At 46.2% G+C, this 72,089-nt stretch overlaps 2 protein-coding genes across 2 annotated transcripts in view; both read left to right on the plus strand.

Moving 5' to 3' along the window:
* LOC146174662 (acetylcholinesterase-like) overlaps nucleotides 1–7,754 on the plus strand; it is a 57,623-nt gene extending 49,869 nt beyond the window's left edge. Inside the window, exons 6-7 of the mRNA XM_084583859.1 lie at nucleotides 1,361–1,725; nucleotides 7,404–7,754. Of these exons, the coding sequence (XP_084439985.1) occupies nucleotides 1,361–1,725; nucleotides 7,404–7,539 (501 nt within the window). The 3' untranslated portion in view covers nucleotides 7,540–7,754. The remainder of the gene's footprint in view (nucleotides 1–1,360; nucleotides 1,726–7,403) is intronic.
* Nucleotides 7,755–23,397: 15,643 nt separating this feature from the next.
* LOC146174663 (acetylcholinesterase-like) lies at nucleotides 23,398–56,336 on the plus strand. The gene is made up of 7 exons (XM_084583860.1): nucleotides 23,398–23,481; nucleotides 27,645–27,854; nucleotides 45,473–45,819; nucleotides 49,531–49,824; nucleotides 51,197–51,464; nucleotides 53,002–53,366; nucleotides 54,944–56,336. Exons 2-7 carry the CDS (start codon nucleotides 27,654–27,656, stop codon nucleotides 55,077–55,079), a joined length of 1,611 nt encoding a protein of 536 aa, XP_084439986.1. The 5' UTR covers nucleotides 23,398–23,481; nucleotides 27,645–27,653; the 3' UTR covers nucleotides 55,080–56,336.
* Nucleotides 56,337–72,089: the final 15,753 nt, after the last annotated feature.

Genomic DNA, 72,089 nt, shown 5'->3' on the forward strand with positions numbered 1-72,089 from the left:
GAAGACCGCGAGCTAGTAGTTTTCAAAATGAGAGCAGTACCAGGAGTGCTGGCACATAAGCTTCCCTTTGGATTCACTGCCATCCAAATTTCACCGGAGTAAAAGTGGATTTTGATATATAACTTAATGTTTCAAAAACACATGAATAGCTCGAAAATGAGCGAAACTCACTGAAGTCTATTTTTTACCAAGTAGAAGCGTTGCCGTTGTTTTACGTTTGTTCGTCTTCTACCGATGAAGTGTTCTGTGCAAACGCGCGATGACAACGAAGGCGAGAAGTCTTTTTATTCATGCTTGCTCCCTCAAGCCGCCGCTGCTCTTTGTCGGCTGAAAGTACACCGATGAACAAGCTTTCAGTCACAGAGACGGTGTCTGGTCATTAGCCCCAAATTTCTATTTCCATTTTTTTTTTCGCTTTCGGTAGTAATTGTTGCATCCGAAGACGGCACAATGGTTCGCAGTAGATCTACAGCTCGTTGTCATGTCGGCAAATTCACGAAAAAGCTCGAAAGTGACAAATTTAAATGTGTCGAACACAAAGCTTTTACACTGAAAATATGGCGTGCGCTTCATAGATCTAACCAATTAACCCAGAACAAGAAAGAGGAGTATCAGTGGGCGCGCTGCGAACGCGCTGGGCGCGAGGCAAAATTGAAAAATGGTGACAAGGAACGAGTACAAAGTCCAGTTCCCTTACATTGTCCCACGACTGTACGAGTCGCATTTAAGCTGCGCGCCCACTATTAGGGAGTCCGTTTCCTACAGCCGGAACATTGGGAACAAGTGGGCTGGTTCCGACACCTCGCACGCGAAGCTTGACTCCCGTCCCACTCGTCCACTAATTCCCACTGGAGAAAAAGCATTTTACAATTCTAGCTTGACTGGCCCGCGGGCTGACAGCATCCTTAGCATAGTAGCAACGTATGAGCACCTAATGCGCGGCCCATGGACCAACGTCCCGTCGCCTGAATCGGTCTTTACGCGCTGATTTTGATTTTGGTAAAACTGTGTAACCGATTCTCGACCTTTAACTGCATCAAGACTAGTCGGACGATTTGTGCACTTAAGGCACACACCTAATGAACGCCGTGGAGGGGCCGTACTCTGCGGTGTTGTTCGCACTGCTCTTTGTTATTCGACAGTATTTTCAGGGGGCAGGAAGAGGCATCATCTTATTATTTAATTGGCTATATATCAACTTCTCCCATTCACCGTCTTGTGAGCTAGCGTCGAAATTGCCTTGCACATTTTTCTCTTTTGCATCAGTGTGATACGCCAGAAATTTGATGCGATCTACAGCATTCACTTAGACGAGGCTGCGATCCGTGGGCAAGTAAATTAACGGGTCTTCTTCCGGCAGGTGTTTTCCTCATGGACCGGTGACGCGGCGCATGAAATAATGGAGGAAGAGTACGTGGCAAAGGCGACGTCGGACGGCAGCTCACTGCGCCGAAAGTTCATAGACTACCTAAGCGACCGACTTTTCGTGTGCCCCATGCACGCAGCCGCTGCAGCGCATGCCTCGAGAGGCGGCACCGTTTACGCCTACGTGTTCGACCACTGGCCTACCACGCGGGCCCGTTTTCCGTGGTCAGGAGCGGCCCACGGCGCGGACCTGCCCTACACCTTCGGCCTGCCGCTGCTTCACAGGGAGAATTTCGCTGACGACGACGTTAAGGCGGCCGAACAGCTCATCGACATGATCGCCACTTTCGCGGAGAAAGGGTGAGCCGCGTCTCTTGTAGTACAACCCGAAGCAAATGAGATCATAGACTTCGTGGAAGGAGATCTTTGGCCAGCAGATATTTTCTGCATGCAAAGTTATTTCATAGTTGTTTTGTATGAACTTTTCAGCGAGAGAGGGTCAACAGAAATCATAGGATAATGTTTAACACACAACTACAGGTATAGGCGGGAGGGGTGATAGAGGGGCCTGAGTCAGTTTGAAGCATGGAACGTGGGATTTTGCCATTTAGCCATATAATCACTATCGACTTCCTTCTATTTTTAAACAAAGCAAACACTAAGGGTGTCTAGAAGCATGCTCAAGCCTACCACCAGATGGTCGTTCCAAGTGATGTAAATGGTGGTTTCGGGAAGGTTCAAATTCAAAAGAATTGGTGGTTTGAAATTGAAAACAAAATATTACCAGAACAAACTCACAACCGGGGTGGCCATAAGTTACTGAAAAAGCTTGCTAATAACTGAAACTCCATGCTTAACATTTACAGATGGGCAATTTGTGCTAATGGACAATTCGAAGCTGTGGACAAGACAATGCTGCGTCAATTTTTGAAAGGAGAGATATCTAATTTAGAAACCCCTGAAACGCGAGATCTGGCACTATGTTCAGCATGAAACTGAAATTGAGCGCATAAAGAGTGCAGAATACTCGATGGAAATGGCACGTCGGCTGAATATGTAGTGCAGTGACTATGGCGCCACATTCAAACTTCCCGCTGTAAGGAGGCGTGCCAAGCACTTCATTTTGTTTCGGTTCTACACAGAATAGCGGCGGAGTGGCGGCTTAATGATTATGGCGCCCGACGGCTGTTTTGAAGGGTACGGGTTCGGCACCGGCCGCGGCGCTCGCCTTTTGCCAAACACAGATCTGCTTGCGGTGTAGAATGCTAAGTATTCTGCGTGCGTGCAAGCTTAAAAAGTGGAGAGGAGGCTTCGCAGAGGTAGCTCACGGCGCCACACTTCATACATGACCGAACAACAAACGAAACGGCGCATTACACATACGCGAAAATAACACTACCGAAAACACCACAGTCCTATCACACGAATGGTCCTGACGCGCCATCCACGATGTCACACTCATACCGTCCTGTTACCAAACGCGGGTGGTTCGCACGCTATCCCGGATGTGGAGTATGGACAAAAACCCCGGTGGCACCTTGTCGCAAGAGACGCCGCTGTTCGAAGAGAGAAGCGTTGAGGAGGACCAGGTGAAGTGAGTCGGTGCTGGCACGTCGCCTTAGTTGGATGTCTGCGTTGGAGCGTCCACGTATCGGTGACGAAGTCTCGTTGGTAACAATAGCCGCTGGCTGAGTCGGCTTTCCGGAGGAGTGAAACAGGGCCCCTTGCCTTGCCAGATGGAAGGGAGGATGCACCAGGTGCAGTCTTCCTGTGAGGGTACAGACCTCAACCAGAGACCATCATCATCCTACGGCAACCCCAGGCAAGGCCTCCCGCACCATAGGAGGGGGGGGGGGTTGAACAGGGCCCTGTTCTGAATAAGGGTTCAGCGTTGTAGTCCACGATACCGGGGCATCAGCCGGTGGGGAGCGCCCTGATCGGAAGGCCCCACGAATGAATACCTCCTGCAGCAGCTGACGGCTGTGCGGTAACTTGTGCGACCTAGAATATTCCTCACCTATCCACTTCTTCTTCTGCCTTCATATATGGCACATACCCATGAAGGGTGATTGGCCAGGGTTCAGTGCTGACTGCCAAATGTCCTACAAAAACTGAATTAGTGCATTAAAGTAATTGTGAACTAACAAAAACATAAGATTTAAGATCACAAAATTGATTGAAAGAAAAATATGATGCAAAAATTTGGAAGTTTGTAAATTTGGAATACAATTAGCAAGGGAATCTGTCCGTAGCTGTGATGTAGCTGAGGCAGTGCAAATCCTTTCGCACTCGCACCGAAAAAGAGTAGAAGCGGAACCGACAATGAAAATCCCGAGCGTGCAATTGGAGTTTCTAAATGCACCCTCCTCTGATGTGAAAACCTTCGGAAAGCGAGAAGGAAGTGATCAATATTTTCAATCTCACCGCAAGCCTCACAGAGGTTTGTGGGGCTGATTCCGCATCTACATAAATAAAGATTTAGGCGAGAAATCCTGAATCTCCAGACAGCATTCATAGCGCAAAAAAAACACACATGCACACGAGAGAAAAGGAGGGACACGGGACAAGCGCTCGTCCCGTGTCCCTCCTTTTCTCTCGTGTGCGTGTGTGTTTTTTTGCGCTAAGAATGCTGTCTGGAGATTCAGGATTTCTGAAGCTGAAAACCATCTAGCCCGTCTAAAAGTTCTTTTAAACCTTCATCTCATGAGAAACATCGTTACCTCACACTGCCGTGATTTACATGAACGAACTTTCCTTGAGTATATGAGATGGTGGTATTCGGCTGTAGATAGCAAAGGATCATTGCATGAAGCGGCTAGGTATTGATAACGCTGGAAACGGGACATTCCAAAAATGGTGATATTAGGGATGGTACATGAAACAGATGCATCAAGAGCTGATTTAGCCAGGAAATCTGCCGCTTCGTTCTGGAAAATACCGCTGTGTCCGGGGACCCAGATGAAGCGTATTTCTTTCACCCACCCCGGTATGAAATACTTTAGTGAGCGGCTCAACAGAGCATCCCATGCTGAGTTTAGTAACAGAAAAACAGAAAGAGAGTCTGATAGAACAATTATTTTTGATTGACTGTAGGGAACTTTTAGTAGTGATAGCCCAATTGCCATAAATTCTGCTAAAAATCGACGTCGCCACTCCTCTTTTTATACGTCCACTTCATTTTCTTTTCCTTCCGCCTCATTTTCGGCGGCTTTGCCGTCGTCTTCTTCACCTCCCAAAAATACCAGTGCACTCTCTTTCTTATCTCTTTTTCTCTTGAGTACCACTTGTCAATTTTTCCCATCCATCTTTTTTTTTCTGTCGTGACACCGTTAGATAGAGTCAAAAGCAAGGCGTCTGAGTGGCATTTATAGTGCACTTTAAGAACCCCAGGTGGGGTGAAAATATGCGGAGGCTTCCAGTACGGCGTCCTGAAAGCCTAAGTTGCTTTTTGACGCTAAGGTCTGTAAACTCAAAAAACTTAATATTTGTTAAAGCTAAACGACTGTCTCTGCACCAAGCGGCGGCAAAGCGGAGTAATGTACATGACATGACATGACATGACACAATAGCGCATGCAGTACGAATTGGGCGTCATTTTCTCGCAACAAGCCGTTAAGTGTACAAAGCGTTATCACCAGGCATTTTGCGCACCTATAGTTCACTGGGTTTGGGTTTCGCGATGAAGCAACCGCTTGAGTTTCTCTCATGGCAAGGCTTTAGAAACTGAGCTTTTCGTCGTAAAGAATAATGGCATCGTCTTGGTTACGGCTTCAAAGCCCCCATCACCACTAACCACCCAGCTTTGTTTAATAAATTAGAGAGGTGTAGTTAATTACGATGGAATTAGATAAGTGGCTGCTTTAAGTAGGTTCGCAGTGGCTGAGATGTTTCTGCCGAGAATTCAATTCTAAATTGCCTATTTTGTTGTTGTTGTGGCTGTAGGAAGAAGAGAAAGAAATTGCATGGGGCTGCTACTGGCTCTGTAGCTGAGCCACCTCCAATGCCTCCTGCGGACAGAATAGACAATAGAGAAGAAAGGAAAAAAAGGGAGAGAAAGACGTATTCCGCAACAACAGCCGCCGCCCACCACCGAAGCAGTGGCGGGTGCAATGACGCCCTGCAACAGATAAAATTCGGTGGCTGGCTGGCCTCCGCCGCAAGCGGCGTTGAGCTACCGTCCCAGCCCCGTAGGGCCAGAAACTGCTACCCTTCACCACATCGCCCCCCAACTTCCTAATTTAAATTCTTTTTAAAGAGGCCACTGGAAACACCCAATGTCTTCCTAAAAATTAATCGTCAACCATTCGGAGCTTAATATAAACGGAGATTAAAATTAGGCAGATAGTATTAAGAGTATTGCGCATCACAATGCGAAAGCATCTCGTTTATTTAAATTGCGTCACTTTGTAAAGTTATGACTCATGTTACGTTGCATTTTGAGCCTAAGTCATGAGTCAGCGTACTGTTTTTAGAAACTGTACACCTCATATTGCGTTAATTTGTAATGTGCTGAGCCATGGTACGGTCGGCGAATAAAAGCCCGACCAAGTAATTTGCCAAGTGTCACTAAGCAAGGCGTGCTTTTTAGGAGAACCACGATGCATGCCGACCAAGTTGGCAGGAGCGACATAGATATAAGTCTCGCTTAAACCCAGCCGTACGAGCACGCATGCAATTCCTTGTAGTAGCGTGTTAGTGTCTAGATGCAAGCGTCCCGGTAAGTTCGATTCCCACCTCTAATTTGAAGCCCAATTTGACAACTTGTTCAAATTTGACAATTGCATATGGTGTCGATGACGTCACGTAACCCGGCGGTCAATAACTACCTCACCACGTCACCTGCCAGAGACATGATCGTGATTTTCATGCCACCTTTCAAACAAATCCTACCGGAGAGGCATGCTGGTGATTTCCGTGATGTAGATGCTGACCTATAGTATTAGCGCATCGGACACGAGATCCAAGGGTCCCAGTGGGGTCGACTCTCATCACAAATGTGCCGCCCAAGCGGGTGGCTCCTGCAAATTCAACCGTGTCACGAAGTCTTGTTACGTCACACAACCCGCCCACCAATCAGCGAATGGCCAGTAACCTGCCACAGGCTTACTCGTGAGTTTCTTGCCATTCGGGTGCTCGGCCGCCAGTGTCGTCAAAAAACCTGCGTGGCCATAACACTGTACGTTAAACAATGACGGCACAGATGCGATAGGGTAAAGGTACGGTGCCGACTTTGTGCACCCCTTGGATGATTAGGAGGGGCGCGTTCCCCCACAGACGCGGGCTGTCTAAGAAGGTGAATATCGGCGTGCGTTCCTATGTCTTCAATGAGCTTATCGCCTTTTGGTGCACGAAGACATGCAACTGGGTTACACGGTGCCAACCTTTTATTTGCGCTTCGTGACTTTTTTCGTCATATGTTGCTGCGATTAGTTCCGTGTTGCACGTGCAGCGACAGACGCAGAACAATTTTGCTTTAGTGGGGAGAATAAAGCATTTACTATTTTCTCGCCCAGTATTTCAGCTGGATGAATTCCTATCAGTATTTCTACAGGAAGTTTCAAAGCATGCACTATCTGCCTACTCACTTGATAAATTGAATGTGAAATAAAAATGAAAGCCTAAAGTTATATTTGCAGATCCACCCAGATAGTTCTTGAGCTAGACACTCCCAATCAGCCTGGTTGTGAATTATGAACTCAATTAGGCGCAGCAACGCATGCTGTAAACTCATCTTGTGAATCTCGGCAGAACCGAAAGAACCTTACGGAACCTGCATTTTTTTCATGTCGGAACAAACGCAAAAAATAGCCTAACACAAGCGGCCAGGAATTTCAATAGAGTGTCTAAGACGGAAAGTGACCCAATATTTAATTCACTTCTGCCAGGAGCAAATATATATTGCTGTGTCGAGTAAACATCGGCATAGATAGACAGAGTCACAAAGATGCTTTCTTCAGGCGTAGTCATCCCCTGTGCGTCTTTAACGATTTTGCCTCTTCAAATGACTGAAACATTGTTTGATCTGCACGTCTTTGCAGTGTACCCAAGTCCCCGGCGGGTGCTCCCTGGCCCAAGTACACCGCCGACGCACCCGTATCTCTGCTGTTGAAGAACAACAACGCTACTGAGGTCAACAGTTTCCACTCTGACCGCTGCCATTTTTGGAGCATCTGAGCTGCTTCAGCCAACTCCGAGGAAGAAAATGAGCAGCTTGCGAGGATTGGGTCCTCGCTCAGACATTCTGAGGTGTTGCCAAGAAACAGTTTTCAGTGGTCAGGAAACTAAGACGCCAGCACAAGGACAGCTGAAAAAGATTGGCTCGTAAATACCAGTGCACGGCTGAATATCTCAAAAAGGAACTCAAGAACAGATACCTTAACACGAACAAATGCGGCTTATCTACATAATCATCACAATCATCATCATCATCATCAGCATCATCATCATCATCATCATCATCATCATCATCATCATCATCATCAGCATGACTATACCCACTGCAGGGCGAATGCCTCTCCCATCTTTCTCCAATTAACCCGGTTCTGTGCTAGCATGCATCCACTTGACCCCTGCGAACTTCTTAGCCTCAATCCGCCCACCTAACTTTCTGCCGCCCCCTGCTACGATTTCTTTCCCTTGGAATCTAGTTTGTTACCTTAAGCGACCATCGGTTATCCTTTCGTCGCACTAGATGTCCTGCCCATGCTCATTTCATCTTGATTTCCACCTCATGATACCGAAGTCCAGAGAACGCAGAACTACATAGTGACATCTCAATAGCGGTGGTATTGGGAGCAGAGTCAGCTAAGGACCACATCGGCGGTGATTGCAGGTGGGCTTACCAATAAAATGCTGAGGAATCTAGATTTAGTATTAGTCGCGCAGTTCTAAGTCTTTCTAAATCAGGTATGGAAACGAGGTGAGGAGGAAGAAGATGAGGAGAAAAGGCAGGAAGGTAACGTGTAAAAGAAACCGGTTTGCTACCCTGCACTGGGGAAAAGGGGTGAGTGGATATAAATTGGTAAGAGAGGGATGGGTGAAGTTAGTACAGTCACATCAAATACATGCCACATCACATCACTTTACGTCACAGTCATATCACGTAACGTAACAGCAAAATCATAGCCTTTCGATTAGGCCTATGCTTTTCATAAAGCGGAGCAGTGCCTGGGAGGCCTTCACCACAGACGATCGCCGTGACCAGGGACCTAAAACCTTAATTTCAGTGAATGGGCGTCCATCTAGGCGCTCCAGCGCACGGCATAGACGCTGTCTTTCCTCACTGTATATGGGGCACTCACAAAGAATGTGGCCTATAGTCTCGTCGCACACACAGTTAGTACATGCAGGGCTGTTTGCCATACCTATCACAAATGAATAAGAGTTTGTGAATGCTACACTAACCCACAGGCAGAACAGCAAAGTTTCTTCACGTCGGGGCAGGCCAGGTGGAAGCCGGAGCTTCAGGAACATCTTAAGAGTCGACATATTCTGAAGTCATGTTTATTCGAAAACCCGGGAAGAGACTTGAAGTAGGCAACCTGAGGCTGATATCGCTACGTAATACTAGACTTCAGGAATATGCACAGGAAAGGGAGGTAGTCTCCGAATCAATGCTGTTTGATGGGAAAGTTGTCCATGGAGGTCGTGATGATTCAATACAACGCAGACATCATAGACCGACCCAAATAGGGGGTGCAAGTGTACTCTGGGTCTCGATTTACAGAAAGCCTTTGGCAATACCAAACATGAAGTTATACTAAGTAATCTGCAATAGACTGCCCCTGGTAAGAGAATTTATGATTGCGTTAGGGATTTTATAACTGAAAGAATAGCAGCAATAAGCCTTGGAGACATCAGGTCAGAAACATTCAAGCTAGGCGACAAGGGCATCCCACAGGGCTTAGTGCTTTCTCCTTTCGTCTTCAACCTGGCGTCTAAAACTTTTCCAAGATTATTCAGGACTGTTAACTGGGGTTAAACATACTGTAGCAGTCGTGAAGAGAGAATAGAGGAGTAGAAGAAAAGGCTGAAGATGTTCGGAAACACTCTCGAGCCGGGTACGCAGGCGTTGCCCAGCTGAGCTCCTTACCTTCTGCATCTGTCCAGTGCTCCGACAATAAATCCCGCCTCGCCGAAGCCGTCGCATCGCTGGTTTCTTTCCCGTTCCCGTTAAAATGCAGAAGCCTACTGAGCAGTCTCGAACCGCAACCCGAGACCCCATATCCCCGTCTGGCGTTGTGCCGCCCCAGCCACGAATGCGACGCTACCGTTTCGAGAACCTTGTTCTTTCGCCAGTCAAGCAGGGGAAGTTGTTCATGAGTGGCCCACGCATTACGAAAGGGTGAACCGCTTTAACTGCTGGGTGTCGGCGGCTAAGCTCGTGAATGTCGTTCTTTTTGATGCATACGGCCTTGATGTAGTACGAGAACTGCTAAGACATGGAATGTATGGGCATTCCCTTGCAGGTCATAAAAGCAGTATATAATCTGCTTAAGGACAGGACGTTTTCTATCCGGATAAACGGAAAACAAATTGGCAATTACACCTCGAACAGAGGCGTTCCACAAGGGTCAGTGTTAGCACCTTTATTATTTAATATAGCAGTGATCCCTTTGGCGTGGAAACTAGCTAAAATACCAGAAGTGCGGTTCATGATATTCGCAGATGATGTCACGATTTGGTCTGTTCATAAAAAACTTGAGAGACAGAATCGGTATCTGCAAGAGGTTTTAAATACCATAGATGAGTACGTGCAAGATGCAGGTCTGGAATTATCACCTCAAAAGTCCAGTTACATTCATGTTGCCAACAAGAATGGAAGAAAACAATTGGCAACGCAAAGAGTCACAAATCAGGCATTGGAAGAGGTGGACGAGTTGAGAGTTCTTGGCCTAGAAATTCACAAATCCGGCAAAGGAACACTATGGCTTCATAAGGTGAAAAAAGTAGCTGCGACTTCCTTACACTTGATAAAACACATTTCGTCTAGGGGAGGAGGAGCTCGAGCGGACATGGCAAGACGTCTTGTACAATCAGTGTTACAGCCGAGGATACTATACCAGGCCCAATTCCAAAGACTCACGAGGCGGCAATGGGCGAAATTGGAAACAAAAAATAGCAACGCAATGCGCACTATCACGGCCTTACCAAAACTTACCCCTATCCATATTCTCCAAGAGTTTGCACAGATAAATACGTTGACAGAATTAATTGAACGAGAGGCAACAAGGGATATGAAGCGAAAGTACGTTATGCCCATAGCATCCTTGTACAACGAGGTGGCAGTTCAAACACCATAAAAGGCTGACCCCCCTCCGTGGGAATTCACGACTGTTACGACAAACAAGACCACTCGGCTTCGTCGCAAAGAAAAGCTGACATCTCGACCTCTGGTTGATGCACTTCCAGGTACCTGTATTGCATATACGGACGCATCAATTATAGAAAATGGTGGTAGAACAGCAGCTTCTAGTCCAACACACAGCGAACTAAAGGTACATAAAGAATATATTTCAGAATATCCGGACCCGTTTGTGATGGAACTCTATGCAATCTGCGATGCTATGGAGGCCATAAATAAAATAGATTAGATAACAGAAGCCCACATCTATACAGACTCTTTAGCCGCCATAAAACAACTGAAGAAAGTGACGAAGACGCTATGCGTTACCCAGGAAATCCACGCACTCAATAAAAAACAGAGATAAGCATCCAGATACATTGGACGCAAGAAAATGTTGAGAACGCTGAGCAGAGAAAAGTTGACCACCTCACACACGAAGTTCCAAACTCTAATGCGCCCCCCACCAGGCTCCCTTTCGATGCCCGCTCCGCTGTTCCCATCTTAGCATCCTCTTTAAAGAAAAGTACACGTGCCCTCATTCCCCCGTGTACATTCCCACTCCCTCGTAACTCAACGAGATTGGAGGAGGTTTCCCTTAGAAGGATAAGAACTGGGGCGGCCCTTACCCCGTCGGTAAAATGCCGATGGGAATCGCAAGCAGACATCGGACCAACGACATGCTTGAAGTGTTCCACACCAGCTGCAGAGGTGGATGTTCGCCACCTGCTATGGACTTGTGCAGGGACAAGAGCATGAAGGACACAGGTTCTGCGCGAAGTGGGACTAACCACAACAAGGGAAGAGGACTTTTCTAAATGGCTCACCGACAACGCTAAGAGCGGGAGCCTGCTCCGGTTCCTCACGGAAAATCATTTACATGAGTTTATATAATATGCCTTATGGCAAGCTTGCGTACAAAAAAAAAAGCTGCTAAGACTGCCTGACCATTTTGGAGAGTTTGGTAGAGAGAGAGAGAGAGAGAGAGAGAGAGAGAGAGAGAGAGAGAAACATTTATTATGAGTAGGCGGGAAATATTACGCCCTAGGTTGGCAGCCTCCTCAGTCCAGGAATCCGTGGACCCGAGCCATCTCCCGAGTCCGGCTGACCAGACTACACTGATCCTCCAGGCTGGGGATTGACAGAGTCTCCTACTGCTCTTCGGTTATGGCCATGGTGGTTATAGTACCAGTTGGTCCCTTGCATCCCCACACCATATGTTGAAGGGTGTTTGGTACGTTGCAAAATGGGCATTCATATCTGTAGGTGGTGGGTGAGATTCTGTGTAGTAAGGTGCCGTGGTCGTGGCTGTTAGTCTGGATTTTTCAGAGGGTGACTGCTTCTCTGGTTAGTAGAAGCCATCAAATATTATTTCGGCAATCCAAGTGCGAAGAAGAAACAGACCGAGCAGACACTTGCCTGGAAGGCAAAGGCAGCAGGTGAAACTTCTACCACCTACATCGAGGCAAAACTCAAGTTAATCAAGACCGTAAACAGTCGGATGACTGAGGAAGATAAGGAGGCCATCTGCTCAAGGGCACTGTGGAAGACGTGTACCAATTCCTAATTGCCAAGGAAAACTTGAGTCCAGTCACGGACGTTATTCGACACTGCTGGACATTTGAGGCACTAAAAACTCACCGCATTATAAGTTTCGACGGCTGGCAAATGTTACCACCGTGGTCAGTGTCGATGAATCTCTATATCAAAGTCTTCTGTGTGCCATCCGTGAAATTACTCAGGTTGAGATGTCACGACGTGAGCAGCTTGCCAGGCCCTCTGACCTCGCATATGACGCATACGCTTTTCCAGCTCATGCACGTGCTTGACCGCCGACGTCCAGGTATACATCAATGAATGACACTGACTTCGCCAGTCGCAACGACCGTATTCCTTGACCCAGACTCGAGCAGATTTACCAACAGTGGTATTACCATCAGCGCAGATACCCTCGGTGCCTCTCCAACAGTACGTTACGCCGACCGCCAGACAGCTACATCGTCCCGAAACCTACATCTGGATATTTGACGCGTCCTACATTGCAGAAGCCCAATCACACGGCGCCTTTTCATCGACCTATTCCCGTGAGCTACCGGTGTGGTGTCGCGGGTTACATTTCCCGCTATTGCAATCTGCGCACGCTGTTCTGGTGTAATCATGCAAAGGCATCCATCTGACGCGCCGTCCAGTCCTACACCGACACCTATAGGCCAGTGCATCCCACCTTGAGGAGTGGTCTCATACAGCGTAATAATATGCTATATGCTGAGGATATCACAATATAGGCACACACAGGCAGTGATGGGGAAATAGAAAAAAATCTCCAACAGGCGATCGACATTATTGTAGAAAACGCGGAAAGGGCAAGGTTAAAAATGCTCAGAAAGCAAATGCGAACTTCTGGGAATTCGAGGGACAATAAAAAGCTATACGAACGAGCAGACATTCTTCTAGAATTAATAAAGGCACCGGCAACCAGAGTGGAGAAAATCATAGTCCTGGGACTGATAGTCTAAGACAATAGAAAGAATAAAGAAGCAATAAATAGACCCAAGTTGAGAATTCACATGTTAACCAGGTTGGTAAGACGAATAGTCAACAAAATATCGAGAGATTTGTGCTGAATGGCTGCGGCCTTTGTGATAATCAGTACAGTGTACATCAATCCCTACCTCAAGCTAGGGCTGACTGAAAAGAACAGACTAGAGAAGATCATAAGACAGGAATATGAAGCAGCTCTGAGATTACCCCACAGCACCCCTACTGAAAGACTTCTTAAACTGGGCTCTACAACGACACCACAGAACTGTGCGCGGTACCTATAATCAATCTCAAGGAGGCTCAGCACCACATCCATAGGATTTAAGATGCTGGGTAACATAGGGACACTGCGGAATAGAATCCCGGAAAAAAGTTCATTTATTCACAGGTGAAACATGAATGGCAGGTCTGATGGAAACAAATTCAGGGACGGCGGAGGAGGAGGATATCGCCGTGGCAATGGTTAGCATCAAAGCTGTCACAGTGATTAGCGACTCCAAAGTCACTATAAACATTTTCGCGAGGGGCATGATCTCGAACCATGTGGTAGAAAAATGCTAGGAATTAACCAGCCCTTACACATAGCATTCATTGATAACGAAAAAGCATTTGACTCAATAGAAAACTTGGCAATAAGAGACATTGCGAAATCAGTGTTTAGACTAGCCGAATGGGAAAGTACTGGAAGATATCTACAGTGGCTGCACAGGAAGAATAGTTCTACATAAACAAAGTAATAAATTTACCATAAAGCAAGGTGTTAAGCAAGGAGACACGGTCTCCCCAGGGCTATTCACAGCCTGCTTAGAGAAAGTATTCAGAGACGTGGAATGGGAGCAGTTAGGGATAAGGGTCGTCGGAGAATACCTCAGTAATCTGCGATTTGGTGATGACATTGCCTTGCTAAATAACTCAGGGGATGGACTGCAACGCTTAATTGATGATCTAGACATGAATAACAGAAAAGTAGGCTTGAAAATCAATATGCAGAAGACTAAGGTAATGTTCGACAGCCTCGGGAAGGAACAGCAGTTTACGTTAGGTAGCGAAGAACTGGAAGTAGTAGGCGAATACGTCTACTTAGGATAGGTAGTAACCGCGGATTCGGACCATGAAAGGGAAATAACAAGGAGAATAAAATTGGGGTGGAGCGCATTTGGCAAGTATTTGCAGATTATGACTAGCAGTTTACTGGTATCACTCAAGAGGAAAGTATACAACAGTTGCATTTTACTTGAACTCCCCTGTGGGGCTGAAAGTGGAGAATAACGAAATAGGATCTACTTAACTTGAGGACAACGCAGAGGGCTATGAACGAAAAGCGGTAGGCGTAACGTTAAGCGATAGGAAGCGTGCAGAATAGTTGAGAGAAATAACTCGAGTTAATGACATTCTAGGGGAAATCAAGAACAAGAAAAGGACAGGGCAAGGCATGTAGTGCTTAGAGAGGACAACCGATTGTCTTTTAGAGTAATAAATTATAATTCAAGGGAAGGAAAGCGTAGCAGGGGTCTGCAGAAAGTTAGGTGGGCACATGAGTTTAAGAAGTTCGTAGGGGTCAAGTGGATGCAGGTAGTACCGGACCTAGTTCATTGAAGGAGTATGGGAGAGGCATTCGCCCTGCAGTGGGTATAGTCCCGCTGCTGCGGCTGCTGCTGATGGCTTCCAAGGAGTCAGAAAGAATTTTAAGATCAAGACTGGAGCCACAGAGAGATGGAATAAGGGTGCCGACGCACTCAAGGAACATAAATTGGGGTTAGGCTGTCCAAAAGTAATAAAGAATAATACGCCTCTGCCCGTGCTACTGGGTACAACGGGCAGGAGAAATAAGTTGTCTCACTGCATGGTTCGAGGTTCCCTCAGTCGAGCAATGAGCCGTGTTGAATCCTCTAACTTCTCGAGAGTGCAATCATATTATTTCCAGACTACAATAATTATTTTAAGCTTGAAAGGGGGATATATTTTTCACCAGTCAAGAAGCTCAACATGAGACAAGACGCGCTATTGCACTGCCACTTTTCTGTTCTGATCTTTATGATTGCTATCATATATCGTACACATAAATGGCTCGAGTTCCCAACTAAACCTAATCCAGGGTGTTCCACAGGGATTTTTATTGAGACCTCTGCTCTTCCTAACCTATATAAATGATATCGTTAAAATACCCGAATCATCAGAAGTTATCATGTATGAAGATGATACTAATATGTTTTCACATCGCATGATATAACAATAGTCGAAACCAAAGTAAACTACCTTACGCACCTCTAGCGGTGGCTCAAAGAAACTTTACTGGAACTGAATTCAATAAAGACAACCTACACCGTATTTCGCCCGGCAAACAAACTATAAAAACTACAATAGCACTGAAATTTGATGATCAATGCCTTTCCTTGGTTAAAGAACATAAGTTCCTAGGCGAGTGGTTCCAGGAAGAATTGTCATGGACGCCACAAGTGAACCATTTAATACATGAACTGGCAAGAACCGTTGGTTGTTTTACAAAGTAGCCCAAAGAGCCCCCTGTAGGTAAAGCAACTCTTGTATAATTCACGTTTCTATTCAAAACTGTTCTATGAGATCGTGGTGTGAGGAACCCCAACATATACCAATTACAATAAGAATGTAATGCTACACAGGCAAATATTTCTTTGCTATGAAAATTATTATGAGTCTTGCCAGCTTTTACGCACTTCTTCGTTCTTAAATTACAAATATTGAGAGCCGACCAGCTTTATTACTACAAACTGCTATACAGTTCATAAAACATAGAAAGCTGTACATCTGCGACAGGGAAGACAAATCTTTTTCTCTATTCCGAGACTATAAAAGACGCACTCCAAAACAAGAACGAACAAGGCAAAACAAACATTCACATACCAAAAGGTTTTTATTATTAATAAATTAGAAGATGCAATAAATTTCGAAACTAATATAGGTAGGTTTAAAAGCACATTAAAGATGTTTTAATAACATCAGGAGTTCTGTACGGCGATTGAATATCATCTTGGTCATGTTTCTGCAGGACCTATCGTAGCATTGTATACTGACCTGGTATTTAATCTATTTCGCCTTGAATTGCTCCTGTGTTTATTACCTTCCTTTTTGTTATAAGTGTCTAGCTATAAATTTTATAGTTGTACTGAAGGAAATCTGTTTTTCATTGCCGTTGTACATATCGTTATGGTGCCGTATAGTGTCATGTTTTGATTTTGTTAGTATTTTATACACATTTTTTATTTATGTGCATTACTTACTTTTATGCAGTAATATGACTGCACTTCAGTCGCCAGACGCCAGCCTTCTTTAGCTTGTCGAAACTAGCACGCATGTACCCATCACAATAGAATGCAACTTGCAAAGCCGGATATGATCACATTTATGGAGCTCCAAAAACGTGCCGCCGCTGGCGGACGTACACCCAGCCCCTTCTTTAAAGCAGTAGGAGGCTATACTGGCCAGGTCAGAGCCGTTCGGTCAAGTTAGGGCCACTGAGGGGGCTCATAAGGTCGCCGAGAGCCACGAACTCGAAGACATCTAGTACAGTCCACACATAGGCTCAACACTGATAATAAATGTCGTCCAATCCAATCACCGAGGCCTGTATATATAGATATATCTCTATGGCTATTGACTACGGCGCTCTCCCCTAGCGTTCTCGTTCGCTTTCAGAAAACAATTTTGTGTGGGGATTTAGGCACGGCTTGAACCTAGTGATAGAGCGAAAGCTGTGAGTGTTGCCGTGATACACCGCCTTTTCAATCCGCAGTTTTTGACAGCGATGCTGTTCAAGCTGGATATTGTTCCGTCTACTATGCACAGCTGAATCTGCGCGCAATAACGACGTCACCATGACCGGACATGTCGTCATCATGATGTCCTATAATGACGTCATCAAGACCGGACGTGGTGTCATGCTCGATTATGACGGCATCATAACGTCACATGCGGTCATTTCTTGTCTAATAACTTGAACTGACGTCATCATGATGTCATATCCAGTCATGACGACACGTACAGTCATGACCGGTGACTTCGCCGCGCGATTCATGCATTATGAAGTTGACCACACCATGCGTCCAATTCAGGTATTCGTGCTGTGCCTTTTATTTGCCACTTCCTCGAACGCCGCACCACACAACATACAGATTCAGAAAAGAAAAGTAGCACCTGCCAGACTTCGCACACGACAACAGGTAGAAGTGACTAGTCTCGAAATTTAATCACGGATAACTTAGTGGAACGAAACGCAAAGATCATTGGTATGTCACCACCAGTCTTATAAGAGAGTAATCTGCCCTAATTTAAAAAAAAAATTTCTTTACGTTAGTCTTCCACTACGGCTCCTCTTTCTCTGTATCCACTTTCACTCCCACCCTCCTCCTTTTCCATACGGTGCGGTTGAGATGCCCACAGAAAAAGTATGACAGATACTGTGCCTTTCCCTTCATGTGTGCCGATTATTATTATTATTATTATTATTATTATTATTATTATTATTATTATTATTATTATTATTATTATTATTATTATTATTATTATTATTATTATTATTATTATTATTATTATTATTATATTCTTTGAGGAAAGGTAGGCGCCTATACTTTTGGGGGGACGTCACAGAATAGACGTCTACAACTAGGTCACGTTATCACGTTTTCGTATTTGTTCTTGAAAATTTGTTTTAAGGTGCAGTATCTGTCAGACTTGTCGCGGACGCCTCAACTGCACCGGAGTCAGAATTGGTCCACGTGGTGGTGGTGAAAACTTTTGTCTGGAAGAGGTGACACCAGAGTTCCGGTACCGCTCGCAGGCTTCCAGGGAGCCCGATGTCGCACTAAGGGGCAGTGGTTAGTAGACGAGGCGGTTCGCCGCTTCGGTTGCCAGCCGAACAATGTTGGCCTGTGTCTCCGGGTCTTCGCTATGAAGCGCATTCTCCCATGCTTCTGCGTCCTTGAATAAATTGTAGGCCGGGGAGAGGCTGCACTCCCAGAGGATATGTTTTAGAGTTTTTTATCGTTACAGAATTTGCAGGATTGGTCCTCCGGATTTTCAGCTTGTGTGAGGTATCTCCATCTGGGAGATATGTGGTTCTTGGCTTGCTGGCGGCGTCAGGTAACTGCTTCTGTGGACGTGAGGGACCTATCTGGGGGTGGATATTTCCGCCGTCCTAACTTGTAGTGTTCGATGGCTTCGTTGTAGGTCGCGAGCGTCTCCACCTTAAAGTTAGGTTGAGGCCGGCATCCCCCCCGGATAATGAGCGCTCGGGCAAGGACGTTAGCCACTTCATTTCCTTGTGTGTTGGTGTGAGCGGGGGCCCAGGTTAGGGTGATCCCTCTGTCTATGTTGCTTTTCGATAATATTGTTACCTTACAATATGTTCAACGCGTAGTGCGATATTTTGCTATTTCAGAAATTCCTTATTGCCGATTTGTTGTCACTGATGATCACCTTCGCGTCCGTATTAACGCACGCTAGGGCGATCGCCGCTTCCTCCGCTGCCGTGGCGTCTACTCCGCTTGTACATATCTTGCCTAGCGCTATTCCGGACCCGTCGACTACCACCGAGACGGAGTTCCCGTTATTGTCAAAAGCGGTGTCTGTGTAGGCAACTGTCTAGGGTGGCATTCTGCTAGTTTTGTTTTCAAGTGTTTGGCTCTGTGCTGGCGTCTTTCCGGATCGTGTTGTGGGTGCATTTTCTTGGGTATCGGTGAGATCGTGAGGGCTTTCCTAATTTTGGACTCAATGTGGAACGTCTGGTGTTTGGTGCCTCTGTTCCCTTGTAGTCCTACCCAGCTTAGAATTTGTTGTCCTGTCTCAGTTAGACTTGAGCGTTCGAGTTGCGCCGTTCTCGTTGCTAAGATAACTAAGATAGGATAAGATAACTAAGAGCTCCCATTTAGCCGGGGAACACGTAAGGTCATTTTCCTGCACGTAAGACTGTACCGCGTCGATAGCTCGTTATAATGATTCTATAATCTCTCCATTGGAAGCAGACGTCTGTTAGATTATATCTCAAACACATCATTCCATATACGCCGATGAAATCCCCATATGGACCAATTTCCTCTTTGTTCTCAAAGACAGAACATAGACGGAATTGGTCCATATGGGGATTTCATCGGCGTATATGGAATTATGTATGCTTGGGATACAATCTAACAAACGTCTGGTTCCAATGGAGAGATTACAGAATTATTATCATGAGCTATCGACACGGTACAGTCTTACGAGCAGGAAAACGACCTTACGTCTTCACTGGCTAAATCGGAACTCTTAGTTATAAGGAACAAACAAGCTTCACAGGCAGAACCAGATTCTCGAGAACCCATCCAGTTACACATTGACAATCATCCGATACCTCCGGTAGCCACGATCAGAGTTCTAGGAATGTTGATTTAGAATAATACGCAGAACACAGAAGCTATATATAGCTTCTGTGTTCCGTGGTTCTGGTGCGCCGGTGAGGCGCATTGCCACATATCGCAGGGGTATGAGAGAAGCCGAATTGTGCAGGATCATTAAAACCTTCATGATAAGCAGAATTATTTACGCCTGCCCGTAGTATCACCTGCGTCGTAGGGACGAAGATGCACTTAATAGCATAATTAGAACAGCATACAAAGCGGTCCTTGGCTTGTCAGTATACGCTAACTCAGATCGACTACTGCAGTTGGGAATTTTTAATGTTACCTGAACCAATTGAAGCCCATAAGGAAGCCCAAGTGACCCGCTTATCACGTAGTGTGGCGGGTCGCGTAATTCTCGACAAGCTTCACATACACCCCTGAGGAGGTGTGCGCAACCCCCCATTTATCGGCTGACATTAGTAGCAGACAAGTTGTTAAGCCAATAGCCAAAAACATGCTGCAAGGCAGACATGATTCCCGTAGGAAGACAAGGGTACAGACCCTTCAGAAACAGTACAAGAATGATCCAGAGGTAGTGTACGTGGATGCAGCTCCACGCATCAGAAACGGAGTATACGTGGCATGTATGGCCACTCCAAAGTCAGCCTTCATTAACGCTATAACATTTCATGCTAGCTCCATATGCGAGGCAGAGGAAGTAGCTATCGCACTGGCCATCGCGGATCCCCACACCAAAACTATTCTAAGCGACTTAAAGAGCGCCGTTCAAAATTTCGCCAAAATATCTGTAAGCGAGCTCGCGACGCGAATTCTGCACAACCGATATCTTAATCAGAACATCAATCTCGTATGGTTCCGGCTCACGCGAGTAACTCCGGAAACGAATGGGTCGACCGGTTAGCCCAAGGCTTAACCAACCGGGAGACGGGAGATCTATCGGAAACGGAGGCGCCCGTCGAGGCGCCGCGCACATAGTTTTATCGCGAACTAAGATACACGTACCCCTCCCCTCAACCCGATCTGGACCGGGCGCAAGCCACGACACTCAGACGCCTACAAACAAAGGCCATTGTTAGCCCCCACCGATTATATTTAATTAAAAACGGAGAATACAACCCTGCATGCCGGCACTGCGGTGACTGGACGCAGGCCACCCAAGACCATACACTATGGGAATGAGCCAGTAGTGAGTGAGTGAGTGAAAAACTTTATGAAGTATATTTAAGGGAGGGGGATGTGTAGGTGGGGTCCCTAGTCCGAGACTCCAGCGGCTGCCGCTGCTACCCGCGCACGTGTCACGAGGGCCCGTTGTGCCTCTAGTCCAGAGCTGGATAGGGCAGCCTCCCACCCCTCAATTGTTGGCACTGCATTCGGATCATCTGGAAGATTGTGTGGGCAGGTCCACACCATGTGGTGCAGGCTTGCCTTTTCCCCGCAATATTTGCATTTGGGGTCGCAGAACCCGGGGTGTATTGTGTTTAAACGGGCTGGCGTGTTATATGTACCTGTCTGTGGCGTGTTATATGTACCTGTCTGTTGTTCCCCTATCACACTGATAGGGTGTGATAGGGGAACAATGTACAGGCAAAAGAAGCTTCCTGCACTGCTTTCGCAATTCAACTATAGTTAACCAGAGGTAAACCACAATTATTTTTTTATTTAGACACCTGAACCACACAATAAAGAAATGAGGAAGGTGGGAAGGAGAGCGAAAAGAGAGAGGTGCTGTAGTGGAGGGCTGAGGTGTAATTTCGACCGCCTAAGGATTAATGTGCACTGACATCGTACAGCCCAAGAACGCAGCTCTGTGTCGCCTCCATCGAAATGGAGCCACTGGCGGTCGGGATCGAACCCGGGTACCCCGGCACAGTAGTCTGGCATCTTAACCACGGCGCCATTGCAACGGGGCGGAAGCAAAATATCTTCATCCGCACTCAGAGGCTTATGAAGACGAGGCGAGGCGTATTGAACAGCTCAAGGCCATTCGCCAACAGTTGGCAAACTCTGGCGTTTCAGTTCGAAGAATACAGCTTAATTCCGCTCCAAAAATAAGCAAGTCATATGATTGACTAGGAACGTAGGTGTAATGAGTATTTCTCGCGTGGTGTTAGTTTTCCTGTCTTTGTGCAAGGCTGTGAATGATGGCGTCAGTGACAGAATATAACTAACAATTTCCAAGCTTTCTCTGAGGACGTTTATCCTTGCTGATCGCTAAGCTTTAAACTTGAAACAGAAAATGACCCCCTCCCCGCCCTTTCTTTGCATTTTTATTTCTGGATATTTGAAACTTGATTGTAGGATGAACTGTTTACGCTCGTAGAATTTATGATGACGTTGATTTAAATACTCCGAAATTGCCCTTGGGACGTTCTTTCCTGTGTCAGAACGGTTTCCATTCAGTATCGCGCCGGTTCCTAATGTATTGTTTCTAACAGAAAAAAAACATTGAGGTATGTGGATGTAACATAGAAGATGCACAGATAAAGCTATTGTTTATGCCAACAATGAGGTCGCTCACCGCAAGTCTTACAGTATCGCTTTATCAATGTCTGCATGCCTTACATCTGGATCCGAAACATAATAAAGTTGTTGTTGGCGTTTTCGTGCTAGCATATACTAAGATATCTCTTAGGTTTGTATTGCCTCTCTATGTCAACCCTAGTGCACCGAGCTTTTTTGCTCAAGGCGGTCGCTGCTAGTTGCTAGAAGCCATATTGACTTCGACCGCTTTTGCTACTGATGCAACCGTAACTATTTTCTTGAGATGATGGCTGCTTGTTGCTATAACAGCAATGACTAAGGTTGCCGCTGTCACCGACACTGTAGAAGAAAATATTCCGGGATGCTCCGATGCGACATAGACCTGTAATACAAACTTAAGAGAATTGCACACAAATGACGTGATGACTAACCCTGACCGAAAATAGGCTCATGCTTTCGACCCATGTGTAATACCTTCAAGCACTGGCTGTTTGAAGTATATATGGCAAGTGTCTTCATCTTTGGAATTAATAATAAAGCTAACTGCGCGTCGTCTAATGGTATATAAAGGCTGCTATGCTCAACAGTCAGAAACAATATATGGGAGGAATAGGAAAATCGGTAAGGGCGAGCCTGAAATGCGACCATGCTGAGACTAGAAAAAAAACGTCTCAAAATGGTTTCGGAGCATTTTAATCAACGTGGACAAAGCTTAGACTCGCTTAACTATTCATTCTCCAAATAGTCTTCATTTCGTTAAGAGCAAAAAATACATGGAGACATTTTCTAACTCAAGTTTAAAACCTTAAATTAGAAGAGATAAACGTAGCCAGGGGAAACTTCTCTTAGGGATGTCGTCGCTTGAGCAATCTCTGAACAAAGCCTTGCACTGGGTCAGACCAAAACGAAAACCACAACAGAAATACACGCGTCTTGTTCGTTATTCAATTGTTCTTTGTCTCTCGCATGGAGACTTCCCCCGCAACCCTTGCTCATTTCGGTCTGTTTTTTAAATGAATTACAAGACAAGTCCCAGAATAGTGCTTACTATGTACGGTGCGCATCTGCACTGGAGAGGAAGCGAGCACTGCTGAATTGCAGTCAAACCTGCTCTCTGTTGTTTCAAATTATTCTGAAGCGCGAGCAGAACTGAACTGCCGCAGCATACGTTGCATACGACGAGGCCACAACTTGCTCTGACGGCGTAAATATGGCGTCATCGTGCGGGCTGAAAAGTCGCGACGAGGAAATCTGCCCCTCTCCCACTCCCACTCTTTCCATCTCGCGTAGCGGGACCCCGTTTTTCCTCGTCCGTGCGACCGGCTGCGCACGCCGGGATAACCCGTACCAAGGTCTCGCCAGCTGAGCCCGACAGCCAAGGTGAGTGAATGTGGCTTCTGTTTACGTGCGTACGTCGTGTGGTTTCAAGAGGCTGGATGGAAGGCGGGGCTCATGAGGCTAGTAGGGTGCATGTCTATGGTTTTTGTCCTCAAAAATGCGCCTAAACGGACTCGCGGCTCTAAAAGTGCCACATGTCAGCAGAAAATACCATCAAGTGCTCCGGCTAGCAGCACGAGGTGCGGAAGATGTTCTCGAGCGACAAGCTGCTACTCGACGCGGTCATTGGGTGCCGGCGTCCGGTACGGGCCTTGCACTTGCAGTCAGGCGCGCGCATGACACGGCCCGCACGAGGACAAGGATGAACATTTGTAATGTGATGTTTCGTAAAGGTGTATTACTTGTATTATTGCACTGTATTTGTGGTTACGAAAACCCGTTTTTAGGGCTCCTCAGCTAGCCCCTAAAAAAAGAAACGTATTTAAAGTATCATTGCTTAATCAGATATTACCCCGCAGTGCCCAAAGCGTTACAGCAAGTGGGTGGAAAGACAGCGTGAAAAGAAAGGAGGAGGAGGAGAAAAATGAGGAGGAAAGGCAGGGAGGTTAACCGGTTAAGGAACTGGTTTGCTACCAGAATTTATTCTTACGTCAATCGGTTCCACTCTGAAATTGATCTTAAAAAGGAGTCTGCATAGAAGTACCAATTTGTGCATTATTTTTGCGAATTTCAGTACAGCTGTTAGTGCGCCTAGAAATAGAGTGAGGTTCTTTCATATAGCTGCTTCTGTTATTGCCACTTCCCCAAATAAATAAATAAATTGAACCAGGTAAAAAAGGAACCAACTCTCCTAGCCAAATGAAAATTGAAGGCTGCTGCAGCCTAGTCTGGAGCACTTTTTCTCCAAAGAAAATATTTACAAGTTACTAGTTAGCCTACTTGCTGACTATTTGTTTCAGGAACAAACTACCGGTTAACAGCTTTAGTGTTTGCATCAGGGTTGTACCATTTACAAAGCATAACTTCGTGGCCCATATGCGTCCGTGACGGGCGGCTTAAAAATTAACTATCAGAAGCTTGCATTACGCAGAGTACAGACCACTTGGCGTTGATTCCATGGGCTGATAATTTACCGATAATTTTTTAAATTTACACTTTCCCGCCTTGCGGCGACCGTGATGCGCGGTATCTAGTGTACGCAACGTCAGCAGCGCAGTGCTGTCACTGATTGGCCAGTGCCGCAGCTAAGAAGGCGGTGTGCTCGACTGGCTCGGAGGGAGACAGCTGGCCGAGTCCCTTTCCAGGCTGTTGTCATGGCTTGGAAAGAATTAAGCAGCATAAAAGTAAACCTAGTGGCGCTTTCGTGGGCGGTTCTCTCTTTCTCCATCGGTTCGGTGTACAGTAGATCGAATGTTATTGCGGATGGAGGATAGGCGATTTAATTTTTTTGCGGAGTCACAGCCTATTATTACCCGCGGTGGGACACTTTCAGTACCTCTTTAACAGGAACCTATCATGTGACCAGCTGCTGCCACATATCTCTCGTTCAGTTTACTGTCAGAAATTCCTTTCGGAGGACATCCTGATAGGAAAAAGCAACAAGAGAAAACTTTCTGTTGTAACAGCAGTATTTTTGTGCGGTCTTTGACAGTTAACCTGTTTTGACAACAAAAAAGTTCTGCAGTAATAATAGAATTTCGTATTATCAATTATGAAAAGTGTTGCAGAACTACAGGCTCGGAAATGTACTACAAAAAACAACTACAGAAAATTATCACATAATAAAATTAACTACAAATTTCATCGTATTTTGTCACGATTCGGGGGATTTTTTTTCTTTACTGGGATTCACCCGTCTGTAATAATAAAATGGGTGGAAAAATCTTTGTTTCAGCACCAAAAATGTGTTGCTTTGAACGGGAAAGTTCAGACTATGTAAACGTTACATGCGGTGTTCCACTGGGCTCGCTGTTAAGTGCATTGTTGTCTTTGGCATACGCAAAGAATATCTCAGAAGGAATTTCTTCATCTCAGTGGTTATTTGACGATGACTGTTTTGTGTATCAGAAAATTGTAAATGAGTATGATGTCTTCAGCTTACAGAAAAATTACACACGAATTCAGTCCGGTGTACCACTTGGAGGTTGATGTTAAACGTCACTACGAGTGTTCAAGTGTGTTTTTGTAAAAGTGAACACCTACTCATTCATCTTATTTGTTTAATAACAGTTTAGTACGTGAAGTAGCTGCATATAAGTATTTACGAGTAGAGCTGCCATCTGATTGTTCTTGGAGCGCGAACGTCGACAACATGGAAAATAGGGTACTAAACATTACGCAAATGAATTTAAAATGTTCGCATGCCCAGTTAAAACACACTGGCTACCTGAACTGCGTTAGACAAAATTTGTAAAATGTATGTGCTGCCTGGGACCGTTCTATTTATTTATTAATTTCTTCAGATGCCTCATAGGCCTCAACTGGGACATTATGTGAGGGGGGTTACAATGGAACTCCCGTAAAAAAGAAGCAAACAAACATCGTTATGTGAACATCGTTATACAGCAGTAAACGAACTCAGAAATTTGATCCAAGAAGAAAACAGTGTAGAACAAAATATTGTCTAATTTTCTTTGAAGGAAAATTGGTCAGATATATGAACAATTTTGTCTGGAACACCAATCCAATAAGTGATAGGACGTGACAGGGCTGATAACTTTTTTTCCAGAAAGACGACTGAAACTGTAGTGATTGTGTAATTGATGGGGTGTGCTTCACGGTAGCGTAAGAGGTAGGGTGAAAGGATGATGATTGTAAACGATTTTGTGTAAAAGGCGAATAAATTCGACTGTTTTGCGGGATTCTGCAGACAGGAGGGACAAGACGCTTGTTGAGCGCATTGAAAAAATTCTAATAGTTGCATTTCTGCGCTGGTTCACTGTCACAGAAGTCGCATTTGTTCGCTGACCCTCTCGACTACCCTCTCCTGGGCCACAACGTTACATATACCAATTTTAATTGCAGAGCGGCGCGTAGTCTATAGACTCTACAAAGGCCTAGTGAGGGCCGCGCAAGCAGCCTGACTGCGGAAGATGTGCAAGAGGCAACTGTTCTACACGCATCTGATAATTTCTTGTGGAAACTACGGCTGTTTCCTTCATCTTACGCGATGAATTTCATAATTTTGTATGATTTATGTGTAGCATACGTACAAACCATCAGGAATACGCTGGATCTGTGCTTACTATATAACACGCATGAGAAAAGTGAGAATTGATAGACTGCATATCTGGAATAGATGCGGAAATTTATAATGAAAAAAAAAAAAATCAACAGCAACAAAAGGCTATCATTTGCTTGAATCAATATGGCGCAATCCCCGGGGGTGGCGGATGGCCAAATGCCTTATTGGTTTTACAACTTGCACTTTTTGCAGTCTACAGAAACAGACGTGCATTTTATTTGATTAGAACAGGAAAGTCGCTACGTTCTGAGGAAAAATATATTGAACACTCTACAGATACTTCACAGGATGACTAAGGCACAGCCTGCAGCAACACAAATACATTTCGTGGCTGTCTTCAACAAAGGCACGGTAACAATATACACTGAACGGAACATAACATCAACTTTACAAGGAGTTACGAACACAATCGAGAGCAGTTGCTGACAATACAATAAAATAATTGCAGTTTAATCTATGTTTAATTATAAGCAAAAAGACCCTGGAAAAGAATGAAAAATAGTAACACCAGAGCGGTAGTCAGAAACTGCATGATGATTGTGCATGTGCAGCCCCACATATAGTTTTGTTATGGGCCTAGAACTGTGCTTACAAAGGACGTGATTCCTGCCATTTTCATTCTGCCATGCCAGGAACGTGTGGAAAGATTCCTGGATTTCTGTATATGTTTGTACATTACTTGGACTATGTATCACATTTTGATTGCAGAGTTGAACCCTGTATCAGTAGAGCCATACGTACAAGGGTGATGGCGGTGACTATAAGTTCATTGAGTTGATAGTCAGCGTTCGTGCGAACCTTTTACGGTTACGCTTCTTGTGCCCCGCCGCTTGCGCTATTCCATCTCTATGCAGCATCAACCCGCTGCCTGCTAACTCGCTGTCCTATACGTACGCATAAGGCTGACTGATTTGTTTTTTCGCTCGTACCACGCGTTGCCATGCTCGCAGAATCATTACAGGCCGCCGCCATGAACGGACCCGTGGTGCTGGGGCTGATCATGAAGACGCTCTTCTCCATCCCTTACGACGTGGAACGGCCCACCAAGTTGGGACCAGTGGGCGGCCGAGTGGTCCATGTGCTGGGCCAGGCCATCGAGGAGTACAGGGGCATACCGTACGCCGAACCGCCCGTTGGAGAGCTACGCTTCAAGCCCCCAGTCCCCGCTAAGGTACGTTAGTGGCTTCCGGTATTGATTCCGTCTTCTATAGTACATCCCCGGAGACTGGCCTGACAAACTAGGTACGCGACTTCTAGGCAAAACTGCAAGAAAGAAACGGGACACATACAAAGGAAAAAGTGTCACAAGCTCTGACTTAGAGCTGAAATATTAATTGCAGTACTCACAGGCAATACAGGTAGAACCATTCACAAAAACAAGGATAGTGTCCTTTGAGCAGAAGTGATATCACAGACTCAAGATGGATTGCAGTGACAACAGAAGGAAATGAGTAAAGCGGAAGGCATGCAAACGGCATCCCTTCTGACGTATACATCTACCGAGACGCAAGGAAAGCAATCAGTGGGTGTGGGGGAAAGTCTGTCTTAAGACGTGTCATATTACACCTAGCCAGTTCAGTCGATGTGTGCCGTCGAACATACCTTAAGCCCATCTGTAAGAACGAGATTTGCACGCTTGTCACGTATGCCGTCTCAGGCAGTGGTCCAGCAGTCGCCGATTTTGAATCGTGGAATTCTAATTCTGGTAGAATAGTCGCGGTCTGTTTCCAACGAAGTATTGCACTGAAATCGATGGTACGATTTGACAGGAACCTCTGAGCGTTGTTCTAATCGACTTATCGACATACCTTTCTATATTATCCATGACCGGTGATAGGCACCAAGATCAAAGGATGCCCACCACCGCGTTCATGGCCACGATAGAAGAAACAATTGTTCGCCGTCGGCGCACCCGCGTTGCGGCGGGATAGCAGTCGCTCGTGTGCGCCACTCATGGCAGCACCTTGTTTAAAGGGCGACAGTTTCCGCCTATTCTGCTGCCTTTCCTAGTTACGCAGAAATGGCACGCGCGCGGAAATTTAGCCACCTTGGTCAGCAATAAAACGTTGCAACATTGAATTCTTGTCGTTTTACTTGATTAACCGCCTAATTATAAGCAAGTGGTAGTTTGCCTCGACAAGTTAAAGAGCCGTTTCATAACGTCTTGTCGTCAACAAGCCCTGAATGTATGGTCAGCAGCTCAGCTGACAGAGGTACGGTGATGTACGAAACACACTTACGCACTGCATTCGACTGAAACCGCAGATCAGTACCTTCTTAGAATAAAAACGTAGAACAATGAGGACGAGGACAGAGGAAACAGACCACAAACACGAACGCTAATATCAACTGGGTTTATTTCCCCTTGCAGTTAACAATATATAGGGCTGCATATTGCATGCGCACATGACACTAGGTTAACGAAAGCCTCTTTAACAGAAAAGAAATCTCATGACATAACTACAAATCGTTTCAAAATACAGGTAACAAGATAATCCATTCGAGAAAGAGCATCAAAAGCAAACCGAATAAACCTGAAGAAAAAGGGGCATGCGCGTAAAAGACGGCACATATCTTACAGGTAGCTGTCCAGGAAGGCGCGCGCGGATGAGTACAAACTTACTGATGCATCGCTAACACAGTGATTCGCTTTTTTGTGGATGTGGAAAGCCTTGAGCAAAACTCTTACTTTTGTGGAAAAACTACTGCCCAGAACCTTTGCTTCTTTAAAGCTAGGCTTTTTCGTAAAGGAAAAGCTGAGACACCTCTTCGCTCCGCTCCGCACATTCCCTCAGTCCAGAGAGGCAGTGTGGACCTTTTCCCTTGCCTCACCTTTCCTTTCACGCGGCCCCTATCTGAAGAGTTTGAGTTCATATTCGTTCGTCATTAGTGCTCCTTCTAAACCTCGCCCGTTCTTTTAAGCCCTTTATGCCTACGGCACTGTATATTGCAGTCAGTTCGCCTGGTCTGTTGTGTCATTGACTTCTGAGTCTTCTTTCCCGAAAAAGTTTTGTAAGCTCTTAGTCAGCGACCTTCATGCCACGTCGTTTTTGTCATCCTTCTACGTGTTACTTGCTGTCATGTTTACAGGAAAGATGCAAAAAATGCGCGGAAGCAGCAAGTTGTGGTTGCCGCGGAGGCAGTACTTTGAGACGGCAATGCGGAATGCTGCGGTTAGCAACATCAGGCCAGCGAGGGACAGTGCCTGCGGCGTCTGTGGAATTTCAAGGCGAACGACACAACAATGGTGTGTCGCGAACGCCAGGCCAGCGTGGCGAAGGTTACGCTTTTTTTGCCGCTTTCCAGATGCATAGCCGCGCATTCTCCTCTTCGAAAGCTAAACATTCTGAGAGCCTGCCACGTTCGGTTACCAGAAATAAAAATACTCCAGCGTGCTCACTTCCGCACGTGCCGACCAACATGAGCTTTAGCCCCCCCCCCCCCCCCCCATATACTTTTTGGCACCTTCTAAACTCCCATTCTTCCCCTTCTCCAACCCCCCACTAAGTAATAAAAAAGGAGCATTGTATTCGAATTAGCCCCCCCCCCCCCCCCTACCTTCCAAAAAAGAAAAATATCCTGGCTATTGCCTGCGGGTTGTGGCATCGATTACCCTTGACGTACCGCTGATTAGGCTCGGTTTAGAATTTTTACACAGCCACTTTGCTTTTCCTTTCTTACATCGTTGTTTGTACTTGAATCCGTTAGGCCACTTATTTTTGAATAACCCGCATCTGTTACGTTGTCGGCAGATTTGTGCTACTGTTTACTCCACTGGTCGTCAGTGAAACTGCTTCCATAGTATAGCTGAAGAAACCACGGAGAATATGGCGCCACATGTACCCATATTAGGCCTTGGAAAACAAAGTGCAGGCTCAACACGTGCCATTCTCATCGCCCCCCCCCCCCTTCCCTTTCTCTTATCTTCCCGGAACTACTTTTGTTGCGCCGAAGGTCATGGGGTAGCTGCACCTCGTTCCTACCCCGACACAGGCTCTAAGTCAGATACGAATAACGAAAAACATGCTTTTGCTCCTCTACAGACCCCCCTCTCCCTTGCAGCCAAACGCGTCTCATGATATCGTCAATAATCCACGAGAAAAGTTATTGCAGGCAAGTTGTTGAAATACTAAATAGGATTTTCGCGCTGGCAGATAAGCACAGGAAGGAACGAGGAGCTTAGTTATCTCTCTTCCCATAGTTGTGCCGGGAACCTGTACAACACCGATGTGTTTCCGCGCCTAAGAGTGAAAATTGAGACACTTTTGAATTTTAGTTCAATTTTAAGATCGGGCCCAGGGTCGGCGTCAAGATGGTTTTCTCAACACCAGAAAAACACCATCAAAAGCGCTTCGTAGGATGTTCGAAGAACGTTGTGCACTCCATACCGCTGACCTGTGGTAACCGGTGGTAGAATTTTACTTAGCGTAAGAAATCAGCACTGCGAAAAATGAACAGAGTTCGGCGACATAACGGAGGCTGGGGGCCTTTACAATGTACTCGATATGCTTTTCCCTTCGGGTGAGGACCGTCTCGGTCAATTCAGTGACAACATACGGCTGGCATGCGGATTTAAAACTTATCTAAGCTTCACTCCGTATACTCGAAAGCGTTTTAGAACGTTTCTTAATCATTGACCGTTATTGTTTGTTCTTTGTGAGACAAGAACGTCGTCTGAATAAACTTGCATGTCCGGAAGTTCTGCCAGGATCTCAGCTCATCCATATTTGTTTAGAAAATCTGTGGTGTAGATGCTATTGCAAAGGTAACCTATTAAACTTTTTGAGATGATGTACGAACTGGGTGCATGTGAAATAACAGAGGCACAGTTAATAACAGTTTTTTTTAACCAATAGCAGAGTGTATTACAATGCGAGCTTTAAAAGTAATGGGGAGATCGAGGCGGAAACCATTATTTTTGGTGCATCATATACGTTTAAATAGGAAACGTAAAGAGTGTGCAAATGATTGGTGGTGGAACATATTTATTTATTCCCAATAAGGATCTCAAAAGTGAGGGATTTTGTGATGTCGGGTGGCCTTGATAGGGTTGACGCGATCAACATAAAAAAATGTTCAATGGCGGTTTTGAAGTGGCTTGGATTAGAAGGCACGATGGTGTCAGCGGGAAGATTGTTCCAGTTGATGGCTGTCCTTACAAAGAATGTTGAAGTGCGTTGTCACTCTGGTTATGTGGCGGATAAACGGCCAAAGTGTGGCTGATGCGACACGGATGTGCGGCGAATCAGCGTGATGACTTCGTGATGATAAGGCATGAAATATTTATGAAATAAACAGTCTAGATGTTTTAAGGGGTGCATGCAAGCTTTGGAATCCGGCTTTAACCCTTAGTAAAATGAGGCTAATATCACGACAGTAGTCAGAGAAGGTAAATCTAACTGCACGGTTTTGGTTTGATTCAAAGGCAGATATTGGGTTTTCAATATGCAGGTCCCACAAAGCGAAGACGAACTCCTGTTTGGGCCTGAAAATTGATATATAAGCTAGCTGTTTTGCGGAAGCGGAAGAAGGTGCCTGAACTCGGTTATGTCGACGGAAGCGAAGGGTGTGGTTTCCATCGTTATTAAGCCATGTAAGGTCACTGGAAATTGTAGCATATAAATATTTCAAAGAAGATACCGTGAAAAAAGTATTTCCGCTTAGTAAGTAGTTGTGCGAAAAATGCTGGCGTCTGTGGGAGGTAATTAGCGCCTTTTGTTAACATTAAGCGTCACTAACAACTTCCCATTTCTCGACGTTTGCCAGACACGTCTGAACAGCCAAATTAATCAGTGGGGTTATGTATGGGACAGTAAATAACGCAAGCGCCGGCGAAAAGGCGGACATTAGAAGAGATGCATCTGGGAAGGTCATTAACATATACGAGAAAGACAAAAAAGAGGGCCAAGTATGGTACTTTGGGGTACACGGGAGATAACAGGGGCGAAGCTAAAATCGTAATCTTTAGCAAGAACAAAATGGAAGTGATTACTGAAAATTGATCGAAATAAATACAGTCACGTGTTTAAGTTTCATCTTGGAGGTTTCAGTTATAGCGGCTTGTGGGGAACCTTATCAAAATCTTTTTCGAAATCTAAGAGTGCATAAATATGAATATTCAGGTCTAATTTGTAACTAATGTTTAGAAACAACGCAAGCCGGGTATCATATGAAAGGCCTTTCTGAAAACGGTGCTGATTAGGATGGAGGAAAATGACAGATGTTAAGTAGTTGACATGAGAATAAATAGTGTTCCATGACTTTAGAACATACGCGTTTGTGAGAAATGTGGCGAAAAGGGTTACCTGAGCCTTTCTGAGGAACTGGAACGATCCTGCCCGCTTTCAAGTCTTGAGGGACTATGCAGATTTTAAAGACTGCTGGAAAATGCATGTTAGAATTGTGCTAGTTGTGTGTGTAGTGCTTTACAGAACGTTTGAGTTGATGCCGTCAATGCCTACAAATGTGAGCTTCAAAGAATAGATAATTTTTGCTATGCCATGAGGTGCAAAAGGGATGTTTGTCATGTTCGGGTGAATTAAAGGGGAAAGGGAGCGAGTTTTGTGTCAGTCTCTCGAGTGCAGACTGCACCGAAAGTACGGTTGAGGGTCTCAGCAACATCGCAATCGGATATAGAAATGACTTACTTGGTAGTTAAGAGCATGTTTGCATTTCAACGTGTAGGGGAATAATCCTCCAAAGCTGTTTTTGTTGTCACGGATTAATAATGACAGTGTCCAATAAAAAATGGCCGTTTGGCTTAACTAGGAACGAGCGGAAAAGTTTTGATGTAGACTTCTTCCATGCATGCGAGGTGTTAGTAGATTTGGCCGTCCTGATGTTAGTAGATTTTGCCGTCCTGATGTTTTGTTTTTTAATCGTTTAATAGATGGCGGAACCTGTATGGCGATAAAGGATGGTCGTGGATTTTTCTTCACATGGACATATGTTTTGATTAGGTCGTGCATTTTATTTTAAGGCGAAAGCCTTTATGGCTTAAACCGTCGCCGACAAAAGCTGTCCGGCCCGAGCGGTGCACCTAATTGGTCGACAGGGAAGTGACGTCATCAGCCGCGAAATCCCAAGCGACCAACAAGAAGTCTTATGCTCAACTTGCATTGAATCGATTCTTAAAAAGTAAATTAACAATCCTTGTCTTCAACCGGGGAATCAAACCTCCATCCCTTGGATCCCCAGCCCAGCTTTTTGCCACTTTGCCACTGCGCCACGCCCCGAATTTTTTTCTTCTTTACTGCCTGGCTTTGGCACACGACATAATCACACATGGAAAATCCCATCAAAACATGAAAAAAGACACACAAGGCAATGTATACGAATGAATGTCACGATTAGCCAGTGTTAGACTGGCCTCGTCGCTTTAAAATTCCCGCCACCCTTGAATGGCTTTCAAAGCTTGCGCCACTTCCGGTATCGTGAAATGCTCTTCATAATTTCCCTTGCCGGGGTGGTGCAGTGGTAAGACGCCCGACTACTGTGCCGGAGTTCCCGGGTTCGAACCCGACCGCGGCGGCTGCGTTTCGATGGAGGCGAAACGAAGAGGCGTCGTGTGCTGTGCGATGTCAGCGCACGTTAAAGATCCCCAGGTGGTCGAAATTACTCCGTAGCCCTCCACTACGGCTCCTCTTTCTCTCTTTACACTTTCATTCCCACCCTCCTCCCTTCCCCTACGGCGCGGTTCGGGTGTCCACAGAGCAAGTGTGACAGTTACTGCGCCTTTCCCTTCCTGTGAACCAATTTATTATTATTTATTTACAGGGAGAATGATAGCGGGATTCCGCGAGTGACAGATACTGCGCCGTTCCTTTGCTGTAGACGAATTGTAGAAAGCCGGTGAACTTTAATGCGTTCAATGAAATGTTGTTTTTTTTTAAAATCGATATTTATTGCCCCAGGGCATCAGTAGGGTATAAGATGAAGGATGAATGAATGTTAAATGAATGAAAAAATGCTGGTTGTGTTCGTTTTTATTTTGGCTGTAGGAAGAAGAAAACGAAAATGCACGGGCCTGTTACTGGCTCTATAGCTGAGCCACCTCCGCTGCCCCGTGCGGAACGGAGAGAGAAATTAGAGAAGGAAAGAAAAAGAAGAGGGAGAGAAATACTCGCGCCGCAACAGCCCTCATCGACCACCTAAGCGGTGACGGGTGCAATGACGGCCTACAACAGATAAACGGTACAGAGGCATTTACTCTAACACATGGATTTTTCAAACCATGCAGTGAGTGAGTGAGTGAAAACTTTATTGAATATTTTAAGGGTTTCGCGGTTGTGAAGTCTCCGTCGTCTTCTCTGGCGCTGGCGACTTGAGACTTCTCGTCAGCAAGGGTGGGCCCCTATTCCAAGGCTCCACTGAGTCGTGCTGCATCAGTCGCGTGCTGCACTAAGGCCCTTTGGGTCGCGAGCTCGCCGCTGGTGAGCCGACTCTCCAATTGCTCCGCACTCGGGTCTTCGTGTTGGTGGTATGCTTTGTTGCGTTCGCATTCCCACGTGATATGATAAAGTGTAGGTGTGGCATCGCACCAAGGGCAGGTGGCTCTGTATTGTGTCGGGAACATTTTATTAAGTATGTGTAGGTTAGGAAAGGAGTTGGTCTGTAATCTGCGCCAGCCGGTCGCTTCCTCCTTTGTTAGGGCTTTGTGTGGTGGTGGATATCTAATTCTAGCTCCCCTATACAAGTGCAAAATCTCTGCGTATCCCCCCTCGCAAGCCTGTAGGCGGAGCTCCGGAGCATTTGACTGCCCTGCTCGGAATGCGTAACCTCGAGCTAGGCTGTCTGCTCTTTCGTTCCCCCCTATGCCCGTGTGGCCCGGGATCCAGATTAGGTTATGCCTGGGTTTCTCCTCGGCGGAGGTTGCCCCGCTGAGTATTTTAAGGGCTGTTCTGCTGATCCTGCCCCTCGTGTAGTTCCTGCACGTATCCTTCGAGTCCGTCAGTATGTTGAGAGATCGGCCCGTTCTGTAGCCTTCTGCTGCCGCCAGCGCGACGGCAATTTCTTCGGCCTCCGCTGTGCCGGCGACCTTTGCCGTGGCACACGTGATCATGTTTCCTTCCTTGTTTACCACTACCGTCGCGGCTACGCGTTCTCTCTCGCGCGGATATACGGCAGCGTCCGTGTATACGGTGTTGTCTAACTGGGCTAGCGTTCTCTCAACGTACTCGGCCCTCGCTTTTCGTCTGTTTTCGTGAAGATTGGGGTCCATGTTTTTTAGCAATGGTCCCACGTTAATGGTTTTCCTAAGGTGGTCCGGTACGTCCGCGTATCTATCTACCAGTCCGCTCGTGTCCCGGCCCAACCTTCTTAGGAGCGCTCGTCCCGTGGGGGTGCTTCTGAGTCTCGTGATTTGTGTTCCCAGCAGAGCGTCGGCGAGCTCGCTGAAGGTGTTGCTGATGCCTAGCTGGAGCAACTTTTCGTTCGACGTGTGCTTGGGTAGGTGCAGAGCAGTCCTGTACGCCTTCCTGAGAATGATGTCGGCTTGCTCTCTTTCCGCCTTGGTCGTCGCGTGGTACGGCAGGGAGTACGTGACTCGGCTGACAATTAGGCTGTTAACTAGCTTGAGAGTGTCTTCTTCTCTCATTCCATATCTCTTTTGGTAGACTCTGTTGATCATACGGCTCACCTTCTCTGCCGCCTTACTCAGCAGGCTGATGGTGTGGCTGCATTTCCGGCTTCCTTGCAACCACATGCCCAGGATCTTTATCATGTTCTTTTCCGGGATGTTCTGTCCCTCGAGAACGACCTCCAGTGTCGCTTGGGTGGGATGCTTGCCGACCCTGAGGAGTTCCGACTTCTCCGTCGAGCATCTTAGGCCCCTCTCTCTGGTGTAAGTTTCTACGCCAGTTGCCGCTTCCTGTAGTTTTTCTTGCTTCTCCCCGAGTGATCCTTGGGTGACCCATATCGTGATGTCATCGGCGTACATCGCGTGTTGGATGCCCTGGATCTCCTTGAGCCGTCTTGCAAGTCCAATCATTGCCACGTTGAAGAGGACAGGCGATATGACGGATCCTTGGGGTGTGCCTTTGCACGGCGTGGGGAAGACGTCGCTTCTCAGCTCGCCCAGCCCCACGGTCGCCGTTCTGTCGCTCAGGAAAGCTCTGACGTAATCGTGCGTTCTCCTCCCGCAGTTGGTGTTGTTGATGCCTTCCATGATGGCCGCGTGGCTTGCGTTGTCGAAAGCCCCCTTTATGTCGAGGGCCATGACGACGTTTTCGCCCACCTTCGGCATCGCCTCGAGCACTTCCTCCTTGAGTTGGAGCAGCACGTCTTGCGTACAGAGGTTGGCTCTGAACCCGTACATGCTGTCCGGGTACCATTGTTCGTTTTCCAGGTGCGACTGGATTCTTTTCGTGATCACTTTCTCGTACAGCTTGCCCAGGCACGACGTTAGAGATATCGGCCTGAGGTTCTCGATCTGCAGCTTTTTGCCTGGCTTCGGAATCATCACGACGACGGCGTGTTTCCACTCCGCCGGCACTCTTCCCTCTTGCCAGAGCTTGTTGAGGTAGGTCGTAAGCTGATCTATCGCCTCGTCACTGAGGTTCCTTATTAGCGAGTTCCGGATCTTGTCGGCCCCCGCCACCGTGTTCTTCGTGGCCGATCTTATCGCCTCGACAACCTCCTCTCTCGTGATGGGTCGGTCCATGGCCGGGTTCTCCTCGCCACGGTATTCTTCTCGGTAGCTCTCGACCTGATCTTTGCCGTAGCACTTGATCCGGACCTCTTCGAGTAGTTGTTCGTCCGTGCCTTCGTATTGGTGCACCAGCCTCTGTATCGACTTGCTGCCTTCGGATTTTTTTGCTCGGATCCATGAGGGCCTTAGCTACTGGAATACATTCGAGACACGAATAATGTGATAAACACTCAGAGCGTGTCTGCTGTGCGGGAGGAGGGGGGGGGGGCAGCCGCAGTGGCGGGGGCTGGGGAAACATTCGGTGGCAGGCTATCCCCTGCCGCCAGTGGCGTTGACCTACCAGTCCCAGCCCCGTAGGGCCAGGAACGGCCACCCTTCACCAGCTCCTCCGCCCCTGGTTGTGTTTGACAAGGGGCGCGCGATGTACCGTCAGGACAGGTCATGACAGCACAAGGCGATTCATGCATATACAAAGCTGACCCTACCGGCCGTCTGATCCAGGCGTCGATGCGCCCTTTCATTTGTCGCTTCCTCGAACGCCGCACCACACAGCAAACAGAAGCAGACCCAGATGTCTAGGAGGCGTTAATATAGCAGGCAACAGCGGCGTTTGAAATTGATTTACAGGATATAAAAGGTGCAGTATCAGTCACAATAATTAGTTCACAGGAAGGGAAAGACGCAGTATCTGTCACACTTGTTTCTGTGGGCACCTGGACCGCGCCGTAAGGGAAGGGAGGAAGGTGGGAAAGGAGAGAAAGAGGAGCCGCAGTGGAGGGCTACGGAGTAATTTCGACAAACTGGGGATCTTTAACGTGCGCTGACATCACACAGCACACGGACGCCTCTCCACGGACACATGTACCACGCCGTAAAGGAAGGGAGGAATGTGAAACAGTAGTCACCCTCTTTACTAGAAGCATCATTCACCGCCACATTCGCAACAAATGCGTAGCAAAATGCAGCACTCAGGCTTTCGCCTTTCACCACTTAAGCCGCCAGTGTCTCGTAATATTTTAAAACTTAACCAGTTTATTCAATGGTACGTTCTCTAAACTCAGAAAAGAGTGAGCCACAGAATTCGTTGAGCTCAGATATGTAACCATTATCGCATAAAGATATTGTTTTAGTGCTAGCATTCTCACGTTTCCTCATGGACTCAAATGTTTCGTGGATGGTCGCTGACTGCGTTAAAGTAGCTTAGGGAAGAGACATTATCGTGATGGGATCTTCATATGGGATCAAGTATAAGCATGTGGTGCTTCTAATTGGCGAATTTACCATTTGTGATAGTCCGAATGTCGGATATGTGGGAACGAAATGACTGTCGATAGTAAGCTGTAGCTGCGTGATATGACTAGGTAACTGACGGAAAACTGAAGTTTCCAAACATGAGGGGATGTGCGTTCGGAAACCGAAGTTACAGCATGCAGGGCATCGAGAAACTCGAAAACAATGTTACTTCTGTCTGGGGGCGGCAGTTAACACCGATGATTAGATGCGGATGTGCCGCGTAACATCTGATGAAAATAATTTCTAGTGGAGAGTTTATCAGGACACGAGTGCGCAGTAGAGTGGGATGAGCACCCATGAGGACGCCCACCTCTGCAGTCGACGCGGTGGCATCTAATAATAATTGGTTCACAGGAAGGGAAAGGCGCAGTATTTGTCACACTTGCTCTGTGGACACCTGAACCGCGCCGTAAGGGAAGGGATGAAGGTAGGAGTGAAAGTCGAAAGAGAGAAAGGGGAGCCGTAGTGGAGGGCTACGGAGTAAATTCAGACCACCTGGGGATATTTAACGTGCGCTGACATCGCACAGCACACGGACGCTACTTCGTTTCAAGGTAGGAGTGAAAGTGGAAAGAGAGAAAGGGGAGCCGTAGTGGAGGGCTACGGAGTAAATTCAGACCACCTGGGGATATTTAACGTGCGCTGACATCGCACAGCACACGGACGCCACTTCGTTTCGGTGGCATCTAAAGATGTCGAAATCAGGAAAGCAAGATTTAACTTCAGAGTCGCTAATAGATGCATTACATTAGGTTTCTGTGAGCACTGTTATGTTTACGGTGATCTAGTGCTTCATTCTTCGGCAGCAGGCTGCTGATGTAGATAAAAAAAATGAAATGTGGCCGTAGCTTTGAAGTTGAGCCGATGCTGGTTGCTATGGCTTCTGTTATACTCATTTCTGGCTTTTGTGATCAAACCTATATATGCTTTGTCACTAATTGTTTGAAGATCGTGCTCAAGTTAGCAGTTTTTGCAGGTACTTTCAGACCTAGCAAATTCTTGAAGGTGTTTGATGTTTTCTGATGAAGCGAACTCGAGGGCAGAAATCTTCGGAGATACTAACGCCAGACCGTTTGCGGTTTTTTTTTGCAACATCAAGAACTGGTTCTTTGTCTTTAAAGTGCGAAAATTTGACGATTATGGGCATTTTGCTGTCGTCTCGACACTGTCCTATAGCCTGTGTGCTCGATCGATATGGCGTGGCTGCATGATGATTTTCAGCTGCGTGGTGCAGACTAGGATAGCCACGCACCAAGCATTCGGAAAGTATTCGCTGCGCTGAAAAATTTTTATGCGGAAGTGCACTGTGAAATCACCTTGCGCACAGAAGGCACTGGGAGAGTTGCGGGGTTTACCTCAGCCTAAACCGATTAGGCCGCGAAAGCAATGGCGTGGCTTTGCTAACCTGTTTAGCAAGGAGAAGTGCTAATTGCATTTATTCACGAGAGAAAAGGGGATGCGTATTGTTGTCGGTTGGAATCCGTATTGCAAACTAGCCTCGATTTTGACTTGCAGATTGATGCTAAATGGAAAGCAAAATGGTATGGCATAATCCTGAATTGTGCAGGAAGATCGGTTGCATCGTTATCTTGCTGCGAAATAGGGGAAGTGGTTTTGCGCGGGTTTGACGTCCCAAATAAACTCGGACTATGAGAAACGCCTTTGTGCTGGCTCCCGAAGTTTCGACCACCTGGAGTTCTTTAACGTGCACTGACATCACACAGCACACAGACGCCTCTTCGTTTCGCCTCCATCGAAACGCAGCCGCCGGTGGTCGGGATTCGATCCAGCAACCAGCAACTGCACCACCGCGGCGGGGCGAAAAAAAGGGAAATCTGGCGTCACACATGAATTGGAAAACACCATGGGGGTCCGTTAGGGATGCCACTTGAGAAAATGGCCTGCCAGCAGCGATATAGAAGAATGCCCCTGCCACAGGGTATCTGCCGTAGATGCCGTCGTTCCACTCGTCCCTTTGGTGGCTCGACAACGTCTGGCATCACAGTTGCTGTATGATAAGCAGTGAGGCACAAGCATTTTTCTTTTTGATTCTGACGATAGGTGCGCTCTCACACTAAAGGGCTATCGGGGACGGCAAATTAGAAACAGCGCACTGTGTTTGCGCCCGACTGTGCAATAGAGGCTTTACAAAAGTTAGCGCAATTTAGTGAAAGAGACAAAAACTGTGCGCGGCGGCCATGTTTTGTTCAGTCCGTCCGCACCTCCCATCGAGTACGCTGTCAATGTGCGCCTTCGTGGAACCCGTGCTTGCACCGCAAGGTGCACAGGCATGATCACAAGCGATTGTTTCATTTTTTAACATCACAGCAGTCGCTGCTAGCACCAAGCTCTATTCGGAATGATGCCAGCATGTTGCTGCGTATCCTTCTGCAGCAAGCGCACCATCGTAGATGCGCACGAAAACAAGGTATACGCGCGTATGCAACCGTTTGTTTGCAATCCTAATCGGCTTTACAAGTGTCACTTGCATCAAGTAAACCATTACTGCACGTTCCTCTGACTGGGAGCTAGCTCACAGAACGTGTTATCACCTAAAACAACAAAGTTGTCTTGCGTGCTATGGAGCCTTGTTAACCTGAAGGATAAGCTTATGCTGCGATGGAGGACACGGGAGAAGGAGCAATGTATAACGAACGCTATAGTTAAAATACGTTCTTTGAAACCCTTTGTACGTAGATTGCATTTACCATTGTGTATTGGATTTAAGACAAGGGCATGATAACCGAAACTACTTTTCACAGTCGTACGAAATTGTAGCGCTTGGTGTAGAGAGCAATACGGCTGTCTAGTGCGCCCCAGGTGCGTGTTTCAGACTGCAAAAGCGGCTGCCAAACCAGCGGCGTCTAGTAAAGCAGGAGAAGATGACATCCCACTACTATGTTGTAATATGCTCACGTCCAGCCCGTTTCGAAAGATGTTATCACGTGATAATGCATGCGAAGTCCGGTCCGCGTCCAGAGCGCGCAGCTCAGGTTTGCATTCTGTGCCCTCATACCTGCTAGTGCGGCCGATAAAATAACGAAGTTTGCTTTTCACTTTTGTGTGTTTTATCGAGTCGCCCGATGGTTCGCTAATTGACAGCCACCTGAAATTCAGTTGATTTTGTAAATATACCGATTTCTATTGTTTATTCCCTCTGTCAGATAGTAGACATTTGAAGCCTTAATCTTTATATTAATTGGCTTAAGATTATTATAAGATTTATATATCACACACACACACACACACACACACACACACACACACACACACACACACACACACACACACACACACACACACACACACACACACACACACACACACACACACACACACACACACACACACACACACACACACACACACACACACACACACACACACACACACACACACACACACACACACACACACACACACACACACACACACACACACACACACACACACACACACACACACACACACACACACACACACGCACACACGCGCACGCGCACGCGCACGCGCACACACACACACACACACACACACACACACACACACACACACACACACACACACACACACACACACACACACACACACACACACACACACACACACACACACACACACACACACACACACACACACACACACACACACACACACACACACACACACACACACACACACACACACACACACAAGATGTTTTCTTTCTTCGCATTTTAAATGTTTAGCTTTTATTTATTTTATATTTCTATAATTTGCTTCTTTATTTTATTTAATGTTTTATATTTTTATACACCAATACTCAGGGTCAGCAACAATCGCCTTTCCACTCTGAGTAATTGGACACCTCTGAACGCATTCTTCAATTATTTCAAATAATCAGTTACAGATTCTAAATTTTCTTCATTAGCATCACCAAGCACTGGTTTTTCATTCTAGCATTTTGACACCTTTAAACCCTCAATTTTCATTTTTGTCTTTTGCTTTATTTCATCAATTGGTCAATTAGTTACAAATATATTATGAATTCATCATCGCCTATCACACAGCAATCAATCTTCACTCCCTGGAAGCAGAAATTACCATGACATATCTTTTTTTTTATGCAGCCTCCGATTATTTCCGAGACCCGTGCCAACTGCTGCATCGACGGCACAGGCAGGAAAGTGCTAAGCGCCATCCCAACTTACGCCAAATTACGCAGGATTCTTGCATCTCAAAATAAATTGCATCCTCGCTCATTTCACTAACAAGTATCTACCAGTTGGATGAGCGACGGTGATGCGCAAACCAAACAAACAAACTCGCGATCATCTCTCATAGTCGTTCAAGTAAATAGCAAAGGCACACATACAAAAAAAAATTCTGCACATTACAAAACTGGATATTGTACTTGGATAGGGATGACGCTGCGCGCATCGACGAGGAGCCCATGAACGACTCGTAGAGCAGTTTGTAACTGCGCTCGGCAGCGCGGCCGGTGGGCGCCGCTACGCCTCGCCTGTCAAAATACGCTTCTTGGCGTCGCTAACAGACACCGCCAGGGACAGAAGAGAGGTCCAGGCACAGCACACTAGGTTACAATGTGAAAAGCGCGGACAGAACGGCGGGCGCTTACGGACGGACACGAAGCGAACGGATGGAGCGAATAAAATATGGCTGCCAGCGTGAGATCAGCGTGCCGCTCATGGTTGCCAGACTTATTTTTGTAAACCCTCTATTGGCGAAACTAAGTAAGAGCAGGCGTAAAGCGTTTTCTCTTCTTCATTTTCAATCTCTTTGACCGTTCCGCCGGAAACGCATTCACTGGCCTATACGTATCCGGTCCCCACGCCTTGTAAGAGGTGCTTCTAACGCACCTTTGGTAGCTAAATAAAGCCTCCATCAGAAACGCGCGCGAACAGTTCGATAGGCGTCGAGAAGTGGTGTACAACGTCATATGACAGCACGCGATGAAAATAGCTTGGTTTGTGGGGTTTAAAGTCCCAAAGCGACTGAGGCTATAAAAGACGCCGCGCGATGAAAATGATTGCGATGAAAATGACTGCGTCAAACGCAATAGCTTAGAAGCTGCGGACCGGAGGCCAATATTAGATTTTTTGGATTAATCGTATTTACGAAGTAGTACTGACAATACCTCGTAGATTAAAAATAAGGAGGAAGGTTAAGATTTACCTCAAAAGTAAACGCGAGCCCGTTTAACACTACCTTTTCATTTCGGGTAATTTTTTTTTGCGTTGAAGACTGGCACAGAGTTCGCAAAGTAGTTGGCTTGGAGTTTGGGGAAATGAAGGAACAATACTCGCTACACTTACACTGAAAGGCATACAAGTGAAAGTACTATTGGGGACAAACGTTTACAGAAAGCGTAATCAAGAATCGTAGCCAATAGCTCTGTCGTTATTCGGTGTCCAGAGACCAGACTTAACAACTTGAAAGTCTCCCTGAAAGTCGGACTCTTATGTTGTGACATCGGTTAGTGAAATCAAGCGATCGGCAAAGCAATGTGGCCTGTGTGCCCTATCAAAATTAGGGATGCCTTGGTACCTTGCAAGATGGGAGTAATTTACAAAACCCCACTTTAATGCGGTAGGTATATTGGCCAAACTGGTCTCAACGTCCGGCTGCTGGAGCAAAATTAATAAAGTCAGCAACAGGGCCGTAGACGGACAGTTAGCAGCCCATTGCAAAAAGTTGACCTTAAAACACCGTGCTATCCTGCCCGACCAAGCGGTTGTCTCGTATCGCCACAACACCGGCCTGGCAGGGATAGTGTGGAAGCGTCGCTAATACCATGGTTAAGGCATGAATGTGTCAGAAAACCCCGTCTGTGGCTCTATAAAAGACTAAACTGGATTTCTTGATGTAAGTCACACGTGACAATTTTGTTATGCCCCGGTACCGCAATAAACGTTTTAAACTTTTGATGATAGCAGCACTTGTCATGCCCCCTCGCGCGGCGTCTCTCATAGCCTCAGTCGCTTTGGGACTTTAAACGCCACAAACCAAACTATTTTCATCGCATGCTGTCATATGACGTTGTACAGCATTTTTCGACGCCTATCGACAGTTCGCGCGCGTTTCTGACGGAAGCTTTTTTTATAGAGCGCTTGTCCTGCCCCCCCTCGTCCTTTGCCGTTTACTGCGCTATTCTTTCAGTGTGACGTATAGGGTCGGCTGGAATCCCTGCGGCAAACTTGTCTCCAACTTGGCTAGAAGACGGATGCTAATTGGGAGCGGAAATCGTGTGACACTACCCTCAACTATCTACAAAGAACGGTTGGGTCGCAAGTTTGGTGCAAGATGACGTTTATAACCTTTCGGGCAAGTTTTTCTTAAACTATAGGTTACGGCAAAGGCGATGATTACGCTATTTGAACGAGTTACATACCCTGTCACATGAAACAGGATAAATGGACAGAAAACAGGGTGTTGACATCAACGCCGATGCGGGACGCGGTTCTAGTTTGGCAGCGCGAGGATATATTTGCAGAAAGTGATGTTTTCGCATGCACGAATACGAATATACTTAGGAGAGCAGAAAGTAGGGCGAGTTGGTTGAAATGCAAACTAAACAACTCGCCCTCGTTTTTTTCGACTTGTCCTTGTGTCTATGCGCAATATTTTTCAGTACACAATTATGAAGCCTTGGGGTAACATCTTCGAAGCATGAAAGCTTCATTTGAGATCCAAACTGGAAAGCGACGCTTACACCGAAGTGCTCTTGATACTCAGCCCATCCCCGACTTAGCTGAGTATTTATATACAAAGAATAAAATTGCACGGTGCAGCCCAAGAATGCCCTCCTGCACAGAAACGGTCGGCGATCTGTAATGTTTCTATTCCAGCCGTGGGAAGGGACGCTGGACGCCAGCAGCCGCCGTACTGGATGCCCGCAGCAAGTGAGGAACGAGCTCATGAGCGGCGATATCGACTACGGGGAGGACTGCTTGCACGTGAACGTGTGGACAGCCGAAGGTCGGAAGCGGGCGCCAGTCCTGGTCTGGATACATGGCGGTGGGTTCAATCACGGCTCGGCCTCGTACGACAACTACACGGGCGCAGTGATAGCTGCCAGGACGGGCTTCGTGGTGGCCTCCATGAACTACCGGCTGGGCGTGATGGGCTTCCTCAACGCCAACAGCCCGGAGGCGCCTGGCAATGTTGGCCTGCTGGACCAGCACCTGGCACTCAAGTGAGCGGGACGCTGTTACCGGCTGCAGATGGAGGTTGCGTTGGCCGCAGCCGCTAAGGAGTTGGTGGCAGCGTGGCAAATTGTTGGCGCAATGTATACGTAAAGAAAGGTAGCGCATAGCGCAGCAGGATAATGAAAAAAAATAGGGGGAACTTCAAGTTTCGCCTTAAGGGTATACACGATAGGCCTTTAACCTCGTCTTTTAATTTCGCATTCTTTTGTTTAATAGTCCTATGTGAAATGCCAACCTATATAAGTGTAATGGCCCGCTTACTCAAGCCGCAAGAATGCTTGCGCGACCTATTTATACGGGTAGCATGACTGACTCAGAATGCAAGCGTTCTGGAAAGCTTACCTTTCTACCTGAAAGGAGATGCCCTAGTTGGCATCTCATAGGAGAGGAGATGCCATAGTCCTGCCAAATCAGAAATGCCATGTGGTTCCGGGACGTCAGGCGAGCCTAGGCCCAATCAGGGTCGGCGATACCAGCCATTAACTACTACATCCCACCGCCATTCCCGTGAGTTTTGGCATTACAGTACAAACGCCGAATTTCCGCCTTAAAACAGAGCGATATGAACAGCACGAGCACCAGCTGTGTATGCTGGTTGGTAACTGTGAAACTAAACGAATTATTGAATAAAGAGTTCAGGACATGATATTAAAGAAGCGCACAGCGAAGAAGGCTCCTTCAGAGTCCCGGCCGATAGGGCAAATGACGGACGTTCGTCGTCTCATAACTACACGCGTGCAGTACTATTTGACTTGGGCAGGTAATGAGTACAAGGAGCGAACAAATGAAGTTAGAGAAATACGCGAAAACACGAAAATATTAGCATTGGCTTAAAGGGCCACCTCAATCCACATATTAAAGATTACGTCGCTCGAGGAAGCGAGATGATTAGTTTACAACGTGTCCTTATGAGGCAAAATAAAAAGTACTATTTTGAAATTGTCGTAAAGATCAATAGTGTTTCCTTTTGATTTTCTTGAAAGTTCCAGTGAGTTATACCAATCTCAGTAAGGAGATAGAGGTCGGGACGCATAACATATATGAGTATTGAGCTTAACTCCAAGCAAAGTGCTTCAAGCGCAGCTTTTAACGTGATAGCGTCAAAGGTCCTACTCACCGAAAATCCGGCGTTGGCGTTGTCAGTGAAAAATCACAAGCATACCGCTTGCGAGCGGTAGGTGGGGAGTTTCCGGAAGTTACGTCTGGCAGGAGCTTGTGAATCCAGGCCTCTTTCTTCATATGGGAGGGTGTTAGCACAATTAGCCAGTGAGGACCCTCGCATTCTGAGTCAGACACTCTGCCCCTAGCCACGCAGGCATGTTTATACGGCTCGACTAAAGCCGCGCTTTCTATGTGGAGTTGTAACCTACGCTAATGCGTCGTACTCTTAAAGGCAGAGTTTAAGTGCCTGCCTCCCTCTGCCTTCCATGTTTCCCCTAAAACAGTCGCGGAGCGGAACTTTCCTTTTTTCATTCAGTACGAATATCAAGATGTCTTTTAAAAATAAGCGGTAAGGTTACTCCCGAACATGCGAACGGCGGCGTGCGTAGAACGTTTCGGAAACGAAGGCAGCCCGCTTGTCTGCATTGTATGCGTCGCAGCGTGTGCTCAGCTCTCATCCACATTGCTATGGGTGACGATGCACCACCAGTTGCTGACTGGGAAGGCCGAGAGAGCACGTCTAACTAGGCTTTCGGCTTCACATTCTTAGAAAGGTGAAGCATCCTCCATAATTTCGTCAGTGAAATCTTTTTCGTCTAAATGCGGAAGTTTTAATGCAAAACACAAGCCCAGTAACAACGTAGGAAAGAGAGGATGTTTCAGTGATTGGCAGCACAGAGAGCCTTACTTTACGGTGGCTATGATTCACTCGTCCTTAAAACACTAAAGTCTTAGCCACTCCTACTGCCTAAAGTTTTTCAGCGACGCCCTCTAGAAAAAATACATCAAAACAATTGCGAGGTAAATAGTGAGTCGACAATGCGGTTGCATCGGCGATAGCACTTTCGGACTATCAGTGCTTAGTTCTACGAACTATTATTGCTGTTGATGTGCGCCAGCCGAGCGGTAACAAAACGAAGAGGACTAATAAAAAGTACACTTGCAATGCGCGTGTCGTCTGTAGCTCACTTGCTTACATCGGGGGTTCCCGGAAAGCCTACCATTAAAACTTAAACATACACTTTTCAGGTGCCAAATTGGTTTTTGTGGTAGAAGTGGCAGTGTTGGCGGATGTTACGAAACATATACTCGTGTTGACTAGCGAGTTTGGTTAACTGTCTTCAACTTCACTTTTGAGCTTGCTGGAAATACATAGTCGTAGCTGACCTTTAGTAATATGCATAGCAATTTTTAGAATTCTAAAAACTAGTTTACCTCTGCTTCTCGGTGCAGACCTACACAGTGACAATACTAATGTCGTCGATTCAAATCCTTATTGCAAACTTACCTCCAACGTGACCTAAGACATTTAGGTTAGCGCTACCACTTACCATTGCCGTCTACTGCTACGGCGTGAGCCTCAGTGGGCATGCACAGATCACCCCTGCGGGCGACAGATGGCGCCATGTGCCTGTCATACGCCGGCGGATCTGGAATGCAGGAAACAATCAGTGCGTGCGTCGCTGATGGAGTGTGGCAGCGGTAGACGGTGGCAGTAAGCTGTAGCGCTGGCGTTAAATGAGAAGAGAAATGGGATGACGCCACCGTCAACGCTGCACAAATGACGGTTGCATCACAGTTTTGATGCGATTCACGTGCGCTTCTTTTTCTACACATTTTTCTCATTTCTATATTACGGAGATCGCGACGTCTTTTCGACCAAAAGAGCTGTGTACGCTATCGCTTAGTATTTGTTGAGCCACAGCGCCAAATGTATTTGAGTTTTGTAAGTGTTGAAAACTGATATGGCAATTTGTAACGGTCAGTTAAAGGTCTGTAATTGGACGCAGGGAGGCTTCATAGCAGGAAATCACTACTTCACGAGGTCTAACCGGCACACTGATTCGGTGCATCGACTATTGTCCTGAGTTCTTATTAGCAAAGCCTTCTCGGGCTTTGCTAATAAGATGTGAGGGTGAAATCAGAATCCAGATTTCTTGAACTCTGGGATCCCGCGTTAGATACACTTTCCCCTAGAACACGCAGACTCGACCTTATGACGTGTTTAAATGGAGGCTTTATGTTCTATGTCGCGTGTGGCAACTTTGGCGACAACGTACATATCCCAGTCCTCCTCACTGCCTGGTGATGGTGAAAAGACAGCGTCAACATTCAATATATATACCATACACTAAGACAAACTGTGCATGCTATACTGTATTTAGCCGTGTTAAATATCTATTTATTTACCTCTGTCACTCTGTATATTCTATCTTCCGTGTGCAGGGTGTTAAGTCGTCCGCTATGCTCGCTTGAGTTCTACATATGTTTTATTTACTGTTTCGACAATTTCCACTGCCGTAATACAAGATGACCGCGAAATTGCAAAACGGCAGCGTCTTTCATGTTCGTTTCCAACAGCACAAACCTTGGGGCCAATATTGGTACTTTGATGGCAATGTCGGCCCCCATATAGAATCAGTCCATTGACAACACACTAAAACAATGGGCCGATGTTTCTTGATGTCTGGATACTAGTGCTGCTACTACTACCACTAATATTATTGTTGATTACTAATGCCTTCTTCTCCGCCCAGGTGGATTAAGAGGAACATCAGACAATTTGGCGGGGACCCTTCGCAAATCACGCTCTTCGGGGAGAGCGCGGGCGGCATGGCCGTTCACGCACACGTGCTATCACCCATGAGCCGGGGTCTGTTCCGGCGTGCCGTGGCCATGAGCGGCTCCATGAACGGGCTGGACGTGACAGAGGCAGTGCACAACAGCGTCTCCAAGGGGGACGCCCTGGCCTCCATCGTAGGATGCCGACCGGCCGATGGCGGCTCGCTCGATTCCCACCCCGAAGAAGTAATCGGGTGCTTGCGCAAGCGGTGAGCGCTGCCTTTTCGCGAGTTGCGCTACCAAACGACGCCCCTCTCACGATGTATAAGATACACGTGGCAACGGGATCGCGCTGCTTCTATCCGTCAGGTCAGGCCTCGTGCCATTGCCACTTTCGATGCAGATGCGTGGTGTAATTCTAGCCCAGGAGAAAAGCGGCACGATGACTGCCGCGTTTGTCATGACTGCGTTGCGTATCTGCCTTTGCACTGGTATTTTTTAGGGTTTAGGAGGGCCGGTTATAGGCACTACAAGGCAATGGCCCAAAAGCTCTCACCGATTGTGGTCAGTGCTCTTAGCCATGGAGAATATATCGGTTTATGAAGGCGGGGAGCAAGATAGCGAGATTCGCAAGACTCCGAGAGGTGGACTTGAAAAGTAATTCAGTAAAGTCCGTTAAGCACTGTACTTAACCAGCTAGTGCTTACATTGTTCTCCTGAGTGAATGATCATCGGTGAAGATTTTAGTATATTTATACCCTTTCGACTAGGGCCTTTCTCATATTCCCCTGTGAAATGTAAATAAACAAGACCGCGATACACGCGCACTCAACGTCAGTGTCGTGAGCAAGATTGCAGTTTGGCGTTTGGTAAATTATGAGTTGGCGTTACAATTTGGCAGTTAGTAGGGCACGTGGAAACCTTGGCAGAGTGAATAGAAATTGGCAGTGGCTTAACTCGGCTAAGCTAGGTTATTTAGAGCTAAAGCTGAAGTATGAGACTGAATCATTTCTCTCTTGATGTTCTTGTCGCACCTTCTTCTATGTCGCCTTGTATGATCACTTTAAAAGCCCCTCTTCTCGCTCATCGAGAGTTTCCACCGTTCGTTTAGCTCTCTCAGATTCAGTTTTTATGGCAAGCGATGTCGGAGTTGATTCGGCTTGTACGCCAGCGTTGAGACCGATCAAGTGGTTGCTACATGGCCTTTATCCCCCGCTTCGGCGCAGTAGCTGAATGGCACCGCGCATGTGCTGTGAGGAGCATAGCTAATTGATGATGTCATGCTGGAGGCCGGACATATATGTACAAGTATGAATGAAGTTTGCCAGGTTTGTGAAGAAGAAGCAGGTGTGCGATGTAGAAGAAGCGAAGCGGCAATAGATGAAAGGAGTGCCGCCTGCTGCATGCACTACTCGCGCGAAGAAGCGGGCAGCGAGCAGGGCGCGCGCCGCTAGGCACAAGGCTGAAGCTCGACAGAAAAGTCGGCTGAAGGTCAAACTGCGGCGTACGCGAAACATGCCGCAGAGAGTTCATTGAAGCCTTCGCTTCAATAAGGCTCCTTCAAGTGTTCATGTGCTCTTCTCAACGAAAGAGGGGACCATTTCACGTAGATCCCAATAACCGCGAGCGAACGTTTTTCAGGTCTGCCGAGGAGCTGGTTGTGGCGGCTTCAGAAGTGGTGCCGGGTAAGATATTCGCCTTCGCGCCCACCTACCACGATGCCTTCCTGCCCAAGGTGCCGGCCGTGGCTGTGCGCAAGGGATTCTTCGCCGCAGACGTCGACCTCCTTATCGGCGTCACTTCGGACGAAGGCGCCGTGGCGCTCATATGGCCGAAGCTTAGGCAGCATCTGCTGGCAGAGAACCTAGACCACATTGACCGAGCGGCTCTTCACAAGGAACTGCACGCGGTGAGCCGAGGGAGGCGTTTTTGGCATCGTACGGCAGGGAATGGTATGACTTATCTTGGCATAGCGTGACAGGCGGCACGGGTTATTGTGAGAGAAAATACTGTTGATGAGTGCGTCTGGAACCATGACACTCTTTTCCTGGATGCGCGAAAACAGATAAATGGTCAAATCCCTCAGCTCACTTGTGCGAAATGCGTTGCCGAATCCACAATCCTAGTGACATAGCTATCGGAATAATGCGTCCATGATAGCCTGCACTGTGAGCGAATCATGCCTGACCATGAAAAAGTGCTGAATAAGAAAACGTAGAAGCATGCTACGGAATGCGACCTGTTAAACAGCTGGTAAACCTTGCCGTCATCGAGACCGTCATCGCCATCTCGAGGCATGGCCGACGTCATGTGGCGGGACGCACTCTTATTGCTTTGATAGGACGAATAACTTCGGCAAACGTACCTCGTAGAAAAGACGTTACTATACCAGTTATGCACTTCACTCGATTCTAGCCGAGTAACGTGAATGTTTCATTTTGATAGCCATGTAGCAATCTCTAGACGCCGACAGAAAACGTTGGCAGACATTCTAAAGATTACGCTGTTATTTTGTTTAGTTTTTTAGTGACCTTTTAACGGATGTTTCCCAATATCACCACCCAACGCTGGCTGGCTGCAAAGAAAACTTTATAGATAAACGAAATTAACTAAATAACACACTTATCGCTACTCGTACGGAGCCCTCGTTCAAATATAAAACTAAATATGGATCGGCCGTACTTCTGGGCATGAAGATTGTCACAACGCTAATTGGTCAGTATGAAGCGGCGCCACTCATCACGGGAACGAAAATCGTCATGGCAGAGCGCCAAGCTAAGTGGTCAAAAATAGGCGACGTCAAGAGCGCCAGCATAGTGACGGAACGCTTACTCCACCAGGACAGAAGAGAAATAATAATAAGTGAATAATATTATTTCACCACCCCACATAGTCTTGTCAAGCTTCACACAGCGGTATCCCTTCTGTGCGGCTTTATTGTTGAATCGATCGAATGGCCTGTTGATGAGATTGTCGAGGTATGAAGCAGCATTTAGGTTAATGCGACATTGGCGGATAACATATTTTAGCGTGGACCGTTTAGGTAGTATGTCATCTTTAACATGTTTAAAAGAGGAAGTCTGTCAAGCCGGATTAGACAATGTATCTACGTTACCAATACTCTCAATATGGCGCGGAGATACAAGCCGCTGCCATATTGCCCAGTCATCGTTTGCTTTTATCCGACAGCTTCATCGGGTTGCAGGCAGAGGTGGCATCCGATGACCTAATTGGTTATGCGTCACGTGCTTCAATTCACTGCGGAATTGACTTGGGCTTCTCAATCAACACTTGCTTGGTCGATTACCGCGTCGCACGTCGCCTTGCACATTTCCACCTTTGCATCATTGTGGTACGCCAGAACGTTGATACGCTCCGCTCTTTTCGCATCCAAGCAGACGAAGCTACAGTCGGTCGGCAGTCGATGAGCAAATCTTTTTCGGCAGGTGTTCTCCTCTTGGACCGGCGATGCGGCGCCCGAGATCATGGAGGAAGAGTACACGGCCAAGGCGACGTCGGACGGCAGCTCACTGCGCCGCCAGTTCATAAACTACCTGAGCGACCGGCTTTTCGTGTGCCCCATGCACACGGCCGCTGCCGCGCATGCCTCGCGAGGCGGCACCGTTTACGCCTACGTGTTCGACCACTGGCCGGCCAAGCGGGCCCGCCTTCCGTGGTCCGGAGTGGTCCACGGCGCAGACCTGGCCTACGCCTTTGGATTACCGCTTCTTGACCGAGACAACTTCACAGACGAAGACGTCAAGGCGTCCGAACAGCTCATGGATATGATCGCAACCTTTGCGCAGAAAGGGTGAGCCCCGTCTCTTGCAGCACAGCGCGACACAGCAGGGTTCATAGGCCTCGTGGAAGGAGATCTCTGCTCGTGGGATATTTTATGCATACAAATTTATTTTGTGGTTGTTTCGTATGCATTTTTCAGCATGCGAGGATCAACAGAAATGACAGGATATATTAAGCACACAGTCACAGGTAGAGTTGTTTGGATAGATGGTCTTAAAAGAAAGGACTGAAAAGTCATGCGAGTTTGAAGTTTGGAACGTGTACATGTTGCCATTTGGCCACAGACTCACTATCGATTCTTTCAATTTATAAAAAAAAATCAAGCTCTCAGTGAGTTTAGAGTATCACGCTAGAGCCTATGACTGGATGGTCTGTCAAAGTCATATAAGGGGTGGTTACGTGGAGATTAACATTCCTAACAATGGGGGATCAAAATTGAAGACAAAATATTGTCAGCAACAAATGCACACCCGCAGCGGCTGTAAGCTACTGAAAAAGATGAAATAACTGCATGGTTAGTGAACTAAACTCCCGAATTAGCAATTCATTTACAGGTGGGTAGTGTTAGTGGAAGTTAGAACCTATAGATAAGACAATGCTATATCAGTTTTTGAAGGTAAGGAAATCTAATCTTTCAAATCCCTGCAGCACGGGGAAATATGACACTTTTACCCGGATGAAACCGAAATTGAGCGCATAATAAATAAAGGATACTCGATCTAAATGACACGCAGACTGACAACGCAGTGCAGCCACTACGGCGCCAAATTCAATCTGCTTGCTGTAGGTAGTGTTGCTTGCCACGGATTTTGTTTTATTTCACCGCTATCCAGAAAATCCACGGGGTGGTGGCTTAGCGATTATGGCACTCGAATGTTGTTCTCAAGGAAGCGGGTTCGACCCAGTCCGCAGCGATGGCCTTTAGCTACCCCTGGACCAAGGAGGCAAATACGTAAGGCCTGGTTAAAGCGCGACATTAAATTCATGTCAGGAGGTGCTGCAGACGTTGAGGTAGCTTACTGCTGTATGCCGATGAGTGTGTGTGAGATAATATAAACATTAATAGGGACTCATTCATTTTGCAATTACTAGAATTATAAAGGCGAACCAGGATCCTTGGGCTAGCCACACACGCAAAAAATTCTAAGCCAAGCAAAACCAAAAAAAAGCTAGACGAGGGCAAAGCGCATTAGCACATCTAAGTTGAATTTATATGAACCATGTAAATCAGTAGCCATATTTTCCTCACTTGTGTGGTAGATGATCATTACCAAACCAAGTTGCCAGCGGCACGTATTCCGTGTCCTGCTATGTGCCTGTTTCCTTCGCTGAAGTTTTTCATTTTGTGAACAAATGCACAAAATAGCCCAACATGCGCTGTCACGGGTTTGAATCGAGTGTCGAATACAGAAAATGACTCTCTTCCTAATCCGATTTCCTGCCAGGGAATAAGCATTTTGGGGCCGAATAATTCACATAGTCAAAAATAGCTACTACGGTGCTTTCTTCGGGTACAGTCGTCCTGTGTGCAACTTTGTCTTAATGCTTCAAATCACAGGTAATCGTTTTCTCTACACGCCTTTGCAGTGTTCCCAAGTCCCCGGCGGGTGCTCCCTGGCCCAAGTACACCGCCGCCGCACCCGTATCCCTGCTGTTGAAGAACAACAACGCCACCGAAGTCGAAGGCTTCCACTCTGAGCGTTGCCACCTTTGGAGAATCTGAGTGGCGCCAGCCACGTCCAAGACAGAAAACGACCGATTGGCAGGGATTAATCGCTAGCCGAGTGCTTATGAGGGTTGAGTTTGACCGAAGGCTCACTTTAGTTTCAATGCCTGTCAGATGAGATAAAAGTGACCAGTCAAGCCCTTTCGTACCGTTACAGTTGCTAGCTTCTCTGCCCATCCTAACATCGGTTGATCACATGATGTTTCGCCGGTTTGCGTCACGTGACAAAGTTTGTAGGAAGCGCAGCGCGACGTCGCAGCCCCATTGATGAAATACGTTACATCGCGGATGACAGGTGAACGTGCTGCTTACATTGCAAAGCGAACTATCTGACAGGCATGAAAGTTACACAAAACGTATATCTGAACTTTGAAGCTAGAGTCGAGTAGTGAATCGTAATCGTGACTGTCACCAACGACGCGATGCCCAGCAAAGGCCTAAGTCCTCTGAACGTGATCTCTGCGATTAATCACACTTTTTGCCCTAAGCAAGGTCTCAGATTTCCTATACACCCTGACATGGCCCTTTTCCCTACCAGCCTCAATAAAGTTCTTCTAGTGCCCAGTGGCTCCATTTCAGAAGCCTCTGGTTACATATTCTGCGCATGACGTGTGCAGAACAGACCCATTCCCTGGTCTTTGATGGTTGCCACTACGTTAGCATTAATTTCTTGCTCACATCCTCTTCTGGTTTGGGGCTGTTCAAGATCTACCACGCAGTTCGTTTTTGTCGTTTGCCGCGATGTTTGTGATGTGATTTAAATATTCTTCAGAATCTCGTAAGTTGGCGCCTTGCTGGAACTACCGGATAAGCTGGGTCAATATTTACTTGTTTTCAAAGAAGTTTGTAGGGAATTATCACTCAGAAGTGAAGTAACGTCATCAAGGCCTATTAAAGCGAAAGTACCTTTCTGCTGTCACCCACTGATGCCAAAAAAGTGGATATCTGGGCCAGTGACATAAGCGTTACGAGGGCATGTCTAATTGACCTACCCTCGTAACACTGATGCCAGTTTATCTTCTACCTGTTCAGGAATCTCCAATACGAAAGAAGAGCGTAAGTTCTTACGGAAGAGGGAATTCTGTTTCTGCTTCCTTCCAGAAGTTGATTGCATCTAACGACGTAATCTCTCAAAAAAGAGGGCTTTAAGAAAACGAATGATGAGGTGCACTTTTCACTCGTATCGGCATTTGGAGGTACCGATGCGTTGTCCGACACTGCACCTTTTCTAAGGAGCCACTTAAGTAAAAAGAATGGGGAACAGTACAATTTTCATTTTGGTTAAACGATTTGTATTTCTAGTGAGTTACGTATTTGAACCCAGCCATCGCCGTGCAAGAGGTTGTTGCTCTCGCGCGTAATATATGCTTATTTGTCACTTTTCTAATACCTTATTTTCCCATTGCTGAATGCTTGGTTAAAAACTAATCAGCTCGCACAAGCACTATTTGACATGCGCCCCTTGCACCTGATATCCAATTTTTTTTTCTATTTGCTGTACAGCGTTTGAACTCTTACGCCCAGCCGCACATGCTGATGCATCCTGCTAACGTCAAATTAGATAATTCACACAGGGTCAGCAAAAAGGCAACGGAGAAAGGGGCCACAAATTCCTTTCAGTAAACTTCCTCGCCATGTAAAAAAAATTACTAACCTACACAATGACAAGCCTGTGCTTCACATACTAAGGCAAAAACGCTTAGAGGCCCATCATGGTTTAGCAGGATTGGTGCGTTCACGAGATGTGCCCGAGTGATTCCGCGGAATTCCACTGGATATCGGCGGGGTTCTGTTTAACATTGAAGAGGTATACCCCTCCGATCACCAGACAAGCACGTTATCCGACTAAGCCACACGCCTAGTTTCTTATTGTCTGTCGTTCCTGCCGTCTCCATGGCAACACAGGGGCACAGCGACGACTAATTCAACCCAATCTCCAGAAGGGCAGAAGGGCGCGTGGCGTACCCAATCTGCCACCTGGCATGAAGAACAAGCGCCACAACGAATGCGCGCCATCGCCGCCGAGTGGATCTGCTCCCCTCGAATCTGGCACAGAAGAAGCACTGTGTGATCGATAACCACAAATAAACACTGCAGTAGAATCAGCCAATCAGTTCCAAATGCTTTCACCTTATTTTTTTTCTAAGGGGTCTTAAGTGCCTCAAGAATTTCGCCCAAACATGTTTCGAACAAATAAAACATTTACAGATATTGTGCCGCATAGAGCGGAAGCTTTTTTGTTTCACGTGGGCAAGCGTAACCTGTCAACTGACGTTTTCAGCTCAATTAAATATGTTCATTCTTGGAAAATTGGCATTGATTTAGCTTCAGTTAAAACTACTGTGAAGCAATAGCTGAAGAGACCATCTGTGCTGCTACTGCGCTGCGATGTGCACTACTGCGCAGTGGTGCGATGGTGGTGCGATCACAATCAAGCGTAAATTATGTCAGAAGTAAATAATCAGTAATAAAGGTACTGGACACACACGAAAATGATGAGGAGAGGTAGCAGCTTCCAACGTTAATATTTCAGTTCAGTGCCACCTAATACTTCCCAGGGAAGCCGTCGTTGTCGAGGCACAGTTTCAGCTCATGGAGTTCCTTTAGGTAGCTGCTGGTATTTCCCTTTCATTTTTCGTCGAGTTACGCTCTATGCTGTGCCTTTCCACCGGAAAAAAAAAGAAGCAGGCAGCTGTAAGTATTCACTAAACATCCTTTTGTCAAGCGCAAAATCCGCTATTCCGCATCGCCATGCTCGGCTTGTAGAAAAAACCGTTATGTTGGAGCAAGGAAAATGAACGGATTGTTTTTCGGAGGTATGCATGTATACGTACTGTAGCGACGCGCGTGGTTAGCATCGGCCGAGTGATGAAAAATACAAGGTGACTCCGGCACGCACTGAAGAGACCGCTTTGGGACTTTCGCCTCGGTTGCCGCCACTGCCCCAGCTTCCTTGAAATACTCGTGACCGCGGTTGCCTCTGCCCGGCGACTTCCACAAGTTGTGACCCGGTCGTGCTACCTCCACAGGACCGAACAGCCACGACACGACCTCTGCGTTTTATGGAATGGGGTGCCACCGTCGGAGCTTTTTTTCGATTTTTCTAGTTTCAAAATAAATTATCTCCATGATTATATAATTTCTCTTCGACCAACACAAACACACAAAAAATCGCCTATGTATTCCTTGGTATTTTGGGCTCCCTTGTTATGTATGTGATACATGAAGCTTAGATATGAGAAATGCCGCCCCTTCAGAGGCACATTAGTCAGTAATGGCGCTGAACTGTGGCTTGAAATTTTTACGCCACAATATTTTCACGGGTTCCAGATGTTACGGACCCAAGCACCAAGGAAAAAAAAGAATAATCTCTCTGTATCGCCCTGGTTCCTCTATTTACCGTCTAGCAGTCTTGTACACGTTTCAGAAAATAAGTAACCAATGATAATCACAGTTCAGTTCAGTTCAGTCGTTCAGTCGTGTTCGACTCTTCGTGACCCTATGGACCATATCACTTCCCGCTTTCCAATCTCTCACTATCTTCCTAACATCACATAACTTCATCTGCAGCGCCTCGAGGATGCCATCTAACCATCGCGTTCGCTGCTTACCCCTTTAATTTAGTTCAAGTGTAACTGTTTACAGTGGTATATTACAGCGTCAAAAAGTAACTGATAAGCAGTGAAAATTAATCGTTTATAACTGCGCTGCTTTTCTTCGAACTTTATTTTCATAACACAAAGTCGCTCAACGTGCAATAAACTATGCGGCTTGAGTTAATTTTCAACAGGGCTTGTTTTTCAAAATTGTTGTGACTGCATTTGGAACGTTTTCTCTTGAAGACGTCGGCTATTACACTCAGCACTAGCGACATGTAAGCGCCAGAGCGTAGGACACTGTTATAACGCACGAACACCTTGCGCATCCCCTCGTAGTTTCGTATGGTCCGCCGTGCTGGATCATTGGTTACGGCGCCCGACTACTGAACCACGGGAACGCATCCTGGCTGGGGCGGCCGCTTTTTAATAGAGCCTACACTCAATGCAGCCGTGTGCCCTGCGATACCAGTACACATAGAAAAACCTCACGCGGTCAAAATTTCCGGAACTCACCACTAAAGCGTCACCCGTAGCACTGTAGTTAAGGTCACTAAAAAGATGAAAAAATTGTGTCGGTGGCTTATTTTTTTATTTTTTGAACATCAGAGGCGGCTTCTCGTGAGGAGACATAAGTAGGCAGATAGAAAACTACAGCTAAAAGCTGGTGGAGCTCCTTACGTGGTCGTTCACTAGACACCCATATGGGCCCTAAGCGAGGAATAGTAGCAGCTGAAGCTACACCAAGAACGAAGGCGGAGAGCACAACATACCAGGCAGTCATGCGCGTCGTCGCAGCTGAACAATTTTTTTAATATTTTATTTATTTATTGGATACCTGCCTCGCCCGTAGGGCATTACAGCAGGGGGGTCTTTCTACAAACGGTAACTATGAGTTTACATATCATTTCAATGCATGGTAAAAAGCATTGTTCATCGGTATATACGCAGTGCTTGACGGCAAACTGTTCCATTCTAGGAGAGTTCTAAGAAGAAGAAAAAAAAAAGAGTAACGCAAGACGTCACCCCAACAAAGAAATTTCCTGGCCTTTATATCGTGGTCCAGTCGCTTCGATATATAATTTGGTGCCAGTATGTACTTTTCGCGTTTTATGCCTGTTTTAGAGTAATAAATGTTATGAAAAAGGTTTAACCTAGCATTTCTTCTACGGTTCTTTATCTCTTACCATTTAAGTTCATGTTTGCTTTCTGTCATGCTAAGTTTCCGGCTGTAATTTCCAAAAACAAATCTGACAGCCCTGTTTTGGATTTTTTTTCTAATTTGCCTATAAGCTCAGCTGTGTGAGGATCCTAACACACGCATACTCAAGTATTTGTCGAACATGACTGGAGTAGAGCTGGGTTTTTAAGTTACTTGAAAGATGACTGAAATTCCTTCTCAAGAAACCCAAAACTAGTGCTGCCCTATTTGCAATACAGTTAACGTGCCTGTTTCCCCGTAAATAAGATGTAAGAAAGACTCCCAGGTATTTAAATTCCTCACTTGTACCTAAGGTAATATCACCAATTCTATACCTATACGGAGGGTAAGCGCGTTTTCTTATAAAAGTGACGTGAACAGTTTTACAGTTTAATTTTTATTTATTGACATGTCCCAACTCGCACACCAACCTGCTATGGTATCTAAATAATATTGCAAGACTTGTGAATCAGAATTGGCACTAATCACTCTGTAAACAACACAATCAGCGAACATTCTAAATGAAGACCGTACACCAATTGAAATATCATTTATATATAAAAAAAACATCAGCGGACCCAACACACAGCCCTGGGGAACTCCCGAGGTCACTGGTGTGTATAGGGAAAAAACACCATTCAGACCAACCGCCTGTTTCCATCATGACAATAATTCGGCAATCCGCTTAATACTGTTATAGCCTAGCTTATAAGCTTCTAGTTTGGTAATGAGAAAGCTATGCGACACTACATCGAATGCTTTGCGGAAATCTAGGAAAACACAGTCAACAACCTGTTGCTTATCAATTGCCAAGGCCAAATCGTGGTAAACTACCATCTGTGTATCGCAGGATAAACCTTTCCTGAATCCTTGTTGGTTGGAACATAGGAGATTATGTTTGGTTGAATGAGTCATGACGCAGCTATATATTTCATGCTCCATAATTTTAGAGGGCATACTAGTCAAGGAAACGGATCTGTAGTTCTGAACGGAGTTTCTCATACCACTCTTATAAATAGGAACAACTCGCGCCAGCTTCCAATCACGTGGAAAGGCATTTTTATTGAGGGACCTTTGAAACAACCACGTGAAGTAGAAGCGTAACGTATCCGGCCAATTTCTTAAATTGTTGCAGGAATGTCATCAGGACCACTCGCCTTGGCCTGGTCCACATCTTTCAACCATTTACAGACTGCATTGGCACAGAAAGTGACCTCCGGCATGCGGTCAATTTCCACAGACAAAGGAAGGGAGACTTCACGTGAACTAGAGGGCATAAATAGAGAGGGGAAATAACGGCCTCAACATTCAACTTTCTCCTTATTGTGATGAATGATTTTCGCATCATTTTTTAAAACTGGCACAGAGTAGTTTTCATTGCTATTACGTTTGACGTACCTCCAAAATTCTTAGGTGTCATTGACAAGCTTTTCGCCTAGATGCAAAAAATACAATGTTTTGCAATGCAGAATTTTCGTCTGAATTCAATTTTTGTTCCTTTCCACTCGGACGAGTTAGATTCCTTGTACCTCTGGTACAATCGGCGCGGCTTTCGAATTAATGCACATAACTCAGCGTTAAACCATGATTTGTCTCGAGCTCTGCTAGATGATATGATTCTGGACGGTACAAAAGCTTCGCGTAGATCAAGCAGTTTCCGTTTTAAAATATTCCATAGTTGTTCTATATTTAGGTTATCCACAAGGGCAACAAAAGTTGGGAAGTACTCCTCGAAAGACGCTTCAACCTGTAGGCTTTCCTGCACAGACGTAATTGATAATTGGTAATACCTTGCCGAAAAAATACAGGATTACCCGAAACGTCATGTTTGAAAAAGTAATAACGAAATTACTAAAAAAGAATTACAAGTGATCAATTACGTACAACTCCGCCATCTAGTACAAGTAAGAATGCTTCTAACAAGTAACTGCGATAGGTGGCTTAATCTAGAAGTCCAAGGTTCCACAGTTCTCCACTACGGCGTCTCTATAGCCTGAGTCGCTTTGAAATCCCATAAACTAAATAATGCGGAAATAAAAATGGCGCCATTTTCGCTTGACACATTCCAGTGAGAAAGGGTGAACTGAGGCTGCAAGAGCACATTTTCTAAAGCAAAAATGAGAAATACCAGGTGATGCCTCACTAAGTAAGGGAAGTTTATAAAGATTTGTGTGAATCAACAGTTTCAATTGAACTTTACTATTTTATCAGTGGAGACGAAAGTCTATAAGTGAAGCGAATATTAACAAAACATGCATGCATATCGGTGGGAATAAAGAAACATGCCGGATTATTACGGCATGGCTTACCTTGGTCAGTGTTAGTGGCTGTAGACGCCTATAAGGATGAGCCTAAATATATCACGTTCAGTACAGTCGAGCACAATTCCTAGGAGAGCATAGAGCAAGTATCTTAGCTTATTAATGATTCAATTCTTGAAGCTTTGAATGCGGAACCAACCACAAAAACAAAAGCATTTTTTTCTTTATAGTGGTATACGCGCTGAGGTGGTGGCTGATACAGATATGTTATATGCACGTGGTCTGCTAACCAGGGCCTGTATTCCGAGTTGGCGTCGTTATCGAAGTGTCTCTATCTCAAATGGCCTCGCGTAATCTGATTGGTTGAAACGCCGGAACCAGGCGTTGCCACTACGGAACCGGAAGAGGCGGTATCATAGCGACACTTTCGATAACGATGCAAACTCGGAACACGGGTCCAGGCGCAAAGCTACAGTAATGTTGTCGAGCACTTATAGACGTCGACTATGTTTATCTTTGCGTCATCGCCACGCTGCACACGAGGTTCTGAATGACTTATCGATGATAAATCACGGAGAAAAATGAGCTCTTAGCTTGTCTGTAATGAACTAATCGCAGCGGCGTCTAGTTTACGGCCGTAATTACTTAAAGAAAACACGGCATGTTGTTTTACCTCTTGCCTTCTTAATGTGGGTGAAGCTAGGCGCCGTTTTTAGGTTGTAGGGTTAAGCTTTCTGAGTATATAGAGAGCTCTTCCTAGTTTTTTGTGAGCAAAAATGATGCATTTGGCACAATTGAAAACAACGACTCGTATATGGTAGCCTTGTTTACAGCTTCCAGTGTGTAGGAAGCTACGCCTTTCCGGACCTGCATATTGTTGGTCGCGCCCCTCTGCTTGGGCATAACGCCGAGTTGTGTTATCTTCCGTGCTCCGATGCAACTCGTTCAGAGGCCGTCGCACGCTGGACACGGGTCCATCAATCACTGTTGCTTTTCGCTAGCGGTGACGTTCTGCGAATTCTCGATTGAGGAAACATTCCACGCATGCACGTGTTAGCCTATTGGCGGCTGTGTCGTGGCGGCAAGCATGCCCGATCGGACACTTGGGACTAGCAACATCACACAAAACAGCACAAATAACCGTGCATTACCATTCATGACATGCGTTCATGAAAACATATCGATTTAAAGGCGTAAACGTTAACTAAAGAGCAACCATTGCGTCTTTCCGATGCCTCACGAACTATAGGTATATTTTATCCCACATTGGGGCTTTTCACGACATCCAGTAATACATAAGTTATCCTCTGTATTAACGTGTTCACGGACACAAATTAAAGGCGATAGACAAGCAGTACGTCTAACTACAGTGTATTCGAAACTTCCGTTCTAATGTTTGGAAAGACCTAAGGAAAAAATCAATGCAGGAGGGGGTTCCCAAAACAACCGCCAGATCAAACTTCATGTGAAATTATTTTATAGTTGGAGCACAGATACCGATTCCCCTTTTGAGAAAGAGCAACAGACGATGCAGTAACACACTCACTCCCTATCCTGTCTTCTCACACTTCTAGTATCTGCCATGTCATCTACGAGAAAACTCACGCACAAAATCAGCCCTTGCGATACTGAAAGCAGCTACGGAAAGAAACACACGCTCGAGAATCATGGCATACTTAAATAAGGCGAGTTTGTATAAAGTGCTTCAGAGGCTCTCAGCCATACTGCAGCCTCTGAAACCATGAAACTTTGCTGGTTTGTAGGCGCGAACACCCCCCCCCCCCCCCCCCCCCAGTGGCTTTCTTTCCCTCTTTTTCATTCACTCCTTAACCAAAAAAACAAACAAAACCGTTTACCTTCCGCACGGTACCCCATCTTTTTCGATCTCAAGCTCGGTCATCAATTGAAAACTGCACACTCCAGTGCGCGCTGTTAACTGCTGTTACAGAAGGTCGAGTATTTCTACAAAATATGTGGTGAAAACGAAAGCCCCCCTTTTCCCACAGAGATCACACAACATTCCCTGTGTGCAGCAGAAGTGACCCATGCGATTCTCTGTTCCCCCTCCTTCAACCACTGCGCTAGCCTCTCGTTCTCCGTTATCTCCGTGACACATGAATTCCGTGCGCCTATAAGCATGGCAACCGCGCGGTTGAGGAGAAATGGTGACGGGCGTTACTTTCATGCCTGTGCACCCCGCAACTGGTAATGCAAAAATTAAAGAGCACTTCAGAATATGCACTGAAGTAAGGCGAAATCCCGGATGCTGCTGTTGGTTGCTTCTGGTGGCTTGTAGTTGCTTCGGCTTGCTAACTTAACTTCTTGTTTACGCAGTTTAGTTTTTCGTACTTTCAAATTGCGCGGCAGTCCCTTCCTATGCCCTTTTTCGGCTCTACTTCCGGTTGCGTGACGTCATATCCTCTACATCATATTATTTCACTTCTTGTTTACCCATTTTAGTCTTTGGTACTTTCAAATTGCGTGCCAGTCACTTCCTATGCCCTTTTCGGCTCTATTTACGGTTGCGTGACGTCATATGCTTCCCGTCACATCCACTACGGCACCCTTTCTCTCTTTCCGCTTTCACTTGCCTCTTCCTCTCTTCCCTGACGGCGCTGTTCAGGTGTCCACAGAAACAGTATGACAGACACTGCGACTTTCTTTTCCTGTGACCCAGTTGTTCTAAGTAATCATCTAATTACCATATTGGCCTAATTATTTTTTTGACACAACATTACGTCACCCTTATTGATTGACACCACTCAAACTTCTACCACTTCTCAATTGCTCAGAACTTCTGCGGACACGATTTTGCGGACACGTTCTGCGAACCGAAATCTGTGAACATAGCGAGGTAATGCTTTCGCATTAAAAAGTCAGACTATTACAGAATTCTGCTGTAAAAAATACCGCATATTCCATGCCTCAAGATTTCATTTCATTTCATTTCATTTCATTTAGTAACCTTAAATGCCCCTTTCGGTGTATTGCATAAGGGGTGGGGTAAATAATCATAAAATGTTACACTGCTTTCACAGAGTTTCACGTGATATATGCATTTAAATGTTGGCGTTGAAAGATGATGGATAGGAGCGATGGAGTGGGACAGGTCGTTCCAGTCTGACGCGGTTGATGAAACTAAGGAAGCGGGAAAGGTTACGGAAAGGGCGCGTGGACGAGTGAATTGAAGTGGGGGCCGGTTCGATGGGATATGCGTGGCAGAGGTGCGCAGATGTATGGCTCTTGGCGGAGTAAGCTGATATAAAATTTTTGGAAAAGTGATAGTCTGGCGGTGAGGCGACAGCATCGCAGGGCATGGGGGGCGCTGACGTCATTACGCGCGCCGTACCGACGTTGAGCAAGTGGGAAGTCAAGCCTACCTGCGATATATCATTAGACGGCTGGAGAGGATGGTGGTGGTGGTGACAAATGTTTATTGATCAAAAAGGGGTTGATGTATGCATCGGCCGGATCTATGAACATCCAGCCCTTACAGATACTGGGTGGGGTCCCTAGTACGGGACCCCAGTGGCGTCGGCCGCTGCCCGGGCGCGCTCGACCAGGGCCTTTTGGGCCTGCAGGTCATAGAGCAGGGTCGCCTCCCAGTCCTCCCGAGTGGGGTTGGAGTGAGGAGGAATAGCTGGGTTGGATGGGCAAGCCCACACCAAGTGGTAGATGTCCGAAGACTTCTCCGCACAGTGCGGACAACTGCCCGTGAAGGAGGGATTAAAATGTTTTAGTGCTGCCGGGCACAACAGATTGTTGGTATACAGACGAAGTAGAAGCCGCTCCTCCGTCTTAGATAGACCTTTACTCGGGCGAGGGTAAAGGCTATGACAAGATTGATAATAAAGAACAATGAAGCGGTGGTCTGTGGCCACCGTAGAAGGATATAAAGGAACGCATGCGCTCTATTTTAAGGCGAAAACCTTTTTAGGCTCACGGTGAATATCTTGTGTCTGCGAAATGTGTCAGTGAGATGTGTCGGCGACATTGGCGAGATTCCGCGGGGCGCGTCAGCGAGATACCGTAATAGGTTCTGACTTAAGCTTAATTTTCCGGGTAAAGACGTCGCAATAGCTTCTGAGGACGAAGTCAAAGAAGACAATGTAATGGAATATAACGAGCGCGCAAACACGCAAGATAGAAGCAGAAGAGAAGAGGTAGACAGAAGAGGAATAAAAGAAGGAGGAGGAAAGGCTTGCGTCATTAAGCTCTTAAGTGAAGCTAAGTATAATCCTGTCATCTTTTCAGAATAACCGAATACATGGAGGAGTAGCATGTGGGCAGAGGATCGTTCCTTATTCTTGCGCTTCGAGCCTTATTTGGCTGCTGTTGAGGGATAGTTATTTCTGAATATAGCGCGGAGACCATTCCAGCTATTCTCGGCGTTCAACTTGTGTCACTAGTTTTAAAACCTATTTGGTACACACACTCTTAATCCGGTTTCACATACGTTCCAGATATAAGCGGAACTTTCCTGAAAGCTTCACTTATACCTGGTACCTATCAGGAACAAGGATAAGAGTTTACCAAAGGCCCGCACAGAGTAAGGGCTGCGCTGAGCATAAGTAGTCGTTACTACGCGGGGAAGGGTCGATGTGACAACACTATTCTACCGGCTTGCTCAAGATAAACGTGTCTGTTGTTTCCAAGCTGAAAGAGATGGTCATTTACAACAGCCGCTTCCTGCGTGCCGAGTTAACTAACAGGACTATTTTTATGGTCACAAAGGAAAACTGATATGCGTTCCCATTAACTTACATGTTTTGTAATACGGGAATGTCTATCTTTGTTAAAAGGATTTGGTAGTCAAGGTATCGCTTGACTCGTAACAAATAACAGCCAGCAGATAAAAGCCGTTTATTATAAGCTGACAAAAATAACTGAACATTGCAACAGAACAAATCCGGCTTGCGGCAATTCACTCAAATTACAGTCGGGTGCACATCAAGGAAAAAGCGGCACATGACCCACAAAGGAATTTTCGCAGCAATTCACTCAAATTACAGTGGGGTGCACCTCAAGAAAAAAGCAGCACATGACCCTCAAAGGATTTTTCGCAGCAATTCACTCATATTACAGTCGGGTGCACCTCAAGAAAAAAGCGGCACATGACCCTCAAATGATGTTTCGCAGCCAATGGCATTGACAGATTGTCATGTTGCTTCTGTTAAGCGTATTGAAGCCTGATGAACCGGCTTGAATCTAGGGTGCCTCGATGCGCACCCGCTCTCAGCTGAGCTGGCGCGCATCGAGGCACCCTACTTTAATCTGTCACGCCCTGCGTTGTCTAGTTAGCAGGTCCAAAAGGGTTACTAACCAGAATAGGCCGATGCCATTGGCTAAAGGGCGACTTTTAAGGTGCGAAAATCACGTTTTAAGGCGAAAGCCTTAATTGCCTCATCGTTGTCGTCAACAAAAGTGTCAGGCTTTTGCGGCGGCTCTGATTGGTCGAGACGGGATGACGTCCTTGAGGTCTCGACCAATCACTGTGCACCACCACAGTATGCTCGAACGCGTGCCTTATATGGCCATATACCAATCAATAATCAATCATTAATTATTGACTAAATAATGACACAATTACTAATTACTAATTAGTTGTCATGCAATAATTATTGCCGGTATAATTAATTACTAATGGCTAACGAGCTAATTGGTATTACCTAATTACCTATTATTTGTAATTAATGCAGCTGAGTAATTAAATAATTACTATTTAATACTCAGTGCAATCCACCACACAACAGTAAACGTAGCACAATGGCGAAGATACAAGGAGCATGATGTCGTCGCTGCCAAGCAGAATCCACTGAATAAATGCACTCGCAGAATGTGAAACAGTAGTCACTCGCTTTACACGTACCGGCATTCATCGCTACATACGCAACAGTCGCGTAGCATAATGCAGCACTCAGGCTTTCGCCTTTCATCACTTTAGTCGCCAAAGTTTGGTTTGGTTTGGGGGGTTTAACGTCCCAAAGAGACTCAGGCTATGAGAGACGCCATAGTGTAGGACTCCGGAAATTTCGACCACCTGGGGTTCTTTAACGTGCACTGACTTTGCACAGTACACAGGCGCCTTGCTTTCGCCTCCATCGAAAAGCTGCCGCCGGGGCCGGGATTCGATCCCGCGTCCTTGGGAACAGTAGTCGAGCGCCGTAACCACTGCGCCACCGGGGCGGGGTAGTCGCAAAAGTCTCCTCGAATTTTTTTCTTTAGCTGTACCCGTCTTTGGTGGTGCATCTGAGTTAAAATTTCGTGGCCGGAATTATTCTTAATATTATGATTAGCCTCCTCGTCTCTCCTTGGTGTCGTCACTGGCTTGCGATGCACGACCATTAAAGAGGTAGCACTCTGTATACGTGCGCTGTGTTCCAAAGACGGCTCGCAAAAGCTTATACATGCACATCCGTACAATTGCGCCGCGCGCCCATGCAGGCATCTCAGCTGCATGTATCGCTACTCAATGCTGATCCTATCCGCCGGCACAGAGGACATGCGCTCATCGGCCACCACGGCAGCAAAGCACATCAGCAAAGCTTGGAAATAAAGGGCCGTCTTTTGCTTGCTTATCAGCAGTTGCAAAAACAAAATGGATAATAAATGGGCCAAAATAGAATTTCTAAGCAGCAGGAGCCAACTTCATATTTTCATCGCAAGAGAGTGTCATAAAATAGCCAATTAGGCCCAAAGTAGCCACCAACGGCAAACCCACGGACCCCACCAGTACTTGGCGGCTTGCTCTCTATTCTCTCAAGGAAGCACCCATCATTATGCACACAGTGACATTTCGGAATAGAGCTGCCCCAGATATGATAGGCTCTGTCTTTGCTGCTTCGTAGAAAGCTTTCCAGTCCCATTAGTGATTGCGTGAAGCTTGACGATTAACCGGCGCCCTATAGATACGGTAGTATAGCTCTCCGGACGCCCTATGTGGGCTCTCGCCTCTTACTCTCCCGCTTTGAAAGCTGTCTTGAGGGAACTATATTGTGGCAGCAAGAGTAGTAGTGGATAGCTAGGATATCAAATAAAATTTCTTATCTATTGATTAATTCTTGCTTCGCTTTCGACTAACGTTCTGACGGTGAGGTGAGGTTATGAAACCGTATTCAATGCTTCGTGTGTGAGTAGTTACTGTATTAAATGTATTCTCTACAAAATGAAATGCATTTGTCACAAAACGGAGCCACACCATTTGATTTCATGCAAGCTTGACGCTGCCTTTTTCCTAATTGTTGTGCATGGTGTTGAAAATATTAGTTGTTTGTATATTGTCTAGTTTTGCTTGTAGATTCATGTCGGAAGTAGAACTCTTACTTGGGCTAGTTGGTACATGACGATTCAAAAATAATACGGCGCGACCGAAGAAGTCAAAGAAGGCATACAAACGTAGAAAGCTGTCCTGTGGTTTGTGTGCCTTCTTTGTCCTCGTCCGTCGCGCCGTATTATTTTTGAATTGTCATGTAGCAGTGTGTGCGTGCACATGGTTTGGGCGAAAAGATAGGCTGTGTTTGTTTTGTGGTGACACTTTCTGATAGTTTGAAGAATAGTTTGATTGGTGCACCTGATTTGACGGATATAGAGTTGAATCTGTCAATAAACACCCATCTGCTTTGAATAAGGGCAAAATAGAACCTGTGTGGGGTATTAGTATTCATAACATATGATTCTCTTCCTGAGAGGAAGACAAATATTACTGCGTTTTTTAGACGTTTGCGTGTTAGTGCTCATTGAAAAGCTCTTACATGATAGGACCGGGCTACTAGTCACCAAGCACACATCTTTGGTTTGCAACGCATATTATGACTTACGTGATACAGTGGAAGAAAATTTTCCATAGTTCCCTCTTTTTTGTGTGCTCTAGGACCGCACGGTTACGTGCAGCCTCCATGCAACTAACAATCCCACGTTAGTATAATTAGTTTCGGGCCTTGTTCATGCGGCTCTCTTTTCGTCCTTAAAAAGAAAGGCTAGGCGTGAACCACTGCTCAACCGCACATAATTGTCGCTTGTAACGAATAAAAAAAAGAACTACAATCAGTGCCCGGGATCGAATCCCGGTTTCGGCGGCTGCGTTTCGATGGAGGCGAAACGAAGTGGCGTCCGTGTGCTGTGCGATGTCAGCGCACGTTAAAGATCCCCAGGTGGTCGAAATTACTCCGTAGCCCTCCACTACGGCTCCCCTTTCTCTCTATCCACTCACTCCCACCTTCATCCCTTCCCTTACGGCGCGGTTCAGGTGTCCACAGAGCAAGTGTGACAGATACTGCGCCTTTCCCTTCCTCTGAACCAACCAACCAACTGCAATCAGAGCTGAAAAATAGAAAACAACAAAATGAAAACAAACAAAGACGCAAAAAAACACAGCAGCGCCGGAGACAGCAGAGTGGGCCTACCGTAGATGTAATAATGCGTTTCCTGCATATTCGCGATCATTTACCGAAGAAATTGCGAAAGTATGAAGAAACGAAAAACTGATGCTCACTCGCATTTTTATCTTGACCAAGTTTTATTACTGTGTTGTTTCTCTCCCGGGGGCGTTAAAACTTTACTCTCCTAAAGTTAAGCGGTTCGCTATTTTAAACCGTGAGATATTCAGAAGGTCTAAACATTATTAACTGACCAATACTTTAGACGAGTGAATCATGTCCTCGAACCACATGTCGAAGTCCGCCCTCGAAGTCTGGATGATGAGTTTAAGCTGAAAGGGGTGCTCTTTCGGGCCGTCCTTCCCACATGAAGCATGTGGTAAAACCGAGGCGCCGTCTGATTCTCCGTATTCCTTCAGTGACTTGATTATCTGTATTCGATCTTTAATTGTGAAAAAAAAAAGCTTCGAAAGCGAGGGCCAACTGCGCCAGGCACAGTTAATTTTGAAGCATATAAAAATTTGTTATTTTTTCTGATTGTAAGCAAAACAGTGTGAAAGTACGAAATTTCTAGCGTTACTGTAATAAATGCACACAGATAGGATGTGATAACTGGGCGTGGTCCTACTTGAAAACGGACTTGCAAACGTACTCATTCCCATAAGCTTGTTATATATCATTTGACGTGAACGACTACATGGAATGCGTAAACGCATCTGCTTGCTCGCGTCAATACGCTACGCGTTGTGAACGTAGCGAAAAACACGTAGTCTGAACGGCGAGTGCAGCATTTTGTGGACCTCTTCGTTTGAAGTACAGCGTTCTGAATCCAGGAGAGCTTGGCGAATAACATATCAGCTGCTTTGCAAATGGACACGGCTGGCGGACCTGTGCTGTTTTCCGCATCGGCCCTTTCGCGGCCTTCCCCGGCTGCCCTCTATAGGGGCACCCAGCAACGTCTGAAGGCAGCCGTTCCGATTAGTGCATACACAGGTAAGCCGCTTGAAATATAAGCTGCGTAGTAGAAGGTCGAAATCGCACTTCTTATTTCTGGAATTTACAGTAATGCCACCCGGTTTGCGTGAAATTATAGTTGTGGCTTTAACTGGAGCAAGTCTGGACTTATACTGCTACTCGGTTAGCAGATGGAACCAAGAGAACTCTAGTAATTGAAGTCGTCATCCTATAACTTGCACTGCAACGATCTTATTCGCATTGTTGTTTATAAGATGAAGGAATTAAATGAGTTCGAGAATAGAGCTTTGGGGAACACAGAATCAACCGGGAGCGATGGTGAAGAAGGGGTCTTGAAGAAGCTTTTCTTTTCTTTTTTTTTTTTTTAAGATGGCTGAAACGGGATTGGCAAGCAGTTGGGTTGAATCTTTCCGAAATATTTTTAGAGTACGTTGGCTAATCTCTCGAAGGTGGCAGTTTATTTGAATTTATTCAAGCTGAGAAATTATGTGCAGTGCTTAAAGAGAAGGAATGATGTGAAGAAGGCTTTCCTAAGTTCACTTTTGATACTGGAAAAAAACAAAACATTGATCCTGTAGAGAAATACGTGCCTCATTTAC

Source organism: Amblyomma maculatum, chromosome 11 (assembly GCF_055883805.1).
Source record: "Amblyomma maculatum isolate TAMU_Amacu chromosome 11, ASM5588380v1, whole genome shotgun sequence".
Lineage (NCBI taxonomy): Eukaryota > Metazoa > Arthropoda > Arachnida > Ixodida > Ixodidae > Amblyomma > Amblyomma maculatum.

What these genes read in the sequence shown, in the direction of transcription:
- LOC146174663 (XM_084583860.1), top strand. Translation starts at nt 27,654, where the DNA reads ATGAACGGACCCGTGGTGCTGGGGCTGATCATGAAGACGCTCTTCTCC. An exon ending in ATCGGGTGCTTGCGCAAGCG is followed by an intron (nt 49,825 to 51,196) that starts GTGAGCGCTGCC and finishes AACGTTTTTCAG; the next exon opens with GTCTGCCGAGGAGCTGGTTG. An exon ending in GCAACCTTTGCGCAGAAAGG is followed by an intron (nt 53,367 to 54,943) that starts GTGAGCCCCGTC and finishes ACGCCTTTGCAG; the next exon opens with TGTTCCCAAGTCCCCGGCGG.